The 72089-nt window shown below is 44.4% G+C and overlaps 1 protein-coding gene across 3 annotated transcripts; it reads right to left on the bottom strand.

Annotated features, from left to right (window-relative positions):
• Nucleotides 1-26179: 26179 nt before the first annotated feature.
• PRPS1 (phosphoribosyl pyrophosphate synthetase 1) lies at nt 26180-49001 on the bottom strand. 3 transcript variants are annotated; one of them, XM_036740466.1, is made up of 7 exons: nt 48722-49001; nt 41924-42128; nt 35367-35465; nt 34671-34795; nt 28752-28925; nt 28095-28254; nt 26180-27903 (listed from the first exon to the last, which is right to left on the bottom strand). In XM_036740466.1, exons 1-7 carry the CDS (start codon nt 48841-48843, stop codon nt 27811-27813), a joined length of 978 nt encoding a protein of 325 aa, XP_036596361.1. In that variant the 5' UTR covers nt 48844-49001; the 3' UTR covers nt 26180-27810. The 3 variants fall into 3 exon arrangements, with proteins under 3 accessions (XP_036596361.1, XP_036596363.1, XP_036596362.1); XM_036740468.1 differs by having other exon boundaries at nt 41945-42128; XM_036740467.1 differs by having other exon boundaries at nt 41927-42128; nt 48722-48980.
• Nucleotides 49002-72089: the final 23088 nt, after the last annotated feature.

The following is a 72089-nucleotide window of genomic DNA, read 5'->3' as shown; positions in this document are numbered from 1 at the left end:
TCTTGCTTTGGAGAGTCAGTTGTTAAACATTTACCAGAACACCCCCAGAATTGCCTCTCTTGGCAGGGGGAAGTTCATCAAACCTCCTTGAACATTAGGCTTTTCATGCTTTAGTTAACCAGGAAGTACTTTCTATGGACCAATTAAGTCTCCAGGATGATTTCATTGCCTTTTTTAGGGAAAAGCTAGCCTAGCCTACTTGGAATAGATGGTGCTCCTATCTCACAGTCCTGGAGGAGAGAGCTCAAGGCTGACAACTCTGCCCAGCCCTGTCTCACTCAAATCCAATTCACTGGAAGTCAAGACATCGTGCTTGTGATGTTTCTGGTCCTCTTCGAGAACAAAGGACTGATGACAATGACAACCTTAACTCCACACACCTTATTCTATTGACTGTTTTCTTCACCCTGCATCACTTTATACGTCTTCCTATATTTCTTGGAATTCTTCGTAATTCCTTATGATGTAATCATAATCCCTAATATTCTCCTATCAAGTTTTGTTCCCCAGGACCACTGGCTCAAAGTTATTGTGTAACTTACATATTGCTTCTGGAAAAGGTTAGAATAATTTAAAGCTTCAGCAACAAGGTACTAAGATGCCTATTTTTACCACAGCTGTAACAGCATTTCATTTTATCATCTTTTGTTAGCTTTGACAATTTTGTGAAGCAGCGTGGGATAGTGAAAGAAATGCTTGATCTGGAGTCATGAAGATCTGAGTTCAAATTCCAGCTCTTTCACTTATTAGCTGTGTGACCTTGGGCCAGTCCCTTCCTCTCCCTGTGCCTCAGTTTTCCCCTCTGTAAAATGGGCCTCAGTTTCCCCCTCTGTAAAATTAGGGGGTTGGACTCAATGGCCTCTGAGATCCCTTCCAGCTTTGGATCAAGGATCCTATGGGTGACCTTGGGCAAGTCTCTTCCTCTCCCTGGAGCTCAGTTTCCCCCTCTATAAAATGGGCCGCAGTTTCCCCCTCTGTAAAATGAGGGGGTTGGACATGATGGCCTCTGAGGGCCCTTCCAGCTCTACCTGAGATCCTAGGTGTGACCTTGGGCCAGTCCCTTCCTCTCCTTGGGTCTCAGTTTCCCCTTCTGTAAAATGAGGAGCTTGGATACGATGGCCTCTGAGGGCCCTTCCAGCTCTACCTGAGATCCTAGGTGTGACCTTAGACAAGTCATTTCTTCACTGTGGGTCTCAGTTTCCCCCTCTGTAAAATGAGGGGGTTGGATTCAGTGGCCTCTGAGGTCCCTTCCAGCTCTAAATCTTTGATCTTCTGAGCCTATGACAAGGATTAGGTGGAACTTCAGAGATGTTTTAATGTGAATTTCTCTGAATATTAGGAATTTTGAACATTTTTTTATGTGGTTGTTGATAGCTTGTATGTTTCTTTTGAGAACTGTTTATATCCTTTCACCATCTATTGAAGGATGGCTCTCACTTGCATCAGTTGTGGTGTCATTTGATCGGTCTACGAAGCCCCTAATGTGCCAAGGACTGTGCTAAGCACCAGAGATACAGAAAAAGTAAAAGGCAGCTCCACCCTCAAGGAGTTCCCAGTCTAACGGAGGGGACAACAAGCCAACAACTATGTCCCAACAAGACATACACAGGATTCATCAGAGATAATCAAGAGCGGGAAGTGTTGCCCTGATTCCAGCCTCACCTGTCACCTGCATTGGGATTGCACATGCGTGTTTATTTGTCTTGTAATAAAATATGTTTCATGGAGTTGTGATTTCTGGTTGACAAAAGGCTCTAGAATTATGGGAGAGAGGCAAAGACTTGTTGCAGAAGGTGGGCTTTTAGCTGAGATCTGAAGGAAGCCGGGGGAGCCTGGAGGTAGAGATGAGGAGGGAGAACATTCTGGGCATTCACAATGTCAGATTCCTAACAGAAACCCAAAGCTGTCTGGTGCTAGATAAAAGAAGGGAAAATGTAACAGTACAATAATATTGAAGAAAAACAGTCTAGAACAAGATGCACAGATGGTGGGGGAAAATGTTTTTCCTAGTCTCTTTGGTTATTTCTTACTTTAAATACATTACTCTGTGTGTGTGTGTGGGGGGTGTGGTGTGTATTTACAAAAGCCTTTTCTTTTTCGACAAGGGAATTAATCTATTTTGTCACATGATTTCTTCTAGGTCATGGCTAGTTAAGAATTTATCCCCTCTCCACATTTGTGAAGGATAAAACATTCCACTACCCCGCTCTCATTTTTTAATGACTTTCAAAAATATTTAGATCGTTAATCCATTTGGAATTTATTGCCAGCCAGTTTTCCCAACAATTTTTGCTGAATAGAGAACACTGTCCCTACTGTTTTGTGATCCTAGATTTATGGAATATGAAACTCCTATCTGTAACTGGTTCTCATTGTATCTAATCTTATCCCACTGATAAATGTTCCTTTATATTTTACCCAGTACTGCAGAGTTTTGAAACTTACTGCTTTGTACAATTTAAAACCTGATAGTGCCAGCATCCATTTCTCTAAAAAGGAACACGTTTCAAAATAATTACCCTTAATATTCTTGATTTTTGCTTTTCTATATGAATTCGATATTTTATGCATTGCACTATCTAGTTCCAATGAATTACGTTGCATGGCATTCATAGGATAGTGTACTTAGAGCTACAAGGAACGTTAGTGGGTGTCTAATCCAATGTCATCACTTTAGAGACGAGGAAACTGAAACTCGGAGATGTTGACTTGCCCAACATCCCACAGGTGGTAAGTGGCAGAGCTGGGATTCGAACCCAGCTCTGTAGACTCAGAAGCCAGTGATTTCAATTATCGTTGTTATATCGTTTTTCAGTTGTGTCTGACTCTCCGTGGCCCCTTTTGGGGTTTTCTTGGCCAAGATACTAGAGTGGTCTGCCATTGCCTTCTCCAGCTCATTTGACATATGGGGAAACTGAGGCAGACAGGGTCAAGTGACTTATCCAGGGTCACACAGCTGGTAAGTGTCTGAGGCCAGATTTGAACTCAGGAAGATGAGTCTCATCCAGAGTAATTTGTATAGTAATCTTTACTTTGTTGGCTTAACCTAACCATGCACATAAAATCGTTGTCCAATTTTTGTTTTTCCTTTTTTTCTATAAAAACTAGCTTCTACTTTTTATGTTTTGTAGGTTAATTCTGAGATATTTAATACACTTCCTGGTTATTTCGAATGGCATTTCTATCATTTTTCTACATTTCATTGGTGATATGTAGAAATATTAATTTGCTAGGTTTATCTTATATTTTGTTATTTTGCTAAAATTGTTATCTTGATTCATTTTTTCAGTTGGTTTTCTAGTTTTTTCATGTTGGCCACCTGTTGTTTTTGTTTTTTTTTTTCAGCCATGTCCAACTCTTCATGACCCCCTGTGGGGTTTTCTTGGTAGAGATACTGGAGTGATCTGCCATTTCCTTCTACAACTCACTTTGTAGATGAGGCAACTGAAGCAAACAGGGTGAAGTGACTTGTCCAGGGTCATACAGCAAGGAAGTGTCTGAGGTCATATTTGAACTCAGGAAGATGAGTCTTCCTGACTCCAGGCCCAGCGCTCTGTGTACTGCAGCGCCACCTAGCGGCCCTTGCATCACCACGCTACTTTTCTTGATTTCCGAATACTCACAGGATCATAGGATCTTAGATGGAGAACTGGAAGGGACCTCAGAGGCCACATAAAGAGAAGGAAACTGAGGCCCAGGGAGGGGAAGGCAGTTGCCCAAAGTCACACAGATAGTTTCAAGGTTGAGATTTGAAACAAAGCCCTCTGATTCCAGAAATGTACCAGTGCTGTTGGCAGGCGTGGTCAGTTCCAGGGGTGGGGAACCTGTGACCTCAAGGCACATGTGGCCTTCTAGGTCCTCAGGTGTAGCCTTTGGACTGAGTCCAGGTTTGACAGAATATATCCTTTTACTGAGGGGATTTGTTCTGGGAAGTCTGGATTCAGTCAAAGGACTGCCCTTGAGGACCTAGAGGGGATTTGTTCTGGGAAGTCTGGATTCAGTCAAAGGACTGCCCTTGAGGACCTAGAGGGGATTTGTTCTGTGAAGTTTGGATTCAGTCAAAGGGTCACACTTGAGGACCTAGAAGGGATTTGTTCTGTAAAGTTGGGATTCAGTCAGAGGGCAGCCCTTGAGGACCTAGAGGGGATTTGTTCTGTGAAGTTTGGATTCAGTCAAAGGGTCACACTTGAGGACCTAGAAGGGATTTGTTCTGTAAAGTTGGGATTCAGTCAGAGGGCAGCCCTTGAGGACCTAGAGGGGATTTGTTCTGTGAAGTTTGGATCCAGTCAAAGGGTCACACTTGAGGGCCTAGAAGGGATTTGTTCTGTGAAGTTGGGATTCAGTCAGAGGGCAGCCCTTGAGGACCTAGAGGGGATTTGTTCTGTGAAGTTTGGATTCAGTCAAAGGGTCACACTTGAGGACCTAGAAGGGATTTGTTCTGTAAAGTTGGGATTCAGTCAGAGGGCAGCCCTTGAGGACCTAGAGGGGATTTGTTCTGTGAAGTTTGGATCCAGTCAAAGGGTCACACTTGAGGGCCTAGAAGGGATTTGTTCTGTGAAGTTGGGATTCAGTCAGAGGGCAGCCCTTGAGGACCTAGAGGGGATTTGTTCTGTGAAGTTTGGGTTCAGTGAAAGGGCTGCACTTGAGGACCTAGAGGGTCACATGTGGCCTCAAGGCCAAAGGCTCCCCACCCCTGAGTTAAACCATACCCCACTCCCTCTGCTCTGCCCCCTGCCCCCATAAAAGACACACCAGAGTGTCACACTGGTACAATTAAGAATTATTAACACAGTGTGCAGCCCTCCTTCCCCCTTTTTGCATAGGTGGGGGCCTGTGGGTATAGAATAGTGTATATATAGTCAAGATTGATGAGTTGCTTGGTTTTGCTGAACTTCCTTTTTCTCTTTTTAAACCTTTGTTCCCAGGGCTGGCTTGCTGTGGGGTTGGGGGTTGGAGGAAGGATATATTTAGAAATGAAAGTGATGTCAAAACAAAAGCTATCAATAAAAAATAAGATTAAAAAAGCCAACAGGTGTGTAGCCCAGAAGGATTGAGTCACAGTGCCATCTGAAGGGCCAGGGGCATGGAGCTGTGCCAGCTAGTCTCTCCCCTAGGCTTTTTCTCTTAGACTCATCAGAGCCAGGGTCCACCTACCTGTTGGGAATGGATTCTCTACTGGTCAAGGTTGGCTGCAAAAAACTCCAAAAACCAACAACAAACCTCTCCTCCTGCTCCCCCATCTCTGAAAATGTCATTTCTGAGGTCTGTTTTGAGAGACCCCAGAGGAAATGTCAGGGTAATTCTTGGGCAGTTTGTGGCACTGTCCAACTTAGAGCCTGATGAGGCTAGCCCTGAGATGTTGTAAATCTTTTCGGCTCTGCTCAGCTGGGTCACAAGACCCAAGCTCTAGAACTGGAAAGGACTTCAGAAATGATCTAGTCCAATCCTTTCATTTTACATATGGAGAAACCGAGGCCCAGAGAGGGAAAGAGACTTGTCCAAGATCACCCAGGTAAGCATCAAAAGTGGGATTTAAAGCCAGATCTCCTGATTCCCAGGCCAGTGTCCTTTCTTTTCCGTTTGTCTGCCTTCAAGTAAAAGCCACCAAAGCCATTTCGCCTTTAAACATCCCTTTTAAACAGGGGGAGGGAAGGAGGAGGAGATGTTTTGTATTTTTTTTTTGGCTTAAATCCTTGATTCCATAAAACATAAGCTACAGTGAATTTTATAAAGCAACCACTTTGGTGTTAAAAGGTCAAATCTCCAAATTAGGACAGCATATAACACGCAAGGCTCTTATTCTCCTCGGGGAGCCAGGTGATTTCTTGCCCAAAAACACTTAGGGCTAGAGCCTCCACCATATTTATACGAAGAGGCCTGTTTGCCCTGACCTGCTTCTATTTCTTCAGCTGGTCACCTGGTATAGTCTTTATAAAAACACACACACACACACACACACACACACACACACACACACACACGACAACAACAAACCAACCTTTTTATTGATTACATTGGGTTTCTCTATTCCCTCTATTTCCCACTCCCTCTCCCCTCCTAGACAGCCTTCTCTCATAACCAAGTTTTAAAAAGAGGAGAAAAGAATTCAGTAAAAAAGCCTGACGATTGCATCACACACCCATAATCCTCCTTGGCAGAGAAGTGAGGAGAGGTGCCTTCTGGTCACTATCATTTCTCTGAATTCAGGTTCAATTGTCTTGTGGTTCTTTCCATTTATATTGTCCTGGTCATGGTGTGTGTGTGTGTGTGTGTGTGTGTGTGTGTGTGTGTGTGTGTGTGTGTGTTGTGTGTTGTTTTCCTCTGCTTATTTCCCCAGGCCAAGGACTTTAAACTTCTGCCATGTTCTTTTGACTATTTCTTCCCAAACTCATCCATTCACCTTAAATTCCTCTTTTGCTTTGGCCATTTCTATCCCCTTTATCCTTCAAGGTGAGCCTTGGCCCCTTTAAGAGCAAATTTCTCCCTAGAATCTTGGCTCATTGGGCTGCCCCACCCCCACTACTGGCCACTCCCATTGGTACAGTCCATTGTGTCATCAGACCTCAGGACCTCTTATGATGACGCTTACATTAGAGTGGTGGGATTCATAAAGGGAAAAGGCTTTGGGGAACACAGCTCTGCTGAGGTTGTGTCCTAAGTCCACCAAATCCTCAGTTAGGACCTCCCTCTTCCCACCTGTTTGGAAAGACCTTCTTCTGAGCACTCAGACACCCTCTCTATCTCTCAATGATGGCGGCCAAACTGGTGAGATTAAGTCGGGGCACTTGGCTGTTCCTGTGTTTGGGAGGGTACCTTCGGGAGGTTCTTTGGACTAGCCTGAATGAATGGGGGCCCTTTTGAATGTTGTATTGTTTCCTGATTCTTTTACCTAAAAGTGAGTGTTTTCCTCACCTTTTGGTTAGAGTGGAAGTGGTAATAATCAGTAGGGATAGCTTGGTCTTGTGGAATTTCCGACTGAACTCTCTTTTGAAAATTTGCCCTTGGCTTCTCCTTAGCTACCAAAAGACATATACCAGATTGTTCTCCTTTCACTTATGGTCTGGGAGAGGTGAAATGGGGGGAGGGTTTGGGGAGGGGGGAGAATCTTAAGGATGTGTACATGTATATGTGCGTGCGTGTGTGTGTGTGTGTGTGTGTGTGTGTGTGTGTGTGTGTGTGTGTGTGTGTAGGTCATTCTGGCAAGGCCCCATGACAATTAGAGGGTGCCAGTTAATGCCTGGCATGGTTTTTCCTGCTCTTTTAACTCATTCTCATTATCCCCACCCCCCAACCCCGCTTTAGATAAGGGAAAGGAGAGAATGGAGAAGAGAACAAGTAGCACCTTTCCATCTTACTGAACCATGGGAAGAAAAACTATTAATGGAAGAACCCTTCAATGCCAAGGAAAACCAGTATTCAGCGAAAGGGGAACAGGTATTATTACAAAAGAAGTGAAACAGGACCCTATCGGCCCTGAGGGAAGAATTCTGGGCTCCAGGGTTCACGTAGAATTAGAGATCTCCGTCCCCACGGAAGCTATTCCAACCCTTGTCTTCCCTTCTCAATCCTCCCACACCTCCCCCTGTGCCCTCTCCCTCAGCTCAGGACACCCTCTCCTACTTGGCTGAGGAAATCGAGTCCAATGGAGATCCCTTCTCTCTCTTTTCCTTCATTTCACACTCCCCGACATCAAGTCCACGATGCTCTACTCCTTTCCCCTAGTCCAGGGGTGGAGAACCTGGGGCCTCGAGGCCACATGTGGCCTTCTAGGTCCTTGGGTTCGGCCTTTTGACTGAGTCCGAGTTTTACAGAACAAATCCTTTTATTAAGGGGATTTGTTCTGTGAAGTTTGAATTCAGTCAAAGAGCCTGCACTTGAAGACCTAGAGGGGATTTGTTCTGTGAAGCTGGGATTCAGTCAAAGGGCCTCCCTTGAGGACCTAGAGGGGATTTGTTCTGTGAAGTTGGGATTCAGTCAAAGGGCCTCCCTTGAGGACCTAGAGGGGATTTGTTTTGTGAAGTTGGGATTTAGTCAAAGGGCCACACTTGAGGACCTATAGGGCCACATGTGGCCTTGAGGTCCACAGCTTCCCCACCCCTGTGCCTGGTCTCTGACAATAAGGTGGCTCTTCTCCTGGCCAATGCTAATTCCTCTATGTGTACCCTTGATTCCATCCCCTCCCAATTTGTCTAACAGATTGCAACCTCAATTATCTCTTCCCTCTCTAATCTTCAGGCTCTCCTAATCTACTGGTTCCTTCCCTGTTGCCTTCAGATGCGCCCAAGTATTCCGCATCCCTGAAAACAAAACAAAACAAAACTGTCATTAGCCCCTGCCACCCCCTCAAGCTATCCTTCCACATCTCCTTTTCTCCCTCCCTTTTGTTATCTGGCATCTGACTTTAGCACTCACTTGAAACTGCTCTCTCCAAAATTTTTGCCAATTTATGTATTAAAAAACATTTTGTGTAAGTTATATACAAATACATGATTATAAGTTCAGTTTGTTTTAATATCTGAACGATTTCTTCTCTCCTCCCGCCTCACCCCCCCTCCCACTAATGATTTCTTGCCAAATCTGATAGGCTTTTCTTAGTCCTTATTCAGGGGTGGGGAACCTGTGGCTTCAAGGCCACATGTGGTCCTCTAGGTCCTTAAGTGCAGCCCTTTGACTGAATCCAAACTTCACAGAACTAAACCCCTCTAGGTCCTCAAGTGCAGCCCTTTGACTGACTCCAAACTTCACAGAACAAATCTCCTTAATAAAAGGATTTGTTCTGTAAAACTTGGACTCAGACAAAAGGTCACACTTGAGGACCTAGAAGGCCACATGTGGCCTCAAGACTGCAGGTTCCCCACCATGGTTAAACCTATCTGCTGTATTTGACACTATCGACCAGCCTGTCTTGGATGTTCTCTTCTCTCTGGGCCTTTATGACATAACTTTCTCCTGGTTCTTCTCCTACCTGTCGGTCTGCTCTGCCTCAGCCTCCTTCACTGGGTCTTCATTCAGGGCACACTTAGATGTAGTATTGGTGTAGGTATTCTCCAGAGCTCTATTCTAGGCCCCTTGCTCTTCTCTCTCTACACCCTTTTGGAGAATTCATCAGCTCCCATAAGTTTAATAATCATTTCTGTGCTGATGAGTCTCACGTCTATACATCCAGTGCCAGTCTTCCCTGAGCTTCAGTCCTGCACCACCGGTTACCCAGTGGACATTTCAAAATCCCAGAGACATCTCAGACTCAACATACCCCAAACTGAACTCATCACCTTTCCTCCTAAACCTCCCTCCTCTAAATTTCCCTATTTCTTTTTTCAAAGTAAGTTTTATTGACGTTTTCTGTTTCTTGCATCACCATAATATCCCATGTATCCATCCCCTTCCCCTCCCAGAGAGCCATCCCATATGAGAAATAGTATTTTTTTAAAGAGAAAAAAAGTCAGCACAACTGAGCAATGCATTGACAAAGTTAGAACGCATCTGCAATGTGAAACACCTGTGGACCTCCCACCTCCACCAAGGCGTAGGTTGGGGGTATCTTCTCATGTCTCTTCATTCAAGTTGTACTTATCTTTTTACTTTTGTTACATTTACTTTTGATGTGTTGGTGAGTCATTATTCTTTTCATTTGCATCGTTGGAGTCACTACGTATATTGTTTCCTTGGCTTTACTTACTTCTCTCTGTATCAGTTCATATATATTCTTCCATGCTTCTCCATATTCATGCCACACATTTCTTACAGCACAGTAAGATTCCATCACATTCATGTACCACAACTTGTTTAGTCATTCCCAGTTGATGGATATCTACTTTGTTTGGATTCCTTAGGGTCTCTGGTTCAAAGGGTGTGAATATTTTAGTCACTGTATTTGCATAATTCCAAATTTCTTGCCAAAATGGTTGCAGCACTGCACAGCTCCACCAACAATGTGTGTGTGCCTATTCTTCCACAATCCCTCCAACATCAATTGCTGCCACTTCTTATCATTTTTGTCATTTGGCAGGGTATGAGGTGAAACCTCTGAGTTGTTTGGATTTGAATTTCTCTTATTATTAGGGATTTGGAGCATTTTTTTCATGTACTTGTGAATACTTTGCAGTTCTTATGAGAACTGTCTGTTCATATCCTTTGACCCATTTATCTATAGTCATGTATATGTATGTATATGTATATATGTATATACATATATATACAGTATCACAGTATATATACATACATATATATATGTACATGTGTATGTGTATGTATATATGTCTATATATACACGGTAGCACAGTATATATGTATATGTATATATATGTATATGTGTGTATATATATACACAGTAGCACAGTATATATACTTACACATATATATGTACATGTGTATGTATATATGTCTATATATACACAGTATCACAGTATATATGTATATGTATATATGTATATGTGTATATATATGTATATGTGTGTATATATACACAGTAGCACAGTATATATGTATATATATGTATATGTGTATATATATGTATATGTGTGTATATATATACACAGTAGCACAGTATATATATATGTGTGTGTGTATATATGTATGTATATGTGTGTGTTTGTGTATGTATGTATGTAAATATATATACATACACACAGCGGACACAGCACTGGATCTGGAGTCAGGAAGACCTAAGTTCAAATCCGGCCCCAGACACTTCCTAGCTATGTGACCCTGGGCAAATGACTTCACCTTTGCCTCAGTTTCCTCACCTGTAAATTGAGCTGAAGAAGGAAATGGCAAATCACTCCAGTATCTCTGTCAAGAAAATCCCAAATGGGGTCACAAAGAGTGGGGTACGACTGAAACGACCGAACAACAACAACAACAACAAAATATAGCCCTTATCAGAGAAATTTGATGCAAAGATTTTTTTCCTATTTCATCACTTCTCTTCTTATTCTACATACATTAATGTTGTCTGTGCAGATGCTTTTTCGTTTCAAGTTCCCTCTTCCACTGTGACTGTAGTATTATGTTCCTTCAGTTACTTTCATCTTTTTGGAAGGTGGCCCTGTTCCCACTGGCCCTCTTCCCCTCACCCTTGACCCCCAATTCTCACTTGATATTCCCCTTTCCTCTCTTCCCCTTCAGCTAGTCCTGCTCATTAGTTTTTTTTTCATTTTCTGTGCCCCTTTCCAAAAAGGATTTTTCTCACTCTCTTCATTATCCATCTTCTTTCTGTCTATTCTAGATCCCCATTCTCTGATTTATGACTCTTATGATCATTTAGTCTCTCACTTTTCTCTGCATTCTTTATACAATCCAAGTTTCCAAGGCATCCGTTCTAGGCCCTGCCCTCTGCCACTGCCTTTTCCATTGTGCTTTACTCTCAAAACAGTATCAATTATTGCAGGTGTCAGAGGGGACACTGGTCCACAGTAGTCCCCCACCTTCCACATTGATCTATACTCTCTCTTCTTGACCTTTCCCCCAACATTTACTTGAAAATCTCCTTTCTGTGTCTACTCCTCCTGTTGCCAATTGCCACTAGGGGTTCCAACAGCCCTCCCAGGACAAGTAGACTTTTCAGACACCAAATTCCTCAGACCTCATCTCCCTTCACCCATAGAAGCATTCATCAGTGGAACCTCCTCCTTCCTCCAGAGTAAGTCTTCCTTCCTCTCCCCCTCCCTTTTTTAATTTCCTCCTGCTTCAATAACTCCCCTGTAGGCTCCCCTCTCTCTGGGATCACAGAGGCCACCTTCCCTTCATTGCTAGCCCTTCATCATTCACCCCTTTCTATTCCTCTTGATCCTTTCCCCCCTTTATTCCCATACTATAAAGTATTCCCACAAAAGAAACATTGATTTATAGGCAGGGTGTGGCTGGGTTCTGTCCATAGTGCCCCTGGTCCATCTGATGCCGCTCCCAGACTTCTGCCTTTGCATCTGTCTCCCTCTGTGCATTTAGAAAGAAGTCTCTTACTGGTATTTCTTTTGTTACTGATGCTGTTGCTGTCCTTGCTTGCTGCATTTATCAACTCTTCTGTATTTCTGTCATTTGAGGTGTCTAGGGTGCAAACAATCTTTCTTTCTAAAAATGTTTCAAATTCTTCTTTATTATTGAACATCCATCTTTTGTCCTTTATGGTTAAGCTCATATTTGCAAGATAGGTCACCCTGGGCTGCAGCCTGAGCTCCAGTGCTCATACTATTCCATCCCTTCTCTTCTAGTGGATGCAGAATAGTCTTGCTTTATTCAAATATCCTTTCCTTTTTACTTAATGGTTTTTCTCCTGGTCGCTTGCAGAACTTGTTTCTAAAATGAATTGTTAAATTTAACCATTATGTGTCTTAGAGTTTGCTGCCTTTTTTTCTGAAAGCAATCTATGAATTCTTTCAATTAGAATTTCATTTTCTATGTAAGTTCTGGCCAGTTCTCTCATATTACTTCCTTCAATGTGATATTAAGGTTGTTTTGTCCTGTCATATTCTTCTATGAGACCTATGATCCTTAGGTTGTCTCTATGCATCCTGTTTTTGAGATCCATATGTTTTGCTTGCATAGTGAGCATATTTTCTTTTAACGTTATTGGAGGTTTTTTTATTCTCTTCTTCTAAGCTGTCCTCCCCTTCTGTGTATTTGCATTCCCAATCTATTGTTCTGTCTTTTGTTTCTTTGGTGAGGCTTGCCATTGCAGATTCAAAATTTTCTATTCTGCTCATTATTTTTTTGCTGTGTAGGACCTCAGTTCTGCTCCCATAATTCTCATTTTTCTTTGAATCACTCAGGAACAGCATGTTGTAGTTCCATGTTGTCCTCACATTCACAGGGTCCTCTGTCTCATCAGTTGGATGATCATCCTTCATTTTACAGTATTTATTCATAGATTCCTGAATTCATTTATTAGATCTGGAGGCCATATTTCCTTCTGTTGTTATTGTTTTTCCTATTGATTTATCTGTTTAAGATCAAGGTCTTTAAGATTTCTTCTTCTTGAAATCTTTAGTATTTCCAATCTTCTTTTCCCTCTTATTTCCCTTGTCACTCACTTCCTGACTCCATCCCCTGTGATTGTGGTTTCCTTGGGGGCTTCATCTCAAAGTGTCTCAGCTTTCTCCCATACTGGGCAATTCATAATTCGCCAGCCTAGGTCTCTGCCTCGGGTCACTTTTGGGTTGTCAAAACTGGCCCCAGCTGGGTGCTGTGCTCTTTCCCTCGGGCTTGATAGAGTGCTACATGAGCCCCTTACCTACAGAGTGTCCTGTCCCACTCCCTCTGTTCCTTAGTTCTTTGGCCCAGCATTAGCTCTTGCAGTGCTGGTGTTTCTAGGTTGTAGCTCCGGTAGGCTTTTACTACTGAAGAGCTGTGGCAAGCTGGCTGTCAAGGCCTGAGCAAACTTCCACAGCTTGGAGTCGAGATCTCTGTGGCACTGGAAAGAGGGAGGAGTGAGCGGGGTACAGGGGAGGATTTTGATGTGAGCCTGGGCTGTGCCCTTGGGTCTGCTAGTATGGCCTCCCTGCCAGTAGTATGGGAAGGGAATGGGGGAGGAGTACTGAGTAAGCTCGGGGTCAGGGAGCATCAGTTCCTTGGTTTGTTTTTTTTTTCCTTCTTTTGGATTCTGGGTATCCTAGACCACGGAAACAGCTGAAGTCACTTTATCTTTGGCACATAATTTCCATTTTGGGGAGGTTTGGGAAGTCATGGGAATCAGAGAAAACGTCAAATCTGCCATTTTGTTATTCACATGACCTGATACCTAAATTTCCCTATTTCTGTAGAAAGCCTGACCATTCTTCTAATCTCCCAGGTTTGTAACTTTGGTGTTATTTTCACCTCCTCACTCTCCCTCATCCCCTATAGACAATCAGTTGCCAAATCTTGCCATTTCTACCATCATACCATCTCTTACATTGAGCTTCTTCTCTATACTCACGCGGCCATCACCTTCATTTAGGCCAGGGGTGGGGAACCTGTGGCCTCTAGGCCACAGGTGGCTCTTTAAGTCCTCAAGTGTGGCCCTTTGTTGACTGACTCACTGAAAACTGAATTTGAACAAATTTGTTCTGTAAAGTTTGGATTCATTCCAAGGGATGGCCCTTGAGGACCTAGAAGCTTTAGGTTCCCTACCCTTGGGTTAGGCCCTTATCACCTGAAGCAGCCTTCTAATTGGTTTCCTTGCTTCCAGTCTCTCCCCACTCCAGTCCATTTTTCATACTATTATCAAAATGTTTTTCTTAAGTGCAGATCTAACAATCAACTCCCTTGGCTACTTGTTGCCTCTAGGATAAAATACAAACTCTGTTTAGCCTTTAAAGCCTACACAACCTAGCCCCAAGCTATCTTTTCAGCCACACTGGACATCAATCCCCCTACCTCACTTTATGATCCAGCCAAACTGGTGTTCTCCCTGTTCTTCATACAGGGCACTCCATCACGTATCTCAGTGCCTTTGTCCATCCATCATACCTAAAAGGCCTTCCCTCTTTACATCTCAGGCACCACCTTCTGCGTGAAGACTTTCTGAATCCCCCCAAATGCCAGTGCCTTTCCTCCTAAACTAACTTGGATTTAACTGCTATGTATATGTTTACATTTACTGACTTTATAGTTTATGCTGTATATACTTATACATATTCTTCACTTGTTTATTAGAATGTAAACTCTTTGTAAAAAGGGATTATTTAATTCTTTGAACTTTGTATCTCTAATGCCTGGTCCAGAGTAAGTGCTTAATAAATGTTTGTTGATTCCATGATATAGAGCTGGAAGGGACCTTAGAGGTCATTGAGACTAATGCCTTCATTTTACAGTTGAGGAAACTGAGGCCCACATAGGTTGAGTTGCTTGGGGTTACACAGATGGGAAGTAGTAAATGAGTCCTGAGAAAAAGTTCAGCCTCAACCTAGGCAGTGCCAAGGACCCAGTGAGCACACAGTGATGACTGAGTCAAGAACGTCCTCTGCTCTGAGAATTTTGTGGAAGGTGAAGGCAATGGCTCCAAAAACAATTAATGGAACAATTCTTACCTCATTTCATCTTTCTTCCAGGGAACCACCAAAGTCTTGAGCTTTGAAGAAAGAGACAGATCTCCTGAAATTTTCTCATCATTACTGAGCTCCTTATCTTCCCTATGTTCCTCCTGGGAAGGTTCAGAAGAACTAGATAACAGCTCCTTCCAGGATGACTCAAGTCCTAGGGAGTTGAGTAATTCTATTGGTTATTTCCCTTCTTACCAAATCAATGAGGCCTTCTATGACATCCCCATACACCAGACATCCATCAATAACAAAGAAACTTCCAGAACAACTGACAGTGGTAGAGATATTCAGAGCAAAAGTTGGTCAGACCAGGGCATCGTCTTAAGTCGTAAAATCGAAACTCGGGACAATAAAAACACTGTTAGTAAACGTGAGTTAGACGTGCCCATGAAAAACATCAAACCATCTGAGCTGGCCGTAACGAATAATTATCTCCACGAAGAACACCTAGAGGAGATCCTTGAACCTGGAATCCGAACAATGGGTTTTAACATCCAGCAAGGGACCTGGAGGAAAATAGAATGGCGCCGTCGAAAGTCATCAAATGAGAGACTGGAGAACAACAGAAAAGAACCAGAAAAGAGACATCAAACAAAGGTCAGCAAGTTAAATGAGAAGAGTAAAACAAAGAGCTGGTAGAACTCATTGCACTTGGATGGTGTGAGCCATTTGTGTGGAATGGGGCACACAGAGGGTGTGAGGCACATATAGAATGTTGGACATGTGTAGCATGGAACACATGTAGGTGTGGGGAAATTGTGTGACCTGGGGTAATTGGAGGATAAGGGGAATAGAAAGGATGTGGGACATGTGTGGCACTTGTGTGGTATGGGCCACTTGGAGGGTGTGGGGCACATGTAGGGTATGGGAGACATGTATGTATGTATTTACATATATGTATGTATACATATACATGCATATATACACACATACATATCTACATATCGATACACACGTGTGTGTCTGTGTGTATGTGTGTATGCATGCATGCATGTATTAGTATGGAGCACCTGTATGACAGGAGACACATACAGGCCGTGGGACACATGTGTGGCATGGGGTACCTGGAGGTTGGGGGCACATATAAGGTGTGGGACACTTATTGTCATGTGGTACCTGGAGGGTATAGCACACACATAGGGTGTAGGGTTTTTCTGTGGCATGGGGCATCTAGAGGATGTGGGGCATACATAGGATATAGGACACCTGTGTGGCATGGGACATCCAGAAGATGTGGAGCAATCATAGGGTGTAGGGGTATAGTGTAGATGGGGCATCTCAAGGATGTTGGGCACACATAGGGTGTAGGATACCTGTGTGGCACAGGGCATCTGGAGGGTATACAGTACACATAGGGAGTTGGGGTTATTGTGTGCCATGGTGGATCTTGAGGATGAGGGACACACATAGGGTATATGTGACCTGTGTGGCATGGGGGACCTAGAGGATGTGGGGCACACATAGGGTACAGGCATCTTGTGCAGCATAGGGCATCTAGAGGAGGTGGGGCACACATATATGGTATAAGGTTCTTGTGTGGCATGGGGCATCTTGAAGATTTGGGGCACACATAGGGTGTAGGGTTATTGTGTGGCATGGGGCATCTAGAGGATGTGGGGCATACATAGGATGGAGGGTTATCATGTAGATGAAGCATTTAGAGGATGTGGGGCAACCATATAGGGTACAGCGTCCTTGTGTAGCATGGTGCATCTCGAGGCGGTAGGGCACACATAGGGTGTTGGATTCTTGTGTAGCAAGGGGCATCTACAGGGTGTGGGGCATACATAGGATTTAGGGATTTGTGTGGATGGGGCATCTTGAGGATGTGGGGCACATATACAGGTAGTAGGGTTCTTCTGTGGCATAGGGCATATAGAGGATGTGGGGCACACATAGAGTGAAGGATTTGTATGGCATGCAGAACCTCGAGGATATGAGCACACATAGGGTATAGGACACCTGTGTGGCACAGGGAACCTGGAGGGTATAGGGCACACATAGGTTGTAGGGTTATTATGAGGCACGGCAAAACTTGAGGATGTGGGACACACATAGAGAGTAGGGATTTTGTGTGCCATGGGGCATTCAGAGGATTTGGGGCACACATAGGGTGTAGGACACCTGTGTGGCACAGGGCGGCTGGATGGTATAGGGCATACATAAGGTCTAGGGTTATTATGTGGCATGGCAGATCTTGAGGATGTGGAAAACACATAGGGTGTAGTACAACTGTGTGGCATGGGGCTCCTGGAGAGTATAGGACACACATCAAGTCTAGGGCATCTGTGTGGCATGGGGCACCTACAGGATGTGGAGCACACATGTAGTGTGTAGGGTTCTTGTGTGGCATGAGGAATCCAGAAGATGTGTGGCATACATAGAATTTAGGTTTATTGTGTGAATGGGGCATCTAGAGTATGTGGGGCACACATATCGGGTATAGGATTCTTGTGTGGCATGAGGCACCTGGAAGGTAGAGAGAACACTTGAGGTATAAAGTTTTTGTGTGGCATGGGACATGTCATGTATGTGGGGCACACATAGAGTACAGGGTTTTTGTGTGGCATAGGATGTCCAGAAGATGTGTGGCATACATAGAATTTAGGTTTATTGTGTGAATGGGGCATCTAGAGTATGTGGGGCACACATATCGGGTATAGGATTCTTGTGTGGCATGAGGCACCTGAAGGGTAGAGAGAACATTTGAGGTATAAAGTTTTTGTGTGGCATGGGACATGTCATGTATATGGGGCACACATAGAGTGCAGGGTTTTCGTGTGGCATAGGATATCCAGAAGATGTGGGGCATACATAGAATGTAGGGTTTTTTGTGGCATGGGGCATCTCAAGGATGTGGGGAACACATAGGCAGTAGGACACCTGTGTGGCATGGGGCACCTGAAGGGTATAAGGCACACATATTGTGTAGGGTTATTATGTGGCATGGCGGATCTTGAGGATGTGGGGGACACATATGGTATAGCATACCTGTGTGGCATGGGGCACCTAGAAGATGTGGGGCACACATAGAATGTAGGCTTCTTGTCTGACACTGGCATCTAGAGGATGCGGGGCACACATAGGGTGTTGGATTCTTGTGTAGCACGGGGCATTTACAGGGTGTGGGGCACACATAGAGTGTAGGCTTTGTGTAGCATATAGGATGTAGGCTTCTTATGTGGCATGGGGCATCTAGGGCATGTGGGGCACACATATATGGTGTAGGGCTATTGTATGGATGAGGCACCTCGAGGATGTGAGGCACACATATAGTGTGCAAGGTTCTTGTGTGGCATGGCGCACCTGGAAGGCACAATGTGCACATAGGGTATAGGGTTCGTGTGTGATATGGGGCACCTGGAGGTTATAGGGCACACCTATGGTCTAGGACATGGGGCACCTAGAAGATGTAGGACACACATACGGTGTTGGGTTCTTCTGTGGCATGGGGCATCTCAAGGATGTGGGGAACACATAGGCAGTAGGACACCTGTGTGGCATGGGGCACCTGAAGGGTATAAGGCACACATATTGTGTAGGGTTATTATGTGGCATGGCAGACCTTGAGGATGTGGGACATACATAGAGAGTAGGGTTTTTGTGTATCATGGGGCATTCAGACGATTTGGGGCACACATAGGATGGAGGGCTTTTGTGTGGCATGCAGCATCATGAGGATGTGGGGCACACATAGGGTATAGCGCTTGTGTGGCATGGGGCATCTCGAAGACGTAGGGCACACGTTGTGTGTAGGACACCTGTGTGGCACAGGGCACCTGGAGGGTATAGGGAAAATATAATGTCTAGAACACTTATGTGGCATGGGGCACCGAGAGGATGTGGGCCACACATAGGGTGTAGGGTTCTTGTGTGGATGGTGCATCTCAAGGATATGGGGCACATATATAGGTTGTAGGGTTCTTGTGTGGCATAGGGCATTGGGAGGATGTGGAGCACACATAGAGTGTAGGGTTTGTGTGACATGGGGCATCTCAAGGATGTAGACACACATAGGACATAGGATACCTGTATGGGACGGGGCACCTGAAGAGTATAAGGCACACATAGGTTGTAGAGTTATTATGTGGCATGGCGGATCTTGAGGATGTGGGACACACATAGAGAGTAGGGTTTTTGTGTGCCATGGGGTATTCAGAGGATTTGGGGTACACATAGGATATAGGACACCTGTGTGGCATGGGGCATCACGAGGATGTGGGGCACACATAGGGTGTAGGGTTTGTGTGGCATGGCTCATCTTGAGGATGCAGGGCACACATAGGGTGTAGGACACCTGTGTGGCATGAGGCACCTGGATGGTATAGGGCACACATCGCATCTAGGACACCTATGTGGCATGGGGAACCAAGAAGATATGGGCCACACATAGGGTATAGGGTTCTTGTGTGGATGGGGCATCTCATGGATAAGGGGCACACATAGGGTGTAGGGTTCTTGTGTGGATGGGGCATCTCGAAGATGTGAGGCACATATAGGATGTAGGGTTCTTGTATAGCATGGGGCATCCAGAAAATGTGTGGCATACATAGTATTTAGGGTTATTGTGTGCTTGGGCCATCTAGAGGATGTGGGGCACACATACAGGCTATAGGATTCTTGTGCGGCATCAGGCACCTGGAGGGTATAGGGAACACATAGGGTGAAGGGTTATTATGTGGCATGGTGGATCTTGAGGATGTGGGGCATACATAGAGAGTAGGGTTTTTGTGCACCACAGGGCATTCAGAGGATTTGGGGCACATAGGATGGAGGGCTTTTGTGTGGCATGGGGCATCGTAAGGATGTGGGGCACACATAGGGTGTAGGGTTTGTGTGGCATGGGGCATCTCAAGGATGTGGGGCACATACAGGGTGTAGGGTTCTCGTGTGGCATGGGGAATCCAGAAGATGTGGGGCATACATAGAATTTAGGTTTATTGTGTGGATGGGGCATCTAGAGGATGTGAGGCACACATATAGGGTGTAGGATTCTTGTATGGAATGAGGCACCTGAAGGGTAGAGAGCACACATGAGGTATAGGGTTTTTGTGTGGTATGGGACATCTCATGTGTATGGGGCACACATAGAGTGTAGGGTTTTGCGTAGCATGGGATATCCAGAAGATGTGGGGCATGCATAGAGTGTAGGATTTTTGTGGCACGAGGCATCTCAAGGATTTGGGGAACACATAGGCAGTAGGATACCTGTTTGGCACAGGGCACACTGTATTGGGCACATATATTGTATAGAGTTATTATGTGGCATGGCGGATCTTGAGGATGTGGGGGACACTTAGGGTATAGCATACCTTAGTATATACCTATAGTATGCCATGGGGCACCTAGAAGATGTGGGGCACACATAGGGTGTCATGTTCTTGTGTGGCATGGGGCATCTACAGGGTGTGGGGCACACATAGAGTGTAAGCTTTGTGTAGCATGGGGCATCTCAAGGTCCTACACATAGGCTGTAGGACACTTGTGTGGCACGGGGCACCTGGAGGGTATAGGGTACATTTTTCTGTGGCAGGGGGCATCTAGAGGATGTGGGTCACACATAAGTTGTAGGACACCTCTGTGGCATGGGGCGACTAGAGGATGTGAAACACACATAGGGTATGTTTCTTGTGAGGCTTGGGGCATCTTGAGAATATGGGTCACTCGGGGTGGATTTTTCTTGTGTGACATGGCCTACTAGAGGATGTGAGGCACACATAGAATGTAGGCTTTTTGTGTGGCATTGGGCATCTCAGGGTCACACATAGGGTGTAGATTTCTTGTGAGGCTTGGGGCATCTCAAGGATGTGGGCAGACATACAATTTAGGGTTTTTGTGTGGCATTGGGCATCTCGAGGATGTGAGTAACACATAGTGTGTAGGATCCCTGTGTAGCATGGGGCACCTGGAAGGAATAAGGCACACATGGAGTGCAGGGTTTTGTGGCATGGGCCTTCTCAAGGATGTGGGGCACACACAGGGCGTAAGGTTCTTTTGTGGCATGGGGCATCTCGAAGATGTGGGGCACAGAGTGTAGGACACCTGTGTGGCATGGGGCACCTGGAAGTTATAGTGCACATATAGGGTATTGGACACTTGTGTGGCAAGGGGCATCTAGAGGATGTGGGGCACACAGTTTCTTGTGTGGCATAAGGCACCTCAAGGGTATTGGGCACACAGAGGATTTAGGTTTCTTGTGTGGCATAAGGCACACCTGAAGCATATGGGGCACACACAGGATGTAGGCTTCTTGTGTTGCATGAGGCATCTAGAGTGTTGGGCATATGTATGGTGTGGGATACAGAGCGTGGGGCACTTGTGTAGGGGTCACTTGGATGTGAGACTGGCAGTTGTGGGTGTGGGGCACTTGTGTGTCCTGGGCTACCTGGAGTGTGTATGCCACATTTAGTGTGGGTCACATAAGGTGTGGAGCATGTATGGGATTTGGGGAGCACATATGGGGCACCTGTAGTGAATGTCGCTCCTGGAGGACATGGATCATATTGAGGACGTGGGGCACTTGGAAAGCTTAGGGCCTGCACGAGGGATCCTAGAAGAATGAAGGGGAAAGTGGGGCACAAAGTTCTTCTTTGGGGCTGTCTCCTTGCAGAGCAGTGAGGGTTGGCCAAGGCAGATCAGTCAGTCCCCCACAAGGGCAGTGTGCTTAGGTTGGAAGTTAGTACTTTGTGGCTTGCTTTATTCAGCCACAGCTTTCTCATGGTCCTTTCCCATCATCTCCTGACCCTCACCTTCCTTTCTCCCATTTGCAGCTCAAGTTCCAAGACAAAAAAGCTGGTCTTGGTGATCCCAAAAGGGAATCTTGGGGTAATTGTCCAACCATGACCCAATCAGCATCCTCTGACAATCCACCTTCGTCTAGCCTTAGCTATAGCTTTCACCGACTCTTACAATGCATCCGACAAACCTTTTCAAGGGCAAAAGTGAGGCCCCTGTGCCAAAACATGCGAAAGGAAGACGAGAAACAAAGAGAGCCCAGACCTCGGGGCTCCCGACTGTGGAGGTGGTTGTTCTGGAAGCCCTTCAGTCTCGGAAATAAAGTACAACCCTATCCTTGATGAACGCAGCGATAGTTAGCAGCTGCAAGGGCTTCTGGCTTAATGCATAGTGCCCATTTTTTCCCAATAAACATTCACTGTCTCAACAACGTATCTGGCTGTCTTATTTGGGCCTGAAGGTAGTTAGTGGTTTTTCAGACTGAGCTCTCAACTCTGTGGCTCCAGATTATGGATTTCGAGCCAGAAGTGATCTTAGACTTGGTGACCTCTAAGGTCCCTTCCAGCTCCAAACTTGTGAGCCTGTGACCATAGGCGAGTTGCTTTATGTGTCTGGGCCTCATTTTCCCTACCTGCAAAATGTTGTTTGTTCTTTGTTTTTGAAGGGGACCAATGACATCACTGGGTGATCTACTGACTTGTGGATGAATTGAAGTGAGGCAGTTATCAGCCTCACATTCTCTTCCAAAGTCATCTGTGGCATCCAGTGGCAGGGCAGAAGTAAAGATGATGGCAATATCAGACCAAGCTCTAAGCTGCCTTCATGACCACTGGAATAAATTGTTCCCATCTGCCCATTCTGCTAGATAAGTCTTCACTTGGTTGGGGTAGACACAGCCCCTAACTCACTGACCAGTATGAGTTTAGCCTGTCTGCAGATGGTTTTACACATGCTACAGCTTCTTGGAGGCCCAGGTGAGAGTTGGGTGGCAGAGGGACACCAAAGGTGGATAAGCAGCCCTGAAAAGGGCTCAGAAGGCCCTTACAGAAGAGGTGTTCATCCTCCCTGACACCCCATACACTCCAGTATCTCTACCAACAAAACCCCAAATGGGGTCTTGGGTCATGAGGAGTCTGACACGACTGAAAATGACTCAACAAAATTATCTGTAAAATGAGGTTATGCTCAATGACCTTTAAGCTCTAAGAGTATGATAATTTAACTGGCAAGGGATTTCAAAAGGACAGCAGTGAGGACTTTCAAGAGGCCAGGAAATTGAAAGTTAATTTGTTAGAATTACTGCACCGAGTATCTGATAATCTTGGTTAGCCTCAAACTCACACTTTTGGTGCACATTACACACAAAAGAACAGTAAATGTAGTAGGCAAACACAACCATTTCCTCTACCCTCCAATAGCACATGGCACCCCAATTAACACGAAACAATCTTTGAATAACAGAGGGCCCTGGTCGTCTCGTAGTATTTCCCCAAACAATAAAGCAACGATCTCTTTTTTTTTTTAAACTCTTAAGAGTTCTCCCCCACATTCCGTTGGTTTTCCGTTTGGCTTTTTTGTTTTGGACTAGGCCTGTGATGTCACTTGTGGGCATTGCCACAGGCTCCACTACTTACAGACTTCGTTTCCTGGGGCGCTTAGAGGTTAAGTGATTAACCAGGGTCATGTATCAGAGGAGGGACCTGAATCCAGGTCTTCCCGACTCAAAGGATGCCCCCCTTCGTTATCCACCTCACCATACTTAGCCTCAGTCTCTACCTAGTTCTGCCCAGGCTCCTCCCATTAACAAGTTCACCTATTAAACTAAAGGGTTCCTTATACTGAATAATTCAGCTATGCAGTAGGATTGATTTATCTTAGCTATTCCAAAAACCCCAGCCATTTCCTGAGGGAATGAGAAAGGGGAGGGGAGGCTCTAGTGCAGGGATGGGGAGCCTGCTGTGAGGCCATATGTGGCCCTCTAGGTTCTCAACTGAGGCCCTTTGACTGAGTCCAAACTTCGCGGAACAAATCCACTTAATAAAAAGATTTGTTCTGTAAAACTTGGACTCAAAGGGCCGTAACTGAGGACCTAGAAGGCCACAGGTTTCCCACTCCCGCTCTAGTGGCTAACCCAGGGAGCAGACGTCGGTAGTGGGCATGGGTTTTCCCCTAGCCATTTGCTTCTATAAAAAGCAATTCTGTTCTCAATCCCTTGAACCTTTTGGTCCTGTACCAGGACCAAACTCTGGGAATGGAGGTGGCCTTTGCCTGGCCTAACTCCTATAAAACGGAAATGGGCCACCCACTCTGGGAGTGGCTGGCTCTATATCAAGATCTTCTTTCACCCTCGTCAGGAGCCCCTAAATAAAGGAAAACTACCAGAATCCCCAAGAGCTTAGATATCGCTATCTACCTCTCTCTGAGATCAATGTCCACCAGAGCCAAGATTGGGAAGTAAAAAGACTCTGGGAAGTTTCAGACACAGAAGCAGGGGTGGGGTTTGAAGAACCCCCCCAAGCTGGCGAGTCCTGTCAGTTCCAGTAGCAGTAGCATTCCCAGAAGTGGGTTGCTGAATCTGGAGGGTTGCTTATGGCCCCAAATTCCATTATACAACCTTTGAATCAAATTACATAATTGTATTAATTTTGCTTTTTGAATTTCTGTAGAGGGTGTGGAATGAGGTAGACAGGGGTGATGCACTGGTTTGTTTCGCTGGACTACATTTCTTACAAGGGAGGGCTCTATATGGGGGATGGGGGAAAGGAAATCACTGGGAAGGGGCAGGGATGTAAAAGAGAAAGGATTAAGTAGAAAGAACAAAGTCTTGCATACAGCAAGCCCTTCATGTTTGCGCAATTAAGGAGAGCAAGGTCCTGCTATACAAATAGATAAGGGATAGAAAACACTGTTGATGAAAGTCGATTTGACTTTTTTTTTTCTTTTTAGTTTGCAACACACGGTTCTACATAATTTTGAGTTCCAGATTTTCTTCCCTCCCTCCCTCCCCAAGACGGCATGGAATCCTATACTTCCATGTATAACTTGGCATTGAATTAATTTACACACTAGTCAAGTTGTGGAGAAGAATTATGACCAATGGAATGAGTCATGAGAAAGAAGAAACAGAACCAAAAAAAAAAACCACAACCCAACAACAAATACAAGAGAGAAAAAAAAGGGGGGGGGGGAAGGCGAGCATTTAGTGTGCCTCAATCTGCATTCATACTTCATAGTTCTTTCTCTGGATGTAGATAGCATTCTCCATCGTGAGTCCTTTGGAGCTGTCTCTGCACATTGTGTTGCTGAGAAGAGCAAAGTCCGTCAGGGTTGGTCCTCACAGAATCCATTTATCTGTGGTTGTGTACAATGTTCTCCTGGCTCTGCTCCACTCACTCAGCATTATGTCGTGTGGGTTTTTCCAGGTTGTTATGAAGTCCGTATCATCCCCATTTCTTATAGCACAATAGTATTCCATTACCTTCGTATACCACAGCTTGTTCAGCCATTCCCCAATTGATGGGCATGTTATGAAGTCCGTATCATCCCCATTTCTTATAGCACAATAGTATTCCATTACCTTCGTATACCACAGCTTGTTCAGCCATTCCCCAATTGATGGGCATCCCTTTGATTTCCAATTCTTAGATCACACAAATGGGAAAAGGACTCATATGTACAAAAATATTTATAGCAGCTCTTTTTGTAGTAAAGAATTGGAAATCAAAGCGATTTGACTTTTGACACCAGTTTTATATTCGAGTCACATTTGTGGCATCAATAACCAATCAAACCTTTGGTATTCCATCTGGAATGTAATTTGGCAAGTTCCGGAATGGGCTGACATTAAAATCAAGTCTGTATTCTTTCGACACACAAACACCACTGATGGTGGATAGTGAAACTCTCCCTCCCAAGATACTCTTCCCCACCACTCTCCCTGTCCCAGGACTAAGAAATAGGGAATGACTGTCTGTTCAAAACCATGTTGGGTCCAGTGTCTTGAGAACTACATACACACACTCCAAAAATCTGATTTCTGTGTGGGTGATCCTTCCAGGTTCCTCTCCCTGCCTTAGGAGAAGCAAAGTGAGCTGTCCCTTTGGTCAGCTTGGCTAACTTGACTGGTCTTTAGGCGACAGATCTCAGCATTCTCAAGGCCTGGTCTTGCTCCTGACCTTTTGGGCTTAGGAGGACTTGACAGATTTTCCTCTCCCCTGGCAGAGCTTTTGGGAATTCAGGGCCAGGGACTAATGGAACATATGTACACACAAGCAGACACTGGAGAAAGGAATGGCAAACCACCCCAGCATCCCTGCCAAGAAAACCCCATGAGCAGTATTGGCATGCTATGGTCCAAGGGGTCATGAAGAGTTAGACACGACCGAACGACTGAACAACACACATACACAAAAATAATAAACCCAAACTGCTTTCAAAGTAAGTTTAATTCTTTCACTGAAGTCTTATGGTTGAATAGGAATGCCAACATTAGTCACTTTGGTTCAATGCTGGCTAACAACTCGGCAGCAAAGCACCAGGAAACTACAGCTGGAGCAGCAAGGAATCTGCTCAAACCTTCTGCTAGAGATAAATGCCAGCATCGGCACTCACTGCAGACTAGCTCGTTCTACAGTGCTTTCTATAAATCTCCCCTTTAATAGGAACATCTGTTTACCAGCACCCAAGAAGACCCGAGAAAATGCAAATGAAGTTCTTAGAATTCAATGAAGGTTCCAAGGCCTAAAAGTTCACAAGGGCCAATGAACCCTGCCATCCACCCTCCATCAGTCATAATCCTTTCAATGTTATCTCCTGAGAAAAGCCCATTCAGTCTCTGAGCAGACCAAGGCACAAATGGCTGCAGCCTCCAAGACCCTTCTTCCCACGTTATCAGAGTTAATACCTATTGCCAGTTGGACACTCGACCTTGGAATCAAAGCTGCCCATGAGCTCAGGGAGTGATGACATTTTTGGTGACACTTTTCCTCCCTCCATAGCCCATGTCATGGTGGTACCACTCATGGAGAAAGAGGAATATCTAACTACAGAGGAAAAAGCATATTCCACTTGAGACCTAAATTTTCTCTCCTTTAATTCATTTAGATTTGGGGACAGGAAGGGAGGTGAAGAAACATCAAAATATACTAATGAACAGGGTCAACTACTCTAAAGGGGGGATTAAAAACACGCCCTGCTCACAATTAGAGCCTCAAAGGTTTGAATGAGGAATTTCTGTGGAAAGGTAGAAATGGTTCTGAACATAACCAAGACTGGTATTTTCTCACTCGGGGAGAAACCTCAGTCTGTAAATGTTGGTGGTTTGGAAGCAAAAGGTCTGGCCAAAGGTAAAAGCCACAAGGACAAAAGTGGCCCTGATTCCAAGGAATGCCAACTACAAGATAACTCCCCTCCCTGCCAGTGCTCTTTGTTTTTACTTCTCACTCATGGAACCTCTCAACAACTCCATAACTTTATAGTGCATTCACATCATCCTTTCCCACATGGTTACCCCTTGGCCTTCTCCTAGCTTCTATCTCAGTGCTGTTCAAGTCATGAGCTCCTTGAGGGCAGGGCCTGTCTTTTATCTTCTCTTTATTCCCAAAGAGCCTGACACATAGCAGGTGCTTAAGAAATGCTGACTTGGTAGCCAGGAATGCCATGGCTGGGGTAGTCTGGGGCTCTTGCTATGGCCTGACACTAGCAGAGTTCAATTTTTATTTAGGCTTTGCAGATTTTTATTTTTAAACAAACCAACCAACCAGAACTGCTGAAGTTTGCATGCATAGTGTTGCATCTGCCCCATCCCCTTCCCCTGCCTCCCTCCCCCCTCCCGGCCCTCACCCTGGTGGATGCATCAGCCTGCTCTCCAGAGTTAAGAGTGAAAGCTGAAAGGCTCACTTAAGACTAACAAAAGAAAGTGGAGCCCCAGGAAAATGGATGTGAGCAAAAAATGTGGAGAGCAGGATGAACAAGCAGGGACTTCTACTGAACTTTTGTAATATACCAAATAATGACTGGCTTAGCAAAGAAAAGCCTCCAACATGAAAAGCAGCAACGATTATAAAGGAACGTGACTGAACAGGTATGAGACGGACTCGCCATTGTGAGTCCTCCGGATGGCCTCGGCGAGGATCATAGAGATGTCAATCACCTGAAGGGAGGAAGAGAGGAAAGGATAGATCAACCCCAGGCAAGGACAGCATCCACTTAAACGAAAATTGGCTGTGGCAACACTGGTTTGTTCTAAGGCCTTCCTTGAAAAGGCAGGCCTGCTCAGAGCCTGACCTACTCTGTGTGGTGGGCAAACAGCCCCTTGAGATCTGTGACAAAACCCCATCTTACCTGTATTTTGGGGCAATGTTTCATCTTGTCTTCCTGAGGTATTGTGTTTGTGACAACAACTGCCTCAAAGCAGGCATTGTTAATTCGAGGAATAGCTGGACCAGAAAAAATGCCATGAGTAAGGATAGCATAAATCTTGGTGGCTCCAGCTGACAGAAGTCTAGAAAAAGATATGGAGACAGTAACCAAATGGACCTAATTACAAGAGGAGGTGAAGGGTGGGCAGAAGGAAAGGCATGGAGGAAATTCGTTTGTCAGGTTAACAAGGGACAAAACAAAAAACTACTTTACCACTAAGAGCCATGAATAGAAGCTCTTGAAATGAACAGTGATCCTGACAGAGCACGTGACTATACTCTACTATCGTAATCAATAATAGACATCAGATTGCTGTGCTTGATGTCCTAGATAGAATTCTGCCAGGTTAAATTCCCCTTCCTACTATAAACCACAAAGCTGTTTGAAGCAACTGTTTGTGTTCAATAGATCACTAAGTGCTTTGGGCCCGGGACCTTGAAAGATGGCATTTATTCCCTTAAGGTAGTCACTTTCAGGGCAGGAGAACATGTGGGTTTTTAAACAGATCATTTCAACCAATAGATTACACCCAGTCACTCCCTCCCAAAACAGCGCTCCTTCCCCACACCATCTACTCACTTATCTGCTGCATGACAGATAGTACCACAAGTATCAGCCATGTCATCCACTAGAATGGCTACTCGGTCCTTGACATCTCCCACTAGCACCATTCGATCAACTTCATTGGCCTTCTTCCGCTCTTTGTGAATCAGAGCAAAGTCAACATTCAGTCGGTCTGCAATTGAAGTCACTCTGCAAGAAGATGGGAGTAAGGCAGTTTACAGACTATTAACAGTTCAGTGAGGAATCAAGTAGAGATGGGGGGTGGGGAGCACTCACCAGTTCTGGGAGACAGTGGAAGGTTGAATCTATGAATTGCGGGGTGGGAGGTAGAGAGGGGAGGGTTTAGGTTCTATCACCCAAATGGATCTCCCAATTTTAAATACAACCATCATCCCAAGTGCACAGATTGTTCCAATTAAGGTGACAACAACAACAAAAAAAACTGTGAACAGATATAAGACTAAGAGCCATTGCCCAATAGATAAGTTGTCAAAGGATAGTTTTCAAAAAGAAACATAAACGCAAAGTAAAAACAACTTTGAGGTTTCACCTCCAATTCAGCAAATTAACAAAGATAGCAAAAGGTGGAAATACTCAAAGCTGGAGGGGCTGTGGCAACATACCATGGGTAGAACTGAGAACTGATCCAACGATTCTGGAAAACTAGAACCAATGGAATGAACCACAAGAAAGAACAAAACAGAAACAAAAACAAACAAAGAGGGCAAATAGTTTGCCTCACGCTGCATTCAGACTCCTTAATTCTTTCTCTGGATATGCATAGCTTTTTCCATCGTGAGTCCTTTGGAGTTGCCTTAGAACCTAGAGCCAAGTCTGTCCAAGTCAGTCATCAGACATACCATGTGTCTGTAATCATGCATAACGTTCTGGTTCTGCTCCCCTAAACTCAGCATCAGATCACGTAAGTCTTTCCAGGTTATTATGAAGTCTGTCTGTTCCTCATTTCTTATAGCACAATAGTATTCCATTCATATACCACAACTTGTTTAGTCATTCCCCAATTGATGGGCATCCCCTTGATTTCCAATTCCTTGCCACCACAAAAAGAGCTGCTATAAATATTTTTGAACATATGGGTCCTTTCCCCACTTGTACGATCTCTTTGGGATACAGCCCTAGAAGTGGTATTTCCGGGTCAAAGGGTATGCGTATTTTTATAGCCCTTTGGGCAAAGTTCCAAATTGCTCTCTAGAAAGTTTGAATCAGTTTACAACTCCACCAACAATGCACTAGTGTTCCAATTTTCCCACATACTCTCCAGCATTTATGATTTTCCTATTTTGTCATGTCAGCCAATCTGACAGGTGAGATGTGGTACCTAAGAGTTGTTTTGATTTTGAACATTCTTAATTGTGATGACCATTCTTGGCCCTGGAGAAGCCACTGAAGTGGAAAGCTAAGGGTGTGGGATGTTGCATACACTATTACAGTCAGTTGGTCTTGCTTAACTTTTTGTGTTACAAGGGAACAGGGTAGATGAGGTAGGAAAGGAGTATATGTCTGGCAATGACTTATGATGTAAAAACTAAAGGCATCAGAAAAGATTTTTTAAAAGCCTATGAACAGAATGAATAACTATAACCATCCCTTAAGGCCTAAACTGATGGTAGACAATACTGAGCCTACTCTAATGTTCATGACATCCCAGCTATTCTCAGTCATATTTCTCAGGGAAAGCTATACTATGTACCTGGATGTTGACTTCATTTTTAAGACAATTAGGAAGTGACATCAATTAAACATTAGCTTCAAGGTATAGGCTTTCTTTATTGGTATGTTGTCAGGGAATATACCCCACTTTTCTCCAAATGAAACAGAGCTTTCCATTTTGAATCACTGTTCATAAAGAAAAACTAATGATTTCAGAAGAGAAAGGGAAGTGGGCAATCTGGCTAATTCCACTGACCCATTAAAGACGTTATCAACACCAAGAATAAGATTTTTTGGACACCATGTGTAGCCTAAGTTAAGGCTTATACAGAACTACATAATACATTTTCTCATTTGAGCTCCACAAGAGCCCAGGGAGATAAGTACTACAGGTATTATTCCCATTTTATAGATGAGGAAGTTGAGGTTCAGGGAAGGGAAGTGATTGGTCCATAGTTACACAACTAATGTCCAGAGGCAAGATGTGAATCCAGGACTTCATAGATTCCAACACCCAGCTCACTTTCCTCTAAGTCACATGTTGCTCATGCTTGCGTAGAGTCAATGGTGTCATTTTCACATGCGAATGGGACAGCACCATTAAGTGGTTGGCAATGCCATCTGAGCTAACATACTGTCTGTATTCAGGGGTAAATTCAGCAGCAGCCCAGCAGCATGTGAGGAATGAGGGAGGGCCTTGTAGTGAGGAGGCAAATCATTTCCCCTAAGACTCAAGTTTTCTCATTTGTAAAATAGCGAGAACAAATGCACTTTGCAGCCCTGTGAGGTAGGTAGGTAGTGCAAAAGTTGGATGATGCACAGAGAGCACATTACTGATACAGAGCAGTTTGCTAGCCAGAAGAGCATTCATTAACAATCATTCTACTGAGCTATTTTTCCTTATATGAAGATGCTACACACAGGCAAGCATAAATATGTGCATTGAGGCTGCCTGGCTAGCTCAGTGCTTTTCTCTAAGGTTCCCCCCACCATGGCATGCATGCCTAAGTAAGATGGTTGCTCCAAGATAAGATGTGTATGAACAGAGAAGCTAGCTAGTCTACAAATGGTTCACAGGATCCTAGACCTAGAGCCAGAAAGGTCCTTGGAAGGCATCTAGTCTAAGCCTCTTATTTTACAAATGGGGACACTGAGGCCCAGGGAGAAGTAACTTATCCAAGGTCTCCCAGGCCACTGCTCGTTGCAGAACTGAGATCTGAACTCAGGCCTAGAAACTCATTGCCGATTCCAGTGAACTATACACTACCTCTCTATTACATCTTGCTCTAACCAAGTCACATGCTGCTTTCTATTGCTACTGTTGTGAGAGTTAGCCTCCTGAACACACAGGATTCTGTTAACCACACTTGCTTGAGATCATTCCAACCACGCACGGGCTTTGAGCAAACCTTTAGCTGAGTGCCTCAAAGCTCAGACATGCAGTGACCAGTCAAGCATAAAGAGATCCACACAGACAGGCCTCAGTGGGGCATTTAAAGCCCAGCATAGGCAGGCTCCAACCTACCCTGCCTTCTGGGCTTATTCCACATTATTCCCCTTCACAAACTCTCCATTCCAAGCAAACTGGTCTAGCTGCTGTTCCCTGACCTGTCCACGCCTTTGTTGGGGCTGTCTTTGACACTTAGGACGTATTCTTCTTCCGAATCCTTGGCTTCCTTCAAGACTCAGCTCAGGGGCCCTCCCTGCAGGGGCTCCCAGTCCACTATCTGTGTGAATACTGCAGCTCCCAGGAGCAGGAGCTTAGCTCCACATGGGCAGACTGGTTGGGGGTTTTGGGGTTTTAGTGCATGCCTCCCATAAATGCACTGTAAGTGCTTAAGAAATACTTGTGGAATGAATGAATTTCATTCAAAGCAGTCATTCAGGTTCATTTGGAGAAAGAGACCCCACCAAGAGAAAGAAACGGTGAGCAGCTACAGTCACTGTCAGCAAAGCCAAATCTCAGCAAAGATCAACAAAGCTTGAACTTGATTGATTTCCCTCTCCACACTGCAAATAAGGAATCCCCATGTATGCAAATTCCTACTCTCAGAAGTTATAATTATATAAAAAAGGCTAATTGCTTCTAAGCCAATGGAAACATGCCTTGTGAATCTGAATAATGTGTCACCACACTTCATGGGATTTGCACTAATTGGGACCTGCCTATAAAATGCTGGCAGCCTGTGGCAAAACTGATAGAGACAGAGATTCAGAGTGCTATTTCAAAGCATATCACATATTTTACTAGTTCAAATAGTGCTTCTGATGGTGTGACTGTGGGAAAGTCCCTTTTCCTCCCTGGGCTGGTTTCTTCCTCTGTAAAATGAAAGGGTTGGACTCAATAGCCTCTGAGGCCCTTTCCCTCTCAATCTCTTCTTCACAGCTCAAATCTCTTTCACGGCGGATCTAAAACACTGAGGGAAGAACGACATTGGTAAACAGACAGGACAGGAGCAAATGGGGGGGGGGGGGAAGGGGGAGAGGTGCTGAAGTGAACTTAGCTGAGTTCTCTTCATGTTTACTTTAATGGAGAGGTTGAAGAGAAACCAAGTGTTGGAAATATGAATGGCTTTGAAGGAATCCTGAATTAATTTTGTAAACACCTGGGTTTTGTAGTGCCTGTTTCTATTTCTCCATTAAGAACCTAAGTAACACTTCAGAGTGCATTATTAATGAGTAATCCAGGGAGGAAATCAAGTACTCTTAATCTGCGCAGCTTTCAGTCTCTGGTAAATTCTATTCAAACGTTCCTAAGGTTCTTGGCTTTAAAACAATAACAAAACATGATTTCTTCCCTGCGCAGTACTTAATCCTAAGAATCAAAAATGTTCTGCAAATTGGCAAAAGGTTGGGGGAAACAAACCTGCCCATGCCACTGACACACAGTATAACCATGTCATAGGCAATTTTAACAGCTGTTGATCTGAAAATCAAATCCCTAGCCAATTCCTAAGAAAGTCATATGTGCAGCCCCGAGTTAGGGAGGGAACAAACATTTACTAGGCACTATGTGCCAGGGACTGTGCTAAACACTTTACAAATATCTTGCTTAATACTCATGACCACCTAGGGAGATAGGTGTTACTATAGTCCCCATTTTTCAATCAAAGAAACTGAGGCAGAGGTTAAGTGACTTGCCCAGAATCATAAAACTAATAAATAAATGTCTGAGGCTGGATTTGAACTCTAGTCTTCCTGACTCCAGGCCTAGTGCTCCGTCTACTCACTCTACTATCTGGCCATGGCTGGTAGCTACACAGCTCCCCTTTTTTTGTTTTGGTTGAGGGGGGAAGGCAAGGGCAAATTGGGGTTAAGTGACTTGCCCAAGGTCATACAGCTAGTGTGTCAAGTGTCTGAGGCTGGATTTGAACTCTAGTCTTCCTGACTCCAGGCCTAGTGCTCCGTCTACTCACTCTACTATCTGGCCATGGCTGGTAGCTACACAGCTCCCCTTTTTTTTGTTTTGGTTGAGGGGGGAAGGCAAGGGCAAATTGGGGTTAAGTGACTTGCCCAAGGTCATACAGCTAGTGTGTCAAGTGTCTGAGGCTGGATTTGAACTCAGGTCCTCCTGACTCCAGGGCCAGTGCTCTACTTACTGCGACACCTAGCTGCCCCTACACAGCTCCCTTCTTGCTGGGATCCCTACCTGAAGGAATTCTTGGCTTCCCAAATAGCAAAAGGCCAGTGAAGGGGAACATCTCTGAATAATGGTCACATGCTATACACTATTTTCACTTTGATTTTTTTTTGTTTTATTTCTTCTTTCACAACATGACTAACGTGGAAATGTTTTACATGACTGTATATCAGGTTGCTTGCCATCTTGGAGAGGAAGGAGAAAATTTTGGAAAACACAATCTTTAGGAAAAAAATAAATGTTGAAAATTGTCTTTACAAGTAATTGGAAAAAATACTATTAAATAAAAACAATAAAGTCATATGCTGCATATGCAGTGCCATCTCTAAGGAAAAGACACTCAGTAACAATTTAGGGAGAGAGAGGATTGGTGACACAGACGATAGAGAAAGCAAGCACTGGGTCTGGAGCTGTGATCTGACCTCAGACACTGACTACCTGTGTGACCCTGGGCAAGTCAGGGAGTGGACTCAATGACCTTTAAAGTCCTCTCTAGCTCTAGGATTCCATGACAAAAGATGAGCTGAGCCATCTTAAATACTCACAAGACATCATGTGGATTACCCCAGCCACAGTCAGTTCAGAGATGACCACAGAGTGGGCACAATATTAACTAATCCTACCTTTTAGCTCCACCAGCATCAGGGGATACAATACAGCAGGTCTTCCAGTCGGCAATGTTCTCCCTTATCCACTTCAGGACAGCTGGCTCAGCATATAAATTGTCCACTGGGATATCAAAAAACCCCTGCGGAAAAGAACTCTATTAATCTCTTGGCTCCCCCTGCCCCCACCCCCAACCAGGTTTCTAGCATTTGTTAAATAAGAGATTCTGCTCCCGAAGCACCTTCTCCAAAACAACCCTGTGAGGCAGGCAGCATATTACCCCAAGCTTCCATACAGAGAGCTATTACCCAGTGGTGGGATTCAGCCGGTTCATGCCAGTTCAGTAGAACCAGTATCTAATTTTAGGTTGAGTTCCAAACCGGCTGTTAGCGCCTGCCACGTCAGCAGCACCTCAATTCAGTTCTGTGAAGAACTGGTTGTCAATTTATTTGAATCCCACCACTGATATTACCCCAAGCTTCCATTGGGAGAGACAGAGGCACATGCGTAGCAATGGTATTCTCCTAGTGAGTACTGAGGCCAAGATTCAAACCAAGTTCCTGGGAACACAATCACAGTGCCCTTTTCATTTAGTTCCAAGACATTTGGTCTCCTGGTCCTCAGAAGTATCCTATGCTTGCTTCTTCCCCAGAGTATTCATGAACACCAAATCCCCGCCCCCAACAGCAACTCCCATGGTTTTTCTTTTATACCTGAATCTGAGAGGCATGAAGGTCCATGGTGATTATATGATCTGCTCCTGCTACAGACAGCATATTTGCCACAAGCTTGGCTGAGATTGGGGCTCGGCTCTAAATGGGAGAGAGTAAGGGTCACTGACAAATAGTTCAAAGTTAGGAATCTGGCAAAGTGGGCCTACTGCCTATTTTAGTAAAGCAGTTTTCCTTTCTTGTGGCCTGTTTATCAAAGCTAAAAGAGGCAAGTCTGATGCGTGGCTATCAGCCTACACTTATTTTTTTTTTTAAAGATCATTTGGTCTTAAACTTTTCAACCAACATTGCTATTTGCAAAATAAAAGCAGCCCCATCCACCCCCACCCCCCAAAAGTCCCCAACTACAATACACTGAAGTTTAAGAGATACCGGATATAATTATGAGGTTTACAGAAAAAAGGATCAAATGAAAACTTCTTAGTCCAATGCCTCTGCGAGAGCTCATCATGTGGATGCTCCCTTCAATACCAAGATGCAGACCAAAACTCACGTGCTTTGTGCTGGCCCATCCTGTGGAGCTTTCCAGAAAGCCTTCTCTGCATTCTCTTGATATTGTGTGAATACCAATGGAGCAGGCAGGCTATCTATTGGTATGTGACCAGCCCATCACTTTTCAGATGACATCCTTTATTCTGATCCTGTGTAATTACTCATTTGTAACGTGTTGCAGTGAAAAGAAGGCTTGGCAAGAAATCCAACTAAGTTATCTCAAGGGCATATAAGGATGAAAGTGGAAGGACACCCCCCCAAAACCCCACATTTAAGGATGAAAATGGAAGGACCCCCCAAAAAAACCCCAGAAGAAAAATGGAAAAGATCTATATATAAAGATTACTATAACAAACTGTTTTCCCCATCAAGGGCAGTGAAACCACCACACAAGGGACCCTAATACCAGAATTTCCAATGTGCTTAAAGAGAAGAGAGAAATAGCACTGAAGAGAAAGAACAAAGACAGGAAAAGCAGCCAAATTGGGTCAAGCATATACCCTTTCTAGAAGACGTACAGTTGAGGTTGTTGAGGGATTGATAAGCAAGGCATGTGAAGGATGGAAAGATAATCAAGTTAAAAAAACTCGAACTTCTTAATAGGCAAAACAAAACAAAACAAAAAGACCACTGAGAAAACAACCAAGGAGCTCGATGCCTTCTCTTCCCACCTACCTATATAAAATCTCTGACAACCATCAATTGTACAAACTGAGGGAATCCTTAGTGAGAATCAGTAGGGAAAAAGCAGACTTTCATAAGCAATATTCAACAATGCACTGTATCTTTACCATTTTGCAACTGACTCAAAGATGTAGAGGACTTAAGATCCTGTGGTACTTATTGTTTATAGACTATAATTTTTTTAAATTTGGTATAGCAAAATGTCACCCTAAAGCCTCTTTTTCCAAAAAGGCTTCTCCCATCCATATATCAAAATCATTCAAGATTCCTTGAAAGATATGACAGAAATAACCCTATTCAAGGACCACTGCGATGGAGACGCCCAGGAGGATGGAGTCCAAGTGGAAGAGAAAGGATTCTCTGTGGTCTTTCACATGTTCCTGTTTGCAGATGACATTCATGCCAGTCGCAAAACAAGCTCTGGGATACTTCAGTCTCTGTAAGCAGTCAAAAGTTCAGCCTCACCATCCATGCAGGAAAGACCAAGTGGATGACGAAGATCTATCATCCAGATCATGACATGCATTTCGATGAAAAACCTATAAAGCTTGTCTATCAATGTGTAGACCTGGACCTAGAATTGGGTCCAGGGTTGAACAGGAGGAGGGGAATGGACTTGATTTGACTTTGGAATATTACAAAGCTCTTTTAACGATCCTTAAGCTTCCCATGAAAGCAAAGTCCCTCAACTCCTTTATTTGCCTCTCCACTGAATGCCTATGAACCTGCCCTCCACTTACCTTTGACTTCTTTTTGTCACCTCTTTCCATTTATGGGACAGATGTAAATAGGTATGACTGTTTCTCTAGTAGCACAGCTGATGGTCTAACAAAGCTCGGGGACTCTTGGGACCCTCTCGCCCCATTTCTGCCACCATCACTATAGAAGCACAGGGGGCCAAGTTGGCTAGACAGGTGCTATTTTGTATCTTTATTTCCCAGATGGCTATGGTAAATTCACCACCAGGGGGCCAGTCTGCTGGCAATGAGACTTTTAGCATTTCTGCATTTAGCCAGGCTGGTCCTAGAATCTACCAGAATGTCTACTTTGCTAGCATTACCCTCAAGAACCCGCCTGGATGAGGCATGGGAGAAACAGGCTGGCAAACATTACTTCTAAATTCTCTTCCTTGTTTTTCTACAGTCATGATCACTACTATCCTGCTCTAAGAGGTCTCTGATCCTGATATCCCATCACCTTAGATGCTGTGCAAGAATTAAGATCTAGCAGGCCCTATCAAGCTGGAGCACTTCCAGGAGGGACCCAGTGAGGCCTACTGGTCAAAGATCAGCCTAGCCAAGTTCAGAGAGTACCACTACTAGGTTAGCTGCAGTTTAAGCTGAAGCACCACTCAAGAGCCATCTACTAGGTTTACAGAGAAACTCCAATTTGAATGGGGCAGGGCAGCAAAGGGATTAGGGCTAGCCAACTCCCAGCCCCTCCCCTCCCCGTCCCCCCCCATGAATTATATTATAAACCCTTGAAACTTAGTGATCAATGTATGCATTAGATCATGTCTTCACTTAATCTTTTCCATATAAAAGTTTTCCACACCGCTATGCAGTCCAATGCTTTGTGGTTACATCACACTTATAGAGCATAATTTGCTTATTTTCCTACGATGTTAGACATTTGGGTTGTTTCCATTTTTTTTCTTTTTTGTGCTTTTATAAAAATAGAACTGCTACAAACATCTTGAAACAAATCATTTTGTTTTTCCTTTTGGGTTAATTTCCTTGGGGTACATTACCCAAAGTGGAATTTCTGGGTCAAAGGGTAAGAATGTCTGATAGCTCATTATACACTGCTCTCTCAAAGGACTCAACTCATGAACGTACAGTGGCACCAGCAATGTACACAGCAACTGAGGTACCCATTTTTCCAGAGCCTTGCCAACGAAAAATTTTAGTTTACTTTTGTTAGTTTGATATATGCATGATGATACCTTGAGTTTTTCTCCATTTTCATTTCCTTAATTGCTAACATGGCTATATACATATTAAAGAAAGTTTTACGGAGGCCATCTTTTGTTTTTAAATACCAGTTATTTCCAGCCATATAGCTCTCCACCCCCAGAGCATCAGGCTCCAGGCTCCTAACAAAGAGAGCCAGTGTGACTTGGGGGCCAGGGAGCCAGTCTTAGGCAGAAGGCTCAAGGCATTTCTGTGACACATCAATGGTGGGGTGACCTCGCTAGGTCACTTAACATCTCCTGACCCAAGCAATCAAAGACTCAGCATCTGGGCCTCCAGGGACCATTCTCTCCACCCCTAACCCCAATCTACTCAGTTTTGGAACTCTGCCTGGGGCTGAGCTGTCCAGATTAGAAGGACAATTCACCCCAACCCACTGAATCTAGCTGGCCCCATGGTATGCATCACATTCCTCACTGGATCCTTCCATCAGATCCTTCTGTCCAATAACTCTTCAGCCCTCTGTAGCTAAACTCCCCCAAAAGGCCAAGGCCATCTAGAAGATGTGCCTTCACTTTCTCTCCTCCCTCACTTTTTAAGATCTTACAATCTGGCTTCTGACTTATCACCACTGAAACTGCTTCCTCCAAAGTCACCAATGAGTTCTTGGTTGCCAAAAATCCAGTGGGCTTTTCTCAATCTTCATTCTCCTCGAGATCACGGCAGCCTTTGGCACTGTGGATCACTCTCTCCTCCATTCTTTCTTCTCCCTAGGTTTTCAGGGCCCCACTCGCTCCTGCTTCTCCTTCTACCTATCTGATTCCTCCTCTTCTGTCCCCTTTGCTGGATTATTCTCTTCCAGGTCACACCCTCTAACCACAGATGTCCCTGAGAGTTCAGTCCTGGACCCTCTTCTCTTCTCCCTCTAGACTACTTCATTTGATGATCTCATCAGCTCCCATGGGTTTAATGACCATCTCTATACTGATGATTCTCAATCTACCTCTCTACTGACCTCTAGTCTCACATCTCCGACTGCCTTTCAGACATCTCCAACTGGATGTCCAATAGACACCTGAAACTCAACATGTCCCAAATGGATCTTGTTAGCTTTTCCCCTAAACATTCTCATTCCTCTTACTGAACCGTCCCCTCAGGCCCTCAGACATGCCTGAAGCCTAGGTGTCCTACTTGATTCCTCTTCTCACTCCCTACATCCAATCCATTGCCAAGACCTGTTAACTTAACCTTTGTGACATCTCTCACACTGCCACCACTGTAGTGAAGGCTCTCATCACAGGAAGGGAGGAAGGGGAAGGAGAGAGAAGAGAAGAATCAGACTATTCCAATAGCCTGGTGATAGGTTGGCCTGCCTCAGGTTTCTCCCCACTCTAATCCATCCTCCATTTAACCAAAGTGATCTTACTAAAGCACAAATGTTATCATGTCACCCCCCTCCAGGGTGTCACAGGCACTGGGAGAAAAGATGGAATACTGACCTGGCTCAGTTCCTAGGATAAACTCTAGTGGTCCCTATGACCTCCACGAGCAAATACAAAGTCCTCTGTTCAGCATTCAAAGTCACTCATAACCTAATCCTCTCTTCCCTTTCAGTCTTATACCTTAGTCCCTATCGAGTACTCTTGGACCTGGTGAAACTGGCCTTCTGGCTGGTTCCACGAACAAGACATTCCACTCTCAATAGTCCTGGCCATAACCTTCTGTTTTGTCTCTCTGACTCAAGTCTCTCCCCACTTCAATCCATCCTCCAACTCTGTTATCAAAGTGAACTTCCTAAAGCACAGGTCTGACTATGTCATGCACCACCCCCACCCCCCATCCAATCAACTCCAGTGGTTCCAAATATAAAATCCACTGGCTTTTAAACCCCTTTATAACACCTGGCCCCTCACTACCTTTCCAATGTCCTTCCATATTAATGCCCTCCATACTCTACAATCTAGTGACACTGTGCCTCCTCCCTACTCCTCACTCCATTCTTGTAACTCTTTGCTGGCTGTCCTCTATGCCTAGAATTGTCTCTCTCCCTCTTCTACGTCCTGGCTCCCCTGACTTTCTTCAAGTTTCAGCTCAAGGCTCACATTCTGCAAGAAGCCATTTCCAGCCTTCCTGAGATTATCTCTGATTTATCCTGCATACAGCTTGTTTGTAAGGAGTTGTTTGCATACTGTCTCTCTCATTAGACTGTGAGCTCCTTTGAGAGCAGGGATAGTCTTGTGCCCTTTTTTTGTATCTCCAGTGTTTAGTACAGGGTCTGGCACATTGTTGTCATTGGTTGAGTCTGACTCTTTGCAATGCCGTGGACCATATTAGCCATGGGGGTTTTCTTGACAAAGATACTGAAGTAGTTCGCCATTTACTTCTCCAGTGGAGTAAGGCAAACAGAGGTTAAGTGACTTGCCCAGGGTCACACAGCTAGTACGTGTCTAAGAATAGATTTGACCTAAGGTCTTCCTGACTCCAGGATTGGCACTCTATCCATTGAGCCATCTAGTTGCCTCTAGCACATATTGTTCAGTTGTGTCCAATTCCTTGTGACCTCATTTAGGGTTTTCTTGGCAGAGATACTGGAGTGGTTTGCCATTTCCTTCTCCGGTTCATTTGACGGATGAGGAAACTGAGGCAAACAGGGTGAAGGGACTTGTCCAGGGTCAGTCACAGAGCTAGAAAGTGTCTGAGGCCAGGATTTCAACTCAGGAAGAGGAGTCTTCCTGATTCCAAGCCCAGTGTTCTATCCACTGGACTATCTAGCTGCCTCCAGCACACAGTATGTGCTTAATAAATGCTTGCTGATAACTTGTACAATAGCCAGTGATCTGGACTGATAAAGGGAATCTCCTTACCAGGAGTTACACCAAGAAATTACAGGTCCAGACCCTCTGAGGAGCAGATATGGTTTATCTCCCTCCAAAGACTTCACTAAATGTCTGCTTTAATTAATTTTGGTAAACAAAACAAAGCGTTTATAACGTAGCTGAGAAATTAGCATGAAAAATAACCAGTACTTTAAAATATAAACATTCTAAAGATGAAATCTATATTCATTGCTAAGCTATGGAGAATGTATATTAAAGGTTATATCATTTTGTATGAAATCATAAATTTGTGAATCATTTTGAAAAACCGATTAAATTGAAACTTCCTGGCCAGTGGTTTACATCCTGATGAAAGCAACATGACTCAGATTTAAATGATCTGTATGCCACCTGGACCTCTAATTCTATTAGTATAGGTCATTGCCAGCCTGGGAGCTTCTTCTATCCCTACAGAAAGCGGCCTGGGGCATTAAAAGGTTCAAAGGTCAAACAGCCAGGATAAGTTAGAAGTAGGCTAGCTTGCTCCCCACTTCCCCCTAATCTAAAATGGAAGGTCACTTTATTTAGCAAAGCGAAATTTCCGGAGTAACGTTTTAAAAAGAAAAGAAAATACCACATTGGAGTCTGCTCCTACTTTGTCCTTCTTGTCCTGCCGGGCATAAGGGAAGCAAGGGATAACAGCAGTGACCCGGCTTGCGGAGGCGATCTTGCAGGCATTGATCATGATGAGAAGCTCCATCAGATTGTCGTTAATTTCACCACAACCGCTCTGCACGATGTACACATCCTCTCCTCGGACGCTCTCACCAATTTCCACGCTTTGGCGGGGAGGGAAGGAGGGGAAAATCAAAGTTATTTCTATATTCCACTGAGGACTTCAAAGCATTTTAGGCATGCTGCACTGTGCTTAGGATCCTCCATCAACTCATCACCACGGATGGACCGATCAGATCGACTGACTGATCAGATCAATCTATATCTATCCGTATCTTAGCTAGATCAAGCACTGGCAGGTGAATGACTAAAATTCAGTTGTTGGCACCTACTTTAAGTTTCAAGTAGAAATATCTAACATAAATGTGGTTTGAACAAATATCAGCTATGCATGATCCAGGCTGTACTTCTACCTCAAGAGACATCGACCTCCCACAAAAGGAGACAGTTCCTGCCCTCAAGGAATCAGTGCACACAGATCTGCCACTGTACCTTTGAAAGATGTCACAGGTCACAGTTTTGTCTACGGTCACCAGTGTCAGTTTCCACATCTGGTACAGTGGAAAGAACATCTGGAATCCCAAGACCCAGGTCTGAATCCCCACTCTGCTGCTTAATGTCTGGGTGACTCCAAGCAAAATAGTTCCCTTCTGTAGGTCTCAAGTTCCCTCATCCGTTAAATTAAGGGGTTGGACTAGATCTCATGTTCATTCCGGACCCTGTTTGGTCTCCAAATTTTCAGTAAACCTTCACACTCAAAAGGAAAGGAAATACATTTTTTGCATTTAGCTTGCATATACAGACAACAAAAGTGATGAATTTTTCTCCCCCAAGAGTTCACCCAAAATTTTCGCACAACTTCATTTGGAGTTTCTATGATATTTCAAAAGGATAATATACTTACTTTCCGAATATTTCTAGAGTCCTCTCGACAAGCTTCTTGTACACCCCCAGTTGGGAACCTCTGAGCTAGATAAAATTCCAAAGTTTCTTAAAGGCCTAAATGCCCTGCACCCTACTCAAAGTTGCAAAACCTATGCTAACTACCCAGTGATTCAACAGAAAGAGGATGGGTGGGGGGGGATTTAGAGGCTACATTTCCATTTCAACACATGGAAAAGAGGGCCTAACCAGGCCATTTTGCTTGGGAAAGGTGAATTCCCACAGCAGAGTGGCAGCATTCAACTCCTTCAGGGGTAACCCTCCAGGAGGGTCCTTCACCAAAGTGCACCCATCTCAAGAACATTTACATCTGCCTCTGGCAAAAACAATTTGCTTACAATGATGCTAATAGTAAAAACCAATCACCTCAATGGTACTACATTAACTTGGGGTTTTTTGGGGGGAGGAGGAAGGAAAGATGTAGGGGTAGTCTATTAAGCTTGACAGGCCCTATTATTCAGCAACATGAATAATTCCTTCTTTTTATCAAAATGGCAATATAACTTTAAAATTAAAATACCTCTCACTGGGTTTATCTTTAGTTACTACCTTTAGCATGGGCTTTGATTTCCTCATTACCCTAGAACAGTCAGGATCATTACACACCCACTCGCACCCACCACCCCCCAGCCATCCACAGCCTCCAGAAAACACCATGGGCCAAAAGTAGATAAACTTCTCTAGATTTTCTTCCCTTCAACCAATGAGATCCTGACTCTGACATGGGCCCAGAAGCACTTTTGTAACAGCCAGAGAATCTCCCATAGCTACCTAGCATGGGGTATGCACATACGGGACTAAAAAAAAATCTACGTCTATAATATTCCAGTAGGTGAGCTACGGTCAACTGTTCTTTCCTTGAATCGTGTGCCCCACTGACATTTTTAGGCTGAAGCATTATGGTTCAGGGCTGAGAAAGGAGACCCACCCCCCTCCAGGACAGCCTGAAAGATAAGACATTAAACCTGACTTTGAACATTTCCCTAAAACAATGTAGTCTACAGTTGATGTGGGCATATGCAAATCCATCTGTAGCTATTTCCTTAAATTGGGCCACAGTTAGTTGGGAAATTTCTAGGAAATCACTCTCTCCTCTACTAATCCAGCACAAAAGGCTGAGTGTGGAAGAGAGAAAGCTAAAAGTGTGTGAACTACGCTCAACCTGTGTCCCATACATTCTGCCTTTGGTGGGTATGTAAATATTCCATTTGATCAATAAATGGAAACCCACCCAAGGCTTCAGCCCTGCCTACCACAAGGACTAAAGAATTCTGGCCCAGAGACAGTGGAAGTGCCATAAACAGTCTAATTAAGCTCCTGATACGGTGTTCTTCACAAGGACCCAATGTGCTCTTCACTGATAGACACTAGAACAGACTGTGTGTGCTCCCGAAATAAAGCGGGCCTGATGAGTGACTGATAGGACCATGGGAGGCTACTGGAAGCAGCTGATGGGCCAGTGGATCCAATGCTAGGCCCGGAGTCAGGAAGACCGAATTCAAAGGCAACCTCAAGTGTGTAACCCTGGACAAGTCACTTCACCTGTTTGCCTTAGTTTCTTCAACTGTAAAATGCGGATAATAACAGCACCTAGCTCACAAGGATTTTTGTGATGATAAAATAGGATGATATTTGTAAAGTGCATAGCACAGTGCAGGGCTATAGAAATACCGATGCCCTTCTCTTCCCAAGGTTTGTGTTGGCATTTCGGCCACAATTAGCTACATAGTAAACCTGCATCCAGAAGGAAGCAGTTTCTGAAAAATGAATGGTGGCATACCTAGGGGGTCAAAGATGAATCATGGCGGGTATCAGCCCCAAACTCCAAATCCTTTTAAAGGCCCCATAATTGCTAACTGGCTGTTGAACTCCCATTACCAGGGGAGTATCATGCTCTAAGGGACGTGTACTACGTGTGTGTATGTATGTATGCATGTGTATATATCTATATATATATAGATATATATAGATATCTATATATATATACACACAAGTATATATGTGTACGTGCACCTATGTGTACGTGTGTATTCACATACACCTATACATGTGCACATCTATGTATGTATATATCCTGTGTGTGTGCATGTGTGCACACAAATATGGTGACCTAGTATTTATCTGTATACTTATTCCAATTTTCTAGGGCCTAAGAAAAGTAGAACTTTTTTGGGGGGGGGGAGACAGGGACAAAAAAGATCATATAACCTATCCTGTTCCACATGGCAGCTTTATGGGGACAGGTTTTTATTTGAAAGGCCACTGAAAAACCCCCAGTAGCAGCCAAGATGTGGTGATGGTCCTCAGGTTAGGAACTTCTCTGATAAAGGCAAAGAAGCCTCCATCTTGAGCTGGACAGAACTTCTGGGTGCAGTTAGAACAAAACCTCTCATTTTACAGTGAGAGAACTGAGACCCCCAGGAGGGGGGATGATTTTCCCAAGGGCAAATGGTTAGCAGCCAACAGAGAGAGAACATCTGTCTCCTGACTAGGCTGTGTGACCTAGGTCAAAGCCCTTCACCCCTCTGTGTCCCAGACAACTCCTCAGAACACTGACAGAGTCTTACTGGCACTTCCTGCACAGAGGAAATCATAGGTCTGGGGGAAGAGAGGGAAGACGAAGGGAAGGAGAAAGGGAGAGGAGAGAAAGGAGAGTTTGGAAAAGGAAAGGAAAAGAAAATGTCTAGTGTATATATTTAGGGGAGGGAAAAAAAATCCAGGACAATGTTTCCTAAAATTTGGGCAAAGACTCAACACTCAAGAAGTGAGAAAATACCCCTTTCCCTTTCCCACCCCACCCCACCCATGCAGAATACAGCCTGCATAGCCAGCTGAGGCTGACCTACTGTAGGTTAGTTTTATAGAACTGCCTGCCCACGCTGCCACCGCCCCCCCCCCCATCTTTTTTAGTCTTTATTAAAGAGCTAGCTCACAGAAAGGGAGAGGGACATATACAAAAACCAAGGTGATAAAAAACCAAAGATATCATTTTTTAGGATGGGTGGCTTTGGGGCTTTCTGGGCTGGCAGGTCAGCAGGAAGGAGAGCTGCCAGCATGGCTTATCCAAATGCAGGGACCACAGTTCACATCCCTAGCTTAGCACAAAGACCTTTTACTTGTGTCTGGCAAAGCCGAGGGACCCCTGTGTAGAATGTTTTGAATTCATAAAGTAAAATACATACGATTACCAAGGAAACCAATTATACTGAAATACAGTGAACAGGTTTTTTTTTTTTTTTTAAAAACCAACTCCAGGTTATTTAAAAAAAAAAAAAAAGAAGGCTCTCAGGTGAAAAACCTGAGTCGTTGGGCTAGAAGTAGAGGGGCCCCAGCAGATGAGAGCCCAGAGTTAGAAAGCCCCGAGTTCAAATCCAGCCTCAAATACTTCTTAGCTTACACAGCATCAAGCACTGTGCTAGGTACTTTATGAATAAATACCTCATTCGATTCTCAACAACCTTGGGAGGTAGGCATCATTATTAGGTATATTTTACTGATGGGGAAGCTGAGGCAGAGCTGAAAAGTTAAAGTTAAGAGCCAAGGCACCCCACTGGAGCTTTTTTTAAAGTTCTGAGGGCAGAGATGGACTAGTCACGGAGACACATTTCCACGCCTTGGAAAGGAGGCCCAGAAAGGTTAGGTGACTTGCCCAAGTGCACAGGGAGTGGCTGAATTGGGATTTGAACTCAGGTCCTTTCACCCAAATCCAACCCTCTTCCCACTGCACCACAAAGCTAAGCAGTGAAATCTGAAGTTTAGGCTGAGCCTTCTATAACCACAATAAACTAAATATTCTCCTATGCAAGGAAAAGTCCTCAGCAATGGCCCCTAACTTGGTTTGCCTCTCTTCTCAAGGATAGTAAGTCAAAAAGCATTTATTAAGCTCCTACTACTTGCCAGCACAGCTGCGGACAAGGTCCACTGAATACACACCAGGAGAACCCAATTGGGAGGCAAATGCTCAATTTGGAAAAACCAGAGCACCTGGCCTGAAAATCCTGCTCCTCCACATCCCCACCAGTGTGACCCTAGACAAGTCAGAGTCACCGCCCATCTTGGGGCCACAGCTTCCTCAACCGTAAAATGTCTTTTTTTTTTTTTAAATTTTTGGAGGGGGGAAACGCAAGGCAATTGGGGTTAAGTGACTTGCCCAAGGTCACACAGCTAGCAGGTGTGTCAAGTATCTGAAGCTGGATTTGAACTCAGGTCCTCCTGACTCTAGGGCCGGTGCTCGACTTACTGAGCCACACAGCTGCCCCTTCTCATCTGTAAAATGAAGAAGGCTTCTTAACCTTTTTGGTGGGTCCTGGACACCTCCCGTGGGTGTGGACCCCTTCTGAGAATCATATTTTCAAACAATTAAAATGAAAATAAAGATGTCACTGATTTCTCATTAAAGTTCCCAGATTGCCTAAAATCTATCCATGGACCTCAGATTAGGAATCCCTGAACTAGATGGTCCAAGGTCCCCTTCCAACTCAAAATCTATAACCCTACAATTCCAACTTGTTTTCCATCTCTTACAATACAATGGTCGCTCCCTGAGAGCAGGCACTGTTTTATTTTTGTCTTGTATTCCCAGCCTCTAGCCCAGTGATTAAAAGTTTACAGACTGATTGCTTCCAAGAGACAGGTGTGCAAAGGACAGGACTGCTGGCTCATTAACAATAATTAATAGACATTTCTACAGGGTACTCTAAGGTTTGCAAAGCATTTCCCAAGTAGCATCTCATTTAGTCTACACAACGATCCTGTGAAGTGGTAACTGCTATTGGTAGCCCCATTTTCCAGACTAGGAAGCCATAAACAGTGTGGAGTGAGTCTGGAAAATCTAGAATCAAACCAGGCCTCTAACATCTACCGGCTCCTAGAACTAGAGCTGGAAGAGACCTCAGAGGTCATCTAGCCCACTTCCTACATTTCACAGTTAAGGAAACTGAGGCCCACACATGGGGGTGGGGGCAGGAATTTGAACTCAGGTCCTTTCCACTCCAAAACCATGGTGTGTTCTTTCTATATAGCACCACGGCGCTTCCCAGTGTGACTCTGGGCAAGGTTCTTAGTGCCCCCACGAAAACTCCCCAAACCACTCTCTAAAGCCAACCTGCACAGGGAGAGGGATACACTAAATCTTAGGCCAAGTCTCTATCCCGGTCTTAGAGGCGAGGAGACTGAGGCACGAGAGAGGTTAAGTAACTTGCCCACGGTCACACAACTACCGAGGGGCAGAGCCGGGATTTGAACCCAGGGTCCCCCAGTTCAGAGCTCTAACCACTAGACCACACACTGCACAGTAGGCACCTATCTGCGGCTGCTTCAAGCCAAAGGCCCTCGCCCAAGGCTAGCCTTGGCCTTGACCGAGTAGGACCGGGCCGCACTACCCCGACCCGAGGTGGAGGGGAGGGGGGCGGGGGTCCGAGTCTCCGTCCGTTTTTTCACTGGCCCGCTAGCCCTCCCTCCCGAGTCGCGAGCGGCCGTCCCAGCCACGAGGTGGCGACTGCTAGTACCGCCCTATCTGGCCCCTCTCCGCGCCCCCATTCCCTCCCGCTGCGCCCCCCCCCCCCCCGTATCACGGCGTGCCCCCGAGCTCCAGCCGCGGTCCCAGCGCCACCGCCGACCGGTAGAGCCCAACCGCCAGCGCATGCGCGCGCGCGTGAGACCGGCCGGCCCCGGGCCAACGGCCCTGACCCACGACCCGGCCCCGACCCCGGTTCCTGCTCCAGCTCCAGTTCCAGCCCCGGCCCCAGCCGCTCACCACGTCTCCTGGTTACTGAATTTCTTAGTCACCACCTTGCCCAGTTCCAGGCCCAGACGGTCGGTAATCTTCTGGGACAGGTCCTGGTGGGAGCTGCCGCTGAAAATCTTGATGTTCGGCATCTTCGCCCTGAGGTGCTCGGCGGACAGACCTCGGCGACCGCTGCGGGTGGGAGAGTGACTGGGGATATGAGGCTTCAGGCCGGTAAGGCGAGGCTGAGGTGAGGTGACTCGGCAGCAGGAGCGCACTCAGCACGACGCCTCGGCCATCTTGCCTTCCCGCCAGGCGCGCGCGCTCTTATATTATCTGCCGGCTCTGGGGGGCGGAACCCTAGATGCGGGCTCCGCCTACGCCTACGCCTATTGGTCAGCTGGTGGTGAGGGGCGGTGCCCTGTCTGTGGCCCCACCCCTTCTCGGGGTACTTTACCGCGGATTGGCTAAAGAACAGGGAGGGGGTGGGGAAGGCCAGACGCCGGCTCTCCAGCAGTGGAGTGAGGCGAGGGCGAAGTTGGCAGGTGAATTGGCTGGATGCGAGGAGTGGGGAGGGCTGATGCGACAATCCAGCTGATCACTCGGGCCAGTCCGGATCTGCGTGCTATGGGGGGGGGGCTCCTTCTTGAGCCCCACACATAGGACCTGGCCCACACGCCTGGTTTTTGTTGACAGTGAACCCCAAATCGAGGCATCGAAGCAGAAGCCACCTGTTTCTGCAGATCCCAGGGGACTTGGGGGGGGGGGAACATTTTGGAAAAGACCCATTAATATAGCCCCTGTTTGTAGCAGCCAAGCAGAATGCAAAGCAATATGGAGAGAAATGCCACGCACTTATCAAGGGAGACTCTTTCCCATGAAAATAAAAGAACATAAGCTCCTTGACGCAGCTTGGTGGTTCAGTGGATAGAGTACAGGGCCTGGAGTCAGGAAGACTGGAGTTCAAATGTGACCTCAGACACTTCCTGGCTGTGTGACCCTGGGCAAGTCACTTCATCCTGTCTGCCTCAGTTTCCTCATCTGGAAAAGGAGCTGAAGAAGGAAATGGCAAACCACTCCAGTATCTTTGTCAAGAGAACCCCATGGACAGCATTGGTGTGCTATGCCCTACAGGATCACCACCAAACATCAATAACAAAGGTCCTAGTAGGGCAGGGACTCATTAAGTTTGCTTGACAATTAGTAGATGCTTAATTGTTGATTTATTTGTTGGATATACTCAAATACCATTTTCTGACCTTGAGTGAGTCCTTTCCCACTCCACCCCACCCCCATCCTGGGCTTGTTTCCTGCCCTGTAAAATGAAGAGTTTAGACTACATGGCTTCTAAGGTTCCTGCCACCTCTAGATCTAGACCCTCGACCTATTATTTCACTGATATAGAGACCTCCTTGCTGTGCAAGTTCCTGCCACCAATGTGGGTGGGTGGGTACCTTGGCTTTAATTTAGTCTGAGAGAGCAGAAGGCAGCCACATCAGACCCACAACATTCAAGAGTGCAACCCAAACCAGATGAAAATATGATTGGGAATTATTTAGCAAAATGAAAATACAATAGAACATAGACGATATCCGACTTTCTAAGGCACTATGCAGCCTGCAGGGATCCTTATGGACAATTTCCGAGTCTCCTGTTTCTATCTGAATTTGATGCCACCATTCTAGAGGGATGTAATTTGCCCAGGGTCCCAGTACCAGGGTCATTTATCAGAGATGGGACCTGAACCAAATCTTTCTGGCTTAGAGGCTGGCTTTCTAGCCCCTACAAAGCCATTTTGTCTCTCAATTTTTAAAAATCGAGATAATGGATATAAAACATCCTATAAACTATAAAAACACATAGAAAATGCCAGGATGCCCTATGCTAGCTCCACAGCCTTGTGGATAGCCAGGGAGAAAGTACCCCTGCCTAAGCCTGGAAGGAGCTTCAGATATCATCTAGTCCTGTGCTATCAGCTATTATTGACTTATAAAATCACAAATTTACATTATCTGGGTTGTATTGTATTTTTATTTTGTCAGACATTTCCCAATTACATTTGGATCTGGGTCAGACAGCATTCAGGGGTGTTGGATTCAGCTTGAGATTGAAACCTCTGATTTAGACTAACCTTCCAACTTTCCAGATGTGGAAACTGAGGCCCAGAGAGATTAAGCAACTTTCTCCATGTGAACTCTGGTCTTCTGACTCTCAACGGAATACCATTTTCCACTGTGCCAAACAAGGGGCACTCCCTCTGCTCTCAAAATAAGACTGGGTAGGGGAAGCCTAGGCCCTTGGTGTGATATCTGTCACCCCTCCCATTTATGACACAAGCAAATCTAAGTTGTAGGAAGGGAGTATAGAGAAGTACTTGTTTTGTGAATTACCCAACACTTTCTGGTTAAGAGACTGTCTCAGAGCAATGCCCTTTTTTGGTGCCATTAATTCCACAAAATTCTAACATCAGTGTCTAAACTGTCCAATGTGACTTGGTGGGGGAGGCGGTTCTGGACCTGTGATTTCATTAATGTCTTCTGGTTCCAACAAGAGTTGTCTGGGGGCACTAAGAGGTTTTGTGATTTGTCCATGGTCACACAGCTAACTATGTGTCAGAGGTGAGACTTGAACCCAGGTCCTCTTCACTCCTGACTCTTCCTTTGATCTTGATCCTTATGTGACTCTGTGAAACTTTGAAAGATATCATGGGGTTTCCAGGCTAGATTTCTTTCTTAAGGACCATGCCTTAAACCCAAATCACTCTCATTGATTGGCCAACTATAGGTGTCAGCCCAAGCCTGACTTAGTCATTGTGTGGACCCTGATGGCTCAGAGTGATTGTAAATAGAGCAATTGTTTCTGTTTTGGCCAGAAACTCTCAGGGTCTTCACCTCCAAGATTGTTTTTTTTTTTTTGACTAGGTAAAAGAGGCCATTCTTTGTCTCATTTCTTACCTAGCCTTAAGGAGGCCATCTCCAGTTTTCCTGATCTATATCTTGCCACTGGACCCAGAAGCTCCAGAGGAGAGAGTAAGGCTGGTGACTTTGCACAGCCCTCCCTCACTTAATTCATTTGCAAGTCATGGCATCACTTTCCTGATGTCATGGTCCTCTTCAAGAAGGAAGGACAAACAACAACTTCTGTGACTCTGGTCCTGTAAATGCTCATTTGGGAACATCACCATATAAATCTTTGAACACAAAGTAGGGTTATAGCAGAACAAGATTTCTTCAAAGTGGAATTACTGAAGAGTGTCGGTATTGTTTCACTGCTCAGCTGGAAAGAACTAGACTGTTCTTTCCAATGCACCCAAGTGGCACCTTGGCACAACTTTGAGAGGTTGGGCCAATTACCATCTTGCAAATCTTTCAAAATTCCAGGCAGAATTCCAGTTTAAGGAGCTGGGGGAAGGGGTGCATAAATTAATATATGATTTCAAATTCGTTAAAATGGAAGGCCATTGCTACAGTCTATGTTACATGTCCTTTGGCCTGTTCCCAGTCAGATCAGTGATTCTAGATGGATCTATGGCAGTGAGGTGCAGGGCAGGGGGAAGGGACCAAGATAAAGTTGAGACCAAAGCTATTTAGTCATATAAGCATCTCACATCTCCCAGGATTAAAGGGTTAGGGACAAAGAAAGATGGAGGCCTTTAGCTGGTGGCAGAGCAGAGAAATTGGGGCTTAGAAGAAAACCTGGTGTCTGCCTCTGAGATGAGGTCAAAGATTAGAGTAAGTGTGTGTGTGTGTGTGTGTGTGTGTGTGTTGCTTAGAGGGGAAGGAGGAAAGTATCCTATGACTTACCAGGAATGGGGGCTTTTAAATCTGATGCCTTGGCAGGTGGTTTAGCTAGAATTCCTTTTCTGATCTCTAAGACCATTTACCCACAGACCCCCTCCTCCATCTATATTCCCTAGATGTTTGCTATTTCTTTTTTCTCCTGCTCCTTTCTCTTGTACAGGCTCAGATTCCCTAGAATTTCTGTTGAATTTGGATGAGGGAGTGTGAAATAAAAGTTATGTTAAAGTATATGAAGGGCTGTCCCATATAAGAGGGACTAGCTTTGTCCTACTTGGGGGGGGAGGGAATGGAGAACTGGGAGCTGTGGGTGGTAGTAGCAAGGGACAAATGTAGGTTTGATACCAGGAAAAAAATTCCTAACCATTAGAACTTTCTAAAAATGTGCTGGGCTGCCTTGGGAGATAGTGGGCTCCTTCTTACTAGATGGGATGGCTACCTGTCAGGTATGTTCTGGAGGGAAATCTTGATCACTAACAGTTTGGACCAAATGGCCTTTTGGGTCCCTTCCAATTCGATGATTTTTTTTTATCCGTGCTTGGAGTCAGAGAACTAGGGTTCTTGAAACTTAGTATTTGTCCGGGTCACATTTTCTTCTCCTGTAAAATAAAGACCATAATCTCCAAAGTTCCCATCAACTCTAAAACTGAGATGCTATGAATCAGAGGAGATAGATCTAGTTTCTGTTCTGAAACTTTTGTAACATAATGTCCTGAATTATTTTGTGACTTGTTTGTTTCTCTGTATAAAAGTCTTTATCACACCAGGGAATGTGGGTCATTTGGCTCTGGCTACTGCTGTCCAAAGCAATGCTGGGTGCCTTCTGCTTGCCAAGGTTTGCAGCTGCCTATCTCAGAAATGATAACTCTATATCTCAAAACCCCTTTGCGTCATCCCACATCCTCCCCTCCTTTACTCTCCACGAAGCTGTAGACTTCTTCCATGCCAAGGTTAATTCTTAATCCTATGGCCTAGCTCAAACTTTAATTTCACAGTGGTGGGTCTAGGCTTAGGACCTATAGGTACTTAAGAAATATTGTTTGGTGTGTTGAAGTGGAAGGTAAGCTCCTGGAGAGCAGGAGCTGTTTCATTTTTGTCTTTTTATCCATAGTACCCAGCATGGTGCATGGCACAGAGTAGGTCCTCCATAAACGCTTGTTGACTGATGATCAGAGTTCTTAAATCTTTCAAAGTTGATTGTATTTTCAATATTGTTGTTCTATATAACTTGTTCTTCTGGTTCTGCTAACTTCACTTTGCATCAGTTCTTAGAAGTCTTCTCAGGTTTGAAACCCTTCAAAATATTTTTTTGCAGGGGGGAAGGCAGGGCAATTGGGGTTAAGTGACTTGCTGTAATAGTAATTAAGGTGGGACTTTTTGCTGTTGGCCTTTAATAATTCTGGCCTTTGTTTGAATGGGGCAGATAAAGTGGGATGTTTTTGTATTTCTCAGCACTGAGACAATTGGGAGTCATTGATTTGTATCTGATGTGATACTGGGCATGGGGAACTTTTCCACGCCCAGCCTGGGTGAGGTCGGGGCCCTCAGGGCCCTGAACAGGATGTATAAGCCCAGAGGTTGGCTTTCTCTGTCAGAGCTCTGAGCCACAGCAGGAATGGCTCCTAGCTGAACACTCAGATGTTGATAACTACTAATTGTATTTGGTCTGTAATTCAGGGCGCCTGTTTTTTCCCCTGAACTAAGTAAATGATATTTGTATGCTGGATTAAAGTAAGATTGTTAACCCCTTAACGTTGCTTTCCTTAGTAAAGCAGATCAAAAGGACCTGGGCTTGCAGCATTCTGTGAGCTGGTTGTTGGTGGTTTTACACCCCCACAGCAGCTGCTAGCAGGATTGTTGAAGCACTTGCCCAAGGCCACACTTCTAGTGTGTCTGAGGCCGGATTTGAACTCAGGTCCTCCCGACTCCAGGACCAGTGCTCTACTCACTGTGCCACCTAGCTGCTCCCCCCCCCTTCATCATTTCTTACAGCTCAATAGTATTCCATCACATTGATACACCATCACTTGGTCAACCATTTCCCAATGTATGGGTACCGCCTCAAGTGTCCATTTCTTTGCTTGTTATTTAAGTAGGGGTAGAGTGACTGACTCAGTCAGCCCCTGCCCTTACAATAGGACCGTAGATTTATAGCTGGAAGGGACCTTAGAAGCCATCTGAGTCGAACCCCAACCCCAGAATTTACAATTGAGGAAACTGAGGTGCAGAAAGGTTAAATGAATTGCCCAGTGTTACACAGCTAGTGAGTGTCTAAGGGAGGACTCAAAGCCAGGTCTTCCTTATTCCAAGTCCAGGATCCCATCCGCCATGCCAAATTGCTACTCTTTCTCTTGCTCCCCTCTTGAATTTCTCCCTGCTCCCCTACACCAATGACAACCATTTCTGAAGACTTTACTGTCTGCAGAGCCCAGTGCTTGCTTTGGATGGGTGAGTGGGGAATACTGTCCCTGTGCTTGCTTGAGAGGATCTCTTTGCTCTCTGTGTACTTTCTTTTTAGTTTTTCCCAACTCAGTAGCCCTGTGATCTGCTATAACAGCATGGCACAGTTGGGGCAGGAGCCAATCCAAGGGGCAACTCTCCCCTTTTGTACCCTGGCCCAAAAAGTGAGGTTTACCTTGAGTATTACAACCTAAAAAGCATCCTCCTTAACATCACCAGTTCAGGACACCATTAAATTTGGGATAAGGACCTATTAAGATAAAAAGAGAGGAGGGGATGTTAGAGAAATCAGATCCAAGGCTTGGTGGATAGCGTGAGTTGGGTGTGTGCACAGAATTTCCAATGGGAAGTATGTCAAACAAAGAGAATAGGTAAGCCAACAGCATGTGAAGCATATCTAGGAATTGTCTATTTACAAAGGCTTAGACCCCAGGTTCATAGAGCTGGGTAGAGCTCACACATTTTCTGAAAACTAATTGGCAGAGTCCTCAAGTCAACGAGCATTTATTAAGCTCCTACTGTGCCTCTGGTACTGTGTCAAGCACCGTGCTGAAGTGGGATATAAATAAAGGCAAGAACGGTTCTTGTCCTCTAGGGGCTTATATTCTAAGGGGTGGGTGGGTGGGGGAGGACATACAAACAACCAGCACAAATAAGATATATACAAGTAAACAAAAGACAACCCTTATTTGTTATAATTAGGTATTATATATTATAATCAAGTGATAAACATTATAATCAAGTGTTATATTCTATGTTGTAATTATATTATATATTATAATAAAGTATTACATGTTATAATTATATTATTTATTGTAATTAAATGTTATATTAAATGTTTAGGTATATTAAGTGTTTATTAGGTTCCAGGTACAATGCTAAACCCTGAGAATACAAATATAAGCAAAAAGAGACAGTCTCTGACCTCAAGGAGCTGACATTCTAACGGAGTAAGATGGGGAGATTCTAATGGAGTAAGATGGGGAGATAACACGGTCAGACGTGTACATTAGGAAGATCAGTTTGACAGCTAAGCGGAAGATGAGCTGGAGTGGGGAGAGACTTGAGGCAGACAGATGCACTAGCTGGGTATTGCAATAGTCCAGGTGACCCTAAGGTGATGAGATCTGTACCAGGTGAGTGGCAGTATCAAAGGAAACGAGGCACATGTGAGGAATGTTACAGACCTTGGAAACAAATTAGATATGGGTCATGAGAGAAAGAGTGACCAGTTGAAAATGACACCTAGGATATGAGCTTAGGGAAGATGGATGGTGGTGTCCTTGATAGCGATAGGGAAGTTGGGAAGAAGGTTGGGTTGGGTGGGGGATATTGAATTCATTTTGGGACATGTTTAGTTTAAAATGGTTACAGGACGTACATATATTCATATATGTATTCATATATGAATATATCTAGGGGAAGGTGTATTCATATATTCAAGATGTCTAATAGGTACTTGGGGATACAAGACTGGAGCTCAAGAAGGAGGTTAGGGCTGAACGAATATGTCTAAGATTCATCTGCATAGAGCTAATAACTGAATCCATGGAAGCTGTTGGCATCATCAAACAAAACAATATGGAGGGAGAAGAGAAGAGAAAAGGGCTTAGGACAGAGTCCTGGGGGATAGCCATAGTTAGTGGACTCAACCTGGATAAAGATGCAGCAAAGGAGACAGAGAAGGAAAGGTCAGACAGGTAAGTAAGAAGAGGATCCAGAGAGAGTGATGTCTCGAGAGTTTCAAGGAGAAGCAGGTGACAATGTCAAAGTTTGCAGAGAGGTCAAGAAGGATGAGAGTTGAGAAGAGATCATTTAGATTTGGCAATTAAGAGATCATTGGTAACTTTGGAGAGAGCAGTTTTCGTGGAATGTTGAGGTGAGAAGCCAGAGTGCAGAGTTCAGAAGAGAGTTTGAGGAAAGGAAGTGGAGGCATTGATTCTAGATAGCCTTCTCAAGGAGTTTAGCCACCAAGAGGAGAGATATAGGATGATAGTTATTGGGCTGATGGTTTTTCAACGATGTGGGAGACATGGGAGTATTCGTAGGCAGCAGGGGAGCAGCCGGTAGAAAGGGAGTGATTGAAGATGAGTGATAGAATGGAGATGATAGCAGAGGTAACCTACAGGAGAAGAGGTGATAGAATCAGATTTTCTGTGCATGCAGAAGGCCATGCTTTGGCTAGGAGAAGGGCCACCTCTTCATGAGAGACAGATGAAGGAGGGAATGATGGGGGAAGGTATTTGAGTGATATAAGATGAGGGGGAGGGGAGAAAGAAAGAGGGAGCTCATGGCAAATGGCCTTAATTTTTCAGGAAAATGTGAGACAAGATTCTCAGCTAAGAGGGTATGGGGAAGGGAAGCCATGGGAAGTTTGAGAAGGGATGAGGTTTGGAAAAACTGATCGTGTGAGTGGAACAGTGAGTTGAATTGATTAGAGAGTTGTAAAAGGATCTCCTTGTTGCAGTTGACCCAGATGAGATGATGCAACATAAATCTGTAGTGAATCCAGTAAACATGGTTTCATAATTTTCTCTAACTTTGTTCAGCAACACTATGAATAGAAACTAAGGCAGTAGATGGTGGGAGTAATCCAGAGCTGGGGTGTGGCAGGGCCAGATGAGAGCAGGGGACTGTAGAGTAGGGGATAGTATAGAACTGAACTGATTCACCAAGACGTCAAGCTGGGGAAAGGGTGAGAATGTAGCCAGTACAGAAATGATAACCTGGGAAAGAACTGAGGGGGGAAAGGGATTGGAGGTCATGATGAGGATAAAGAACAGAATTAGGGGTTGTAAAGTGGAGTGAGAGGTAGAACAACAAAAGATGATGATCAGATGAAGGAATTTCAGAGTTGGTGACCATGGAAGGGGTGCATGTGTGGGTAAGATCAAGGATATGACCATTTCTATTTGTGTAATTAAGGTAGGATGGAGGAGGAGGTCATGGGAAATGAGTAAATTGAGGAAATGGAAGGTTCAAGTGTTTGAAGGAACGTCAGGATTATCTTGAGGTCCCTTAGTGTGAGGGCAGGAGTCAGGGAAAAGAGAGAGATCATGAGCCAGTCACTGAAGTAGTTATTATTTATATTATATGTAATTATTATATATTATGAACTAGGAAGGGAGGAGAGTGTTGGGATCATTAGATAGAGGCAGCTAGGTGACCGTACAGTGGATAGAGTGCCAGGCATGGAGTCATGAAGACCTGAGTTCAAATTCAGCCTCAGATACTTAGTAGCTGTGTGACCCTGGGCAAGTCACTTCACCCTGTTTGCCTCAGTTTCCTCAACTGTAAAATGAAGATAATAAGAACACTCACAGAGTTGTTGTGAGGTTCAGGTGAAATATCATTTGTGAAGTGCTTAGCACAGTATCTGGCACATAGTAGGCACCTAGTAAATGCTTCTTTCCTCCCTCATACCCCTCACTGCCAGAATTTTGGTTGGGTGGTAAATATGGATTGAATGCACCGCAAAGGGGGAGAAGTTACTGAGTGATGGTGGCAGAGGGAGGGTCTGGAAGTAGTCATGGGGAGTATTTCTAATCCTTCACACTGTCAGAGGGGGATGGGAAACAGCGTTTGTATAGTGACAGCTGGGTGTTCATCAAGAGTCCTGGGACAGAGAGGCTATGATGGGGTGGGAGAATGCTGATCATTAAGGAATGAGCTCAGGCAGGTAATCATCCTCCCCAGTGGGCCAGGTAGCCAGTGTAGATGCGAGGCAGGCCAAGAGAGTGAACTCCAGGAGGGCTGAGAAAATGTCTGACCTAGACAAGGACGCTGCTCCCTGTACGAGAGAGGGGCTCACACGTGCCTTAGAACCCTTCCTCAAAGGTCACAATTTGGAGGACCGGGGCTGACCAGACAAATTGGAAGAAGGCGGCTAACACGAAAACAGGTTTTGCATGATTTCACATGTATAATTGACAACATATTGCTTGCCTTCTCAGAGGTTGAGGGAGGGATGAGGAAGGAGAGAATTTGGAACTCAAAATTTTAAAAATAATAATTTTTAAGATAATATTTTATTTTGTCCCTAGTTACATGTAAAGACAATTTTTAACATTTATTTTTAAAAATTTTTGAGTTCCAAATTTTATCTCTCCTTCCCTCCCTGTGACAGTAAGCAATATGATATCAATTATCCACATGAAATCACACAACACATATTAACCTGTTAGTCATGTTGTGAAAGAAGACACACACCTAAAGGAAAGAAAACCAAGGAAAAAATATGTTGCCAAAGCTTGTCAATGTTACCCCTGCAACATCTCTCTAACACACCCCCTTCTCTCCTCTGACAGCGCCATCCCCTTGGTGTAGGCCTCATCACCTCACTCCTGGATTATTACAGTAACTGCTGGTGGGGCTGCCTGCCACAAGGCTCTCCCCACTCCAGTGCATTCTCCATTCAGCCACCAAAGGATCTTTCCTAAAATGCAAGTCTGAATGAGCAGAACTAACAGAACGTTGTATAAGTAATAGCAATATTGTTCTAAGGACAACTTTGAACCACTAAGTCATTCTGAGTATTAGAAATACTCAAATCAACTACAAAGGATCTATAAAGAAAGATGCTGTCCATATCCAGAGAAAGAACTGTTAAATAGAAGTATGTATAGTGTGGTTTTATATATGTGTGTGTATAGACACAAAGATATAGAGATAGAGATAGAGATATATAGATATGTGTGTTAGAAACAGGGTTCAGTTACTCCCTTAAGAAACAAAACTTAAACTGAAGTGGGTGAAAGAAGTGTTTATTTACAATTCTTACAAGAATTGGGTGTATGATAAAAAGGGACATACACACAGTATAGAAATCAAACTGAGCCTTATATGGGGTTAATCATTCCTGGTCTCTCCCTTCAGAGCTGGGATTGGTCCTACCACTTCCAGGTTACACTCTTTCTAGCCCACCCACTAAACATTACTCCTTAACATGGCCCTCCTCCCGAACATACATTGCATGTTCAAAAAATGGAGGGATAATCTATGCATGGGTGTGTAAGTTAATATGTAGGAGAGTTATTAGGCATGCGCAGATGCAAGAGAACTCTGCCCCTTGTTTGAACTCTCAGGCTTTGAGGGGTTGTCACATCCCAGCCTCTAGTTCCTATTTCAGACAGGATGTACCCTAACCATAAAATTGAATAGGGGGAAGCCCAAGGGTCCTGGTGTTTCCCCCCCATAGTGCTGTGGAAACAGAACAATGAAATTCCTTTCTCACATATAGATAGATAGATAGAGACATAGATATAGATATAGATGTAGATGAGATGATAGAGATAGAGATAGAGATAGAGATAGAGACAGAGACAGAGATAGAGATAGAGATAGAGATAGAGATAATTTGTGTTTAATGGTAACCTTCTCTAGGGTGGAGTGGGGAGGGAGGGGGAAAAAAGTGCACAGCAGAGAACAAAAGAAAACTTAGAAGGAAGCACAAAAAAGCAGGTCAGCTTTGAAAATGATGTGTAGTGTTTATTTACATAGTTTTTTCAAAAAATGTAAAGAGTGTGAAATAGAAATTCATGGTTTTATATTGAATCTTTTTTATGTTGTGCTGTGTAAGGGAAAATTTTTTTGGTCTTTTTGTATTTAAGTTAAAAATGAATAAAAAAGAAAAATAAATAAATAAAATGCAGGTCTGATCATGTTACCCCCCCCCCCCCGCCCCATACTCAGTCAACTCCAGTGGCTACCTGTAACTTCAAGGATCTGATATAAAAACCTCCCTTTGGTGTTCAAAGCCCTTCATAACCTGCCCCCCCATCCCTTCTAGTCTTTTTACATCTTATACCAATATACTCTATGATCCAGTGACACTGGCCTCCTGCCTATTCCTCTAATAAGTCACTCCATCCCTTGGCTCCTAGCATTCTCTCTGGCTGTCTCCCCTGCCTGGAAGGCTCTCCCTCCTCATCTCCACTTCTTGGCTTTCTTCAAGTCCCAACTAAAATCCCATCTTCTACAAGAAGCCTTTCCCAATTCCCCTTAAAGCTTCCCTTCATTATTTCCAATTTATCCCATAGACCAGGGGTGGGGTACCTGTGGCCTTGAGGCCACATATGGCTCTCTAGGTCCTCAAGTGCAGCCCTTTCACTGAATCCAAACCCGTGGCCTCAAGGCCACATGTGGCTCTCTAAGTCCTCAAGTACAGCCCTTTCATTGAATCCAAACCTGTGGCCTCGAGGCCAAAGGTGGGTTTCTAGGTCCTCAAGTGTGGCCCTTTGACCAAATCCAAACTGTTCTGTAATGTTTGGATTCAGTCAAAGGGCAACACTTGAGGACCTAGAGGGCCACGTGTGGCCTCTAAGGCCCAGGTTCCCCACTCCTGCCATAGGTAGCTTGTGGGTCCAAAGTTGTTTCCATGTTGTCTCCTCCATTAGATTGTGAGCACCTTGAGGTTAGGGACTATCTACTGCCCTTCTCTGTATCCCTAGCACTCAGTACAGTGCCTGGCACATAGTAGGCACTTAATAAATGTTTAACTGACTAATTTAAGATTTATTGTTGTTCAGTCATTTTTCAGTCATGTCCAACTCTCCATGACTCCATTTGGGGTTTCCTTGGCAGAGATACTAGAGTGCTTTTGCCATTTCCTTCTCCAGCTCATTGTACAGATGAGGAAACTGAGGCAAACAGGGTGAAGTGACTTGCTAAGAGTCACACAGCTAGTGAGTGTCTGAGGCAGGATTTCAACTCAGGAAGATGAGTCTATCCACCATGCCACCTAGCTGCCCAATTTGGGGAGATAGAGAGTATTAATTAGATGGAATGAAGAAGTCAAGAAAGGCTTCTGTTAGGAGATACCGCTGTGCTGAGCCTTGAAGTAAGATAACTCTGAGATTCATAGGTGCAGAGACAACCCAGTCTAGTGGATAGAGTGCTAGCCTTGGAGCAGGATGACCTGGATGCAAATTCAGCCACAGTTACTTACTTGCTATGTAACCCTGAGCTTCAGTTGTTCATCTGTAAAACGGGGGCACTAGACACATCATACCTAGGATGCTATGGGTGACCTTGAGTCAGTCACTTCCCCTCCCTGGGCCTGTTTGCTCTCCCTAAAATAAAACCAAATGGCCTCTAAGGTGCTTTCCAGCTCTACATCTAGGATCCTATGAAGAGGGAATGTATCACAGCCATAACTTTTATAAAGATATGGAGAAAGAAGTGGAATGAATTTGGGGCAGAGCCAGCAGAATAGTTTGGCTAGAACAAAGAGTGTGATAAGGCTGGAAAGGAAGGTCAGAGTGAGGCAGATTGTGGAGGGCCTTGTGTGCTGGGCTGAGGACTTTGTTTTGCAAGGGGCAGGAGGGAAGAATTGGGAGTGGGGGAGTACCATGGTCAAATCTGGGCCTTGAGAAGATTGTTTTAGCAGGTGCCTCCAATGTTGCAAATCTGGATAACTGGAAGGGTGATGAAGCCTTCCAAAGGAATAGAGGTTTGAAGAAAGGGAAAGAAAGGTGATGAGTTCCATTTTGGACGTACTAAGGTTGAGACACAGTGGTGGGATTCAGCCAGTTCGCACAGGTTGGGTAGAACCAGTTACTAATTTTAGGTTGAGTTCTGCCTCGGCTCCGTTCCCTGGAGAATCTGTTGTTAATTCATTTGAATCCCACCACTGGGTTAATATGCTAACAGAATCTCAAGGTAAAGATGTCCAGCAGGTAACTAGTGATGGAAGACTATTATTCAAGTGAAAGCCATTGGTTGCAGGAGTCATCTGTGTATAAATAATTGAACCCAGGGGACCCACAAGAGATCGCCATAGGAGAGAGTTGAGAGAGACAAGAGAATGGGGCCCAAGACAGAGCCTTAGGGGATACCCTTAGTGAGTAGGAGGTGGCTGATGATGACTCAGCAATGAAGACTGGTCAAAGAAATGGAGAATTGGGAGGGAGAGGTGTCATGGAAGTGGGGGGAAGGGAGAATATCCAGCAGGGGAGGTAGGTGGTCAACACTGTCCAAAACTGCAATGTTGGAGGAGAATGAGTACTGAGAGGAGACATAAGATCAGGAAGTGAAGAAATTGTGGGACCAAATAGCTTCAGTAGAATGCCCAAGGTGGGGTGCCAGAAATCAGAATGCAAAATGAAGGGGTGGAGGAAGTCAAGACAGGGAGTGAACTCTTTCTGTATGTTAGTTTTTCTAGGAGCTTGGCAATGGAAGGGAGGAGAGGCATAGTTACCAATTGATAGCTTGAGGAGATGGCAAGGTGAAGGCATAGGTTTTTTTTAAATTTATTTTTTATTTTTAGTTTACAACACTCAGTTCCACAAGTTTTTGAGTTCCAAATTTTCTCCTCTTCCTTCTTCTCCTCCCACCCTCCCAAGACAGCATGTAATCCAATATAGGTTCTACATGTAACTTCACATTAAACTTATTCACCCAATAGTCAAGTTGCAAAGAAGAATTATAACCAGTGGAATGAACCATGAGAAAGAAGAAATAAAACCAAAAAAGAAGGAAAAAAAGAGAGCAAATGGTTTGCTTTAATCTGCATTCAGACTCCCTAATTCTTTCTCTGGGTGTGGATAGTCTTTTCCATCATGAGTCTTTTGGAGCTGTCTTAGAACCTTGCATTGTTGAGAAGAGCCAAGTCTATCAAAGTTAGTCATCACAGATACTGTGTCTGTAATGGTGTATAACATTCTCCTGGTTCTGCTACCCTCACTCGGCATCAGATCACAAGTCCTTCCAGGTTATTCTGAAGAAGGGACAGGTTTTTAATCACAGTGAGACCCCTGGGGCAGGTGTGTGCTGGAGCCAAGTCAAACCAGCTCTTAACAGCTGATTGTTAAATTTTCAGCATGAGCATTTACACCTCAGAAATCTGGCAAACTCTACACATAATGGCTCAACTGATAGTTTTGTTGACTATCTAGACCTAAGAAAGTAGGGAGAAAATGTTAATAATGCAGATTAAACTGCAAAGTGTGTCTTGCTTCATTTTCTCCTCAAGAACCAGACGGGTGTCAAGCCAGTTGTAAATTTACCCCAGTGGTGGGATTCAGCTGGTTTGCACTGGTTCAGTGGAGTTCGGCAAACCGGGGGAGGCCCTGTACCCTCCACATCAGTGGCAGCAGCGCCTTAGCTCAGTTCCGTGGAGAACTGGTTGTTAATTTATTTGAATCCCACCACTAAGCATAACCCTACCTGAACAAGTTTATAAGAAAAGGGGAATGGGCTAGTAGATGGGGAAAGCTTGAATATTCAAGAATGATCAATGGGGCAAGCTACTGGAGAAGGCAGGAGGGGATGGGAATCAGCAGCATAAGTTGAGGGGGTCGTCTTCCCCAGGAGGAGGAACAACTTTTCCTCAGAGATAGGAGGCAAGGAGGAGAGAATGCCTAACAAGGTAGAGTTTGTGAGGTATAGAGTAGAGAAGATGAGGGAGCTGATGGCCCAAGGAAGGCCTGCACAACATAGGCCCACAGGCCCCTTGTGGTTCGAGGTATGTTGTTCAGCCCTGTTTTACATCCTCTACAATTTTCATGGGCCGCCCAAAATCCTTTGGCAGCTGTATGTTGTGCAGGCCTGGTCTAAGGCCTGATTTTTCTTTCTTTTTTTCTATTTTCAGTGGCCTTTTGTTTTCAAAGATCACCTTTGTCTTTAAATATATCCCTTCTCCTCATTTACCCAGCAAGCCATTCCACCTAACAAGAAAAGAAAAAAGAAGGGTAAAAAAAGCAGTCAGGCAAAAGTAATCAACACATCAAACAATTCTGACAATGCATGCAACGTTCTGAACCGGCATTCCCCTACCTCTGCAAAGGAAGGAGGGAGATGCATTTTCTCACCTCTTTTTTTTTTTTTTAAATTGACCCTTGGACAAAGTCTTTACTGGCAACTTTCCATACGGTTAGTTAAAAAATAAAATACAGAACACACTGTCATGTCTTCTTCTTCTTTTTTTGCAGGGGAAAGGCAGGGCAATTGGGGTTAAGTGACTTGCCCAAGGTCACACGACTAGTAAGTGTGTCAAGTGTCTGAGGGCGGATTTGAACTCAGCTACTCCTGACTCCAGGGCTGGTGCTCTGTCATGTCTTCTTAAAAAACAAGTTGGGTCATACTATTCTAAAATTATACCACATTTAATTTGCTTTTTCTTTTTTCCATTTGCATTATTGTAGTCATGTTTATAGATCTAGATCTTAGAAGCCATCCAACCCAACCTCTTCCTTTTACAGATGAAGAAACTGAGACCTCACAAGCTTAAGTGACTTGTTCAGGGTCATGCACCTAGCAACTGTCTGAGGCAGGATTTGAACCGGGGTCTTCCTGACTCAGAGTCCTATGCCTGAGCCACCATACTATGCTGCTTCCTAACAATGGGTGTATATATTTATAGATAGATAAAAAGATACAGATCTATAATATACAGATATCATATATATCATATGTATGTGTGTCTATCTATCTGTCTGTCTGTCTATCTATCCATCTATAGCTTTCTCATTGCTGCATATTTCACTCTACATCAGTTCATGTAAGTTTTCCCAGGCTTCTCTATATTCTCCATATTCATCATTTCTTATACCACAGTTACATCCATGTACCACAATTTGTTTAGCTACTCCCCAAGTGATGGGCACTGATTCTGTTTACAATGTTTTGACACTCCAAAATGATACTATGAATATTTTGGGGGGCATATGGGACCTTTTTGTCTTTGACTTCCTTGGCATTTACGCTTAGTAGGAATATCTCTGGGTCAAAGGGTGTGGATATTTTTGTCACTTTCTTTGCGTAATTCCAAATTGATTTCTAGAATAATTGAACACTACCAATGGTGTACCGGAGAAGAATGACAATAGGAGGTGAGGTCATCTGCTATGAGAGAGGCATTGGTGTAGTATTGGAGACAGGAAAAGAAAGGAGGAAGGCTGAACCATCCACTAGAAAGAACGTGATAGAGAGTCAGGTAGTAAAGAATAAAAATATTGTCGTGTGGCATTGAGATTCTGGAAAATACCATGAGTTTGTTTTGTGACTTTCCCCAGCAGTGTCTAGCTTAGGAGTAGGAGTGGAGAAGGTAGATGTGGAGTGACCCCATGCTGAGGGCCAGAATGGCATGAACAGTGTGACAGAATAAGGGGGCAAAGGATTCAAGACCAAACAATGGGGTGCTATTGGACAGACACGCTATTTCAAGCATTTTAAAATTAAATTTCATTTTTAAATTAACAAACATTTATTTTCTCTCTTTCTCACCCCCCCAACTACAATGGGGGGGAACCCATTAACAAATATGCATAGTTATATAAACATATATGTATATATAATTCATTTATGCATGGAACACCTGGCAAGGAAATTCCTTCTACCGAAACAGATTTGTACCTTCTCTGCTTCATATATTTATATTTAAATATATTATGTTATATTTATAGCCTTAGAGAGCTGGGGCATAGAGAGATTAAGTGACTTGCCCAGGAAGCAGTCAGCCTATGTCAGAATTGGAACTTGAATCCAGGTCTTCTGGACTCTGAAGCTAACTCTCTAACTGATAAGCCATGCTACTTCTTATATTAACATCTGATCATTAGCTGCATACCACAATCAACAAATATTTATTAATTAGTTTCCTACGTACCAGGCAGTGTGCTAAAGTGTTTTGGATAAAAAGGAAGGCAAAAAAACTGTTCCTGCTCTGAAGGAAAGGGGAAAGACAAAGAGCAAACAACTATGTAAATGTTTGCCATTTCCTTCTCAAGCTCATTTTACAGATGAGGAAACTGAGGCAAACAGGGTTATGTGACTTGCCCAGGGTCACACAGATAGTAAGTGTCTGAGGCCAGATTTGAACTCAAGATGATGAGTCTTCCTGACTCCAGGCCTGGCACTCTATCCACTGAAGTGCCACCCAGCTGCCCATCTCAGAAGGAAAGCAATAGCATAAAGGGGGATTGGAGATGGGCTTCTTGCAGAAGGGAAGATTTCAGATGAATCTTTAAGGAAGCCAGAGAAGCCAGGAAGGAGTGAGAGATGAGGAGAGAGAGCATTCCAGGCATGGGCGACAGCGAAGGCAAAGGTATCCCTGGGTCTTACAAGTACTTAGAGGAGAGTATAAAGGTAGGAAGGGCTTTAAAAGCCAAATGGATGATTTTCTATTTGACCTTGGAGGTAATAGGGAGCCACAGGAAATTAAATGTACAAATGAAAAGTACAACTTTTATTTCATCTCTATTCCAACTCCCCAAGCATCAGGGAGGATGAGAACCCAGAAATTTAGTTCTCAGATGCTCCCAACTAGGAACTGAGTAAAGAGCAAATCTCTGGGAAACAGGGGCCATAATCATCCAGCTCTGCTGATGAGTACAGAAAGAAGGACTCGGCCTTCAGTGTTCCCTCAGATGCTTTATCAGCAAGTGTAAGCAGGGAGGCAGCTCAGCCCTAATCAGTTCCGCTTCCCTCAGCTCCTCAAATAAATTCTCATATGTGGGCTAAGTTTGTACCTAATCTAACTCCTGGCCTTGAAAGTCTTGACAAAGGTCAGTGGCTGGAGGGAGGGCAGGCTCAGCCCCCACAACCATGCTCTCTCTCTCTCTCTCTCTCTCTCTCTCTCTCTCTCTCTCTCTCTGTCTCTCTGTCTATCTCTCTCTGTCTCTCTCTCTGTCTCTGTTTCTGTCTCTCTGTCTCTGTCTCTCTCTCTCTCTCTCTCTCTGTCTCTCTCTCTCTCCCTCCCTCCATCTCTTAGAGTTTTAGCGATGCATTTGTTTACATTGCTATCCCTCCCTAATAATACTGGCCCTCCAACATAACTATGCCAAAAAGCATAGTTAAGTGAACCAAACCAATACACTGGCCATGTGTTGGGTACCAATGGGTACCTAAATCTGTGCCTAATAGGTTACATTTCCTTATTAGTACTGAGCACAGCACTGAGCATGGGATTGGAGATTTAGAGGTGCAAGGGAGACCATCGAGTTCAATGCTTCTTCTTCTCTTTTTTCCATTTTATTTCTTTTGATTTACTTCACATCAAATGAGCACTTCCATATACGTTGTGGAACAGAAGGAGAGGATTGGACATGAAACCAGGAATCTCTGTTACGTGGAACTTGCTTTTCTTTTCACACATATAATAAACTTAACATGTAACTTTCAAAACTGTCCTACTTGTCTAGGCTTCCTTCCAACTTTATGTTCTCTTGTAATTTTTATTCTTTGGGGGCCCCTGTCGTCGTCTCCCCCTTTCCATTTTGCCAAGGAGGAAGCTAAGACCTAGGGAAATGAGGTGATTTATCCAGGGTCATACGACTAGTCTGAGAGGGGATTAGAACTTAGCTCCTTCTGATTCCAAGTCTGGTGGGCCATGTCTTTCTGTATTATTTCCCTTGCATTATTGCAATCATTGTGTAAGTCGTTGTCTAGGTTCGATTCCTGGCTTATGGTAGATGCCTAATTAAAGATTATTGGTTGATTGACTGGCTGCTTCTGCTTACTTGGATCTCCATCAGTCCATATGTCTTCTCAACCTTTCTCTGGTATATCTATGTGGATTGGAACCAACTCTAGTCTTCAAACTATTAGTAGAATTGCGCAGGCAGTGAGTTGGAACTCACTCTGGGTTCCCCAACCATCCATGTGTCCTGGTTATAAGCTTATGAGAAACCAGAAATAGGTGGTGGTAGAGGGTATCACAAAAGCACTGAGTCCTCCAACTAGACTGAGGGGGTTGAGGGAAACTTTGGTGACTCTCCAATGCCAGAAGAGTGGAGGGACCATAAGAGGAAGAAACTGAGTGTAAAGAACAACATGTTCTTATTGAGTAGGAGGCAAGCACATAACCTACGTCAATGATTCTTGACCTTTTCAATAGTGATCTGGAAAGATTGCCTTATCAGAGATGAAACATCTCAGAAACCACATGAAAGAAATGCTAATAAACAGCATCATTATACTCATGCCCATAGTGGTGGTATGGAAGAAGATTGGGACAATCCAAATATGTATAAACTCAAATAGAAACAGATCTCTGCAGGGTATATATTGACTTAGAAAACTACAAATTAACATTATCTGTGTTGTATTTTAATCTGACTCAGCTGCACTCAGCACTGGGGAGTTTGCTGCCAGCTTGATATGCCTCTGATGTAGACTACCAAATTTTGAATAATTTTTTTAAAACATTTAATGACCATTTTAAAGTACCTACTATGTGCCAGCTACTGTGCTAAGCGCTTTACAAATATTGTGTCATTTGATCCTCACAGCAATCTAGGGAGATGACTGCTCTTATTATCCCCATTTTACAGATGAGGAAATCAAGAATTAAGTGACTTACCCAGAGTCACACAATAAGTATCTGAGGCCAGGGTTGAACTCAGGTTTTCCTGACTCCAAGTCCAAGGCTTTATTCCCTGCACCACTAGCTGCCTTTAAGAACAAATGTGGACCAAGTACACCATGATGAAAGGTCAAGATGCCCAGGATTGTCTGCTGGGTAGCCAAGGCTTCTCAGTCCTGGACCTAAAGCTGTCAGATTCCCATGGCAGAAGAAGACAAGAAGACAGCTTTCCTCTGCCTGGCAGAAACAGACCAATTTGAACACTTGACCCAAGGCATCTGGAGGGAACTCTCTACTTCTTAGAGATTTGTGGAAAAGAATATGTATGTGTCTTTGGGGGGTGGGAGGGGAGGAGCCCATGGATATGGAACATTGCACATATCGTCAGATCGTTTTTCAATGCATTTATTGTTTCTCTGGGTTTTTTTCTCCCTCTTTTTCTTTTCTTTTTAATTCTTTGTTATAAGAGATGACTCTGGAGGAGGGAGAGGAGAGACACAGAGGGATATTTGGGACATGGAAAAACAAAAGGCATCAATGCAATTTTATTTCTTTAAAAAAAGGTTCATGGTGCAATGGACCCTTCCTGTTGGCCTTCCAGATTGTCTTGGGTTAGAAATCTGCTTCACTCTGTCATTTTGTGGCTTCTGCTCCTCTAGAATTTGTTTACAATCATTTTTACAGGTATTTTGAGGGGTTTGTGGGGAGAGCTCAATCAGGTCCCTGTTTCTACTCCACTATCTTGGCTCCACCTTCAAAAAAAAAGATTCATGGAAAACACGGAGATATGGACCTCGTTGTCTTTGGATGACCTTGGAGGCACATGGGAAAGTAATACAACAGCTGTAGGGGGCTGGTTTGAAGTTGTCAGTTGACAATTGCTAGTTTTGTTGTGTTGTTGTGTTTGTCCTTCATTCTTGAAGAAGACCATGACATCGGGGGAAATGATGACATGACTTGCAGTTGACTTTAGTTTGAGTGAGGGAGGGCTGTGCAAGGTCACCAGCCTCACTTTCTCCTCCAGAGCCATCTGGGTCCAGTGGCCTGATATTCACCAGGATGACTGGAGATGGCCCAGGATGCATTGTGAGACCGTGGCCCTTTCATGCTAAGGTCTTTTCAGGTTCTCACTTTGTGTGAGGCTCATTCATTACTCGCTAGTTTTGTAGAGCTCCATCAAGTATGTAGGCCACTTAGTCTCAACAGGGCAGTAGCCCTGATCCAGAGAAAATGGATATGCTCACCAGCTAGCCAGCTAAAGACTCTTCAAGTGCCAGAGATTTTCTAGGATTGGGTGACTACAATGGAGAATTTGTAAAGACTTAGACAATCATTGCTAAGCCTCTCAGAGATCTGGTTTATGCATATAAGGTTGGGAAGGACCAGGAACAGAAGAACATCAAAGGGCAATCTAGGCTGACTCCTTGTAACGGCAACCACACTGGCACACCCAGAATGGCTGCTGGTGCAGTTTCTTTTATCTGCTTTACTAGGAAAGCAACTTAAAAGGGGTCAATGATCTTCTTTAATTAAACAGAAAAAATACAAAGCAGAGAAATAGAGACCAGCAGACAGGGCTCTACTGCCTGAATCAAAGTTTTACATCCACCAATGAATCGAGAGAGCCTTTACCCCTGAGGAGTTGGGAAACTCTGAACATGTGGCCACTCAGAGTCTCAACCAGGGAATCACAACATCTTTTTCATAAGCGAGCCCCCAAAGCAAAAGCTCACCTCTCAGAATATATACTCTTTAGGCTCAATGCCTAATTAGAAATTAACAAAAGGTGTGTAAGCCTTCCTACAAGCAAGCAAGCTTCCCTTAATGGGCTCCACATGAGGCCTATTGATGGGCGGGGAAGATCTTATTTCCTATTGACCTTACACTCCTTCCATACAATTTAGAGACCATCAGGGCAAGGAGTATGAACAGGCTTTCGAGGACCTGGTCATCTGTCTCATACCTGCACCAGTGTTGGCTTATCACACCCAAACAAATTCTTGGTACCGCATACTCTTACTAACCTGGAAGGCATGGAAGTTGTCTTATACCAAGAGAGTGATGGTCACTAGAAACCTATTATTTTTGTTAGTATAGTTATCCCTTCCAGATCGTGACTTTCCCCATCAAAGTTTCAATATATTTCAGGTTGGCATAAGAAATTAAATGGGAATTTGTGGGGAGTTTTGCAAAAGCTGCAGACAACTTGCGAAGGCCAACAGAAGACACAGAAAAAGTTTAGAAACTCAGAAATGCATAAAATATACGTATAGTATTATATCATATCAACTTTTTAAAAAAATGCCATAATAATTCAGACTTCTTCTCTGGTGTGAAGGGAGGGACAAAACATTTTATGTGGATTTTCCTGATTGGGCGGACACCATGCTCCTAAACCTGTGATATGGAGGAGATAACTGCAGATGACTTAACTACTGGTAAGACTCATGACTTTATACACAAGTTAGAGAGCCCTTACCTTTATGTAAGTGAAGGGTTAATGGAATATAAGATCTTCCCCGTCCATTAATAGGCCTATGTGACTATATGTGTTCCCTTTTTCTCCTTGGAACAGGGGCCGTGTTCCCAGGTTAAAGGTACACAGGTATTTTACCTTACCAATCACGATGTTTTGCTCCTTTGAACTCTGGCCCAGTTCGCAGCTGTGACACATCCCACACCGAGTCACATAGAGCCAGCTAAGCACGTAGGCTCTCATGCCTTTCTGCACTGAGCCAGCCAGGTGCTGAGTCTTTATTTGAAAACTATATATATCCTGGAAGATTGATATTGCCAGCGGGAACTCACTGGAGAGGGACTCACCCACCTGGACTAGGGA

Source organism: Trichosurus vulpecula, assembly GCF_011100635.1.
Source record: "Trichosurus vulpecula isolate mTriVul1 chromosome X unlocalized genomic scaffold, mTriVul1.pri SUPER_X_unloc_1, whole genome shotgun sequence".
NCBI lineage: Eukaryota > Metazoa > Chordata > Mammalia > Diprotodontia > Phalangeridae > Trichosurus > Trichosurus vulpecula.
Note: the sequence above shows the minus strand (reverse complement) of the source record. Positions and strands in the feature narration are given on the sequence as shown.

What these genes read in the sequence shown, in the direction of transcription:
- PRPS1 (XM_036740466.1), bottom strand. Translation starts at nt 48,843, where the DNA reads ATGCCGAACATCAAGATTTTCAGCGGCAGCTCCCACCAGGACCTGTCC. An exon ending in TTCAGTAACCAGGAGACGTG is followed by an intron (nt 42,129 to 48,721) that starts GTGAGCGGCTGG and finishes TCCCCGCCAAAG; the next exon opens with CGTGGAAATTGGTGAGAGCG. An exon ending in TTCATGCCTCTCAGATTCAG is followed by an intron (nt 34,796 to 35,366) that starts GTATAAAAGAAA and finishes TCTTTTCCGCAG; the next exon opens with GGGTTTTTTGATATCCCAGT.